Source organism: Somniosus microcephalus, chromosome 3, assembly GCF_052327205.1.
Source record: "Somniosus microcephalus isolate GS21.2 chromosome 3, FLI_Smic_1.0, whole genome shotgun sequence".
Classification (NCBI taxonomy): domain Eukaryota; kingdom Metazoa; phylum Chordata; class Chondrichthyes; order Squaliformes; family Somniosidae; genus Somniosus; species Somniosus microcephalus.
The window spans coordinates 80,636,015-80,696,962 of record NC_140989.1 but is presented as its reverse complement, the minus strand read 5'-3'; the positions used below and the strand labels follow the sequence as shown (position 1 = coordinate 80,696,962).

The 60,948-nt window shown below is 43.9% G+C and overlaps 2 protein-coding genes across 9 annotated transcripts in view; one reads left to right on the top strand and one right to left on the bottom strand.

Annotated features, from left to right (window-relative positions):
- The first annotated feature begins 2,488 nt into the window (after nt 1-2,488).
- On the top strand, nt 2,489-36,297 carry LOC147121178 (uncharacterized). Of its 8 annotated transcripts, none has more exons than XM_085981284.1 (7): nt 2,489-2,507; nt 4,250-4,337; nt 11,010-11,159; nt 18,630-18,685; nt 18,877-18,951; nt 20,832-20,963; nt 21,128-21,271. In XM_085981284.1, the coding sequence occupies exons 2-7, from the start codon at nt 4,256-4,258 to the stop codon at nt 21,254-21,256; spliced, it is 624 nt and encodes a 207-aa protein (XP_085837410.1). In that variant the 5' UTR covers nt 2,489-2,507; nt 4,250-4,255; the 3' UTR covers nt 21,257-21,271. The 8 variants fall into 8 exon arrangements, with proteins under 8 accessions (XP_085837410.1, XP_085837406.1, XP_085837413.1 ...); XM_085981280.1 differs by lacking the exon at nt 2,489-2,507 and adding an exon at nt 3,156-3,422; XM_085981285.1 differs by lacking the exons at nt 2,489-2,507; nt 20,832-20,963; nt 21,128-21,271 and adding exons at nt 3,168-3,422; nt 33,506-33,598; nt 35,300-36,297.
- Nucleotides 36,298-47,352: 11,055 nt separating this feature from the next.
- Nucleotides 47,353-60,948, bottom strand: part of rd3 (retinal degeneration 3, GUCY2D regulator) — a 22,489-nt gene continuing 8,893 nt past the window's right edge. The window contains exon 3 of the mRNA XM_085981279.1: nt 47,353-49,284. Within this exon, the coding sequence (XP_085837405.1) occupies nt 48,987-49,284 (298 nt within the window). The 3' untranslated portion in view covers nt 47,353-48,986. The remainder of the gene's footprint in view (nt 49,285-60,948) is intronic.

Below are 60,948 nucleotides of genomic sequence, written 5' to 3'. Positions count from 1 at the left end.
AGCCCCTCTCTCCATCCCCCACTTCAGGCTGGTCAACTACTCCTGCAATGTCTAGAGCTGCCTCCTCAGCGCTGGTGAGCTCAGACAGTGATGGTGGTCCTCCTCCTGTTCTCTCCCTCTCCCTCTTATTGTGGGCTCTCTTTTCCTGCAATGACGGAAAGAAGTGCAGTTTTAGTGAGAGTCATGGAATGAGTGTAAAGAATGGAGAGGATAGATGTTTAGAGGGAGACTATGATGGAGTGGGGTGCTAATAACAAGTTGCCTCCTTTTGAGTTGTTAGTTGTTACCAAACAGATATCCCAAAAATATCACAAAGCACGCTTGTATTTAAATCGAGTTATTTGGTTCCTCCCTCAACAAACTGCTTAACCCTAAGATGAGCTTTCAACCACATATCCACACCATCACTAAGGCCACCTATTTTCACCTCCGTAACATCACCCGACTCTGCCTCGCCTCAGCTCATCTGCTGCTGAAACTCTCCTCCATGCCTTCGTTACTATTCCAACGCACTCCTGGCCAGCCTCTCACATTCTATCCTCAGTAAACTTGAGGTCATCCAAAACTCTGCTGCCCGTGTCCTAACTCACACCAAGTCCCGTTCACCCATCACCCCTGTGCTCGTTGTCCTACATTGGCTCCCGGTTAAGCAGCGCCTCAATTTTAAAATTCTCCTCCTTTTCAAATCCCTCCAAGGCCTCGCCCATCCCTATCTCTGTCATCTCCTCCAGCTCTATAACCCTCCAGGATATCTGCGTTCCTCCAATTCTGCCCTCTTGAGCATCCCCGATTTTAATCGCTCCACCATTGATGGCCGTGCCTTCAGCTGCCAAGGCCCTGAGCTCTGGAATTCCCTCCCTAAATCTCTCTGCTTCTTTACCTCTCTATCCTCCTTTAAGATGCTTCTTAAAACCTTCCACTTTGACCAAGCTTTTGGTCATCTGTCCTAATATTTCCTTATGTAGCTCGGTGTCAAATTTTGTTTGATATCGCTCCTGTGAAGCGCCTTGGGACATTTTACAATGTTAAAAGCGCTATATAAATACAAGTTATTGTTGTTGTTGCTCAGAGATTAAACCAATTAATCATTGCAACATTAAATTTGGTTGAGCAGGATGTTGTAGTTGTACTGGAACAGCTTGGCTAGAGGCACGGATAGTTCTGGAGCACAAGGCTCATAGCCTTTGCTGTATCCAGTGTGCTCAGCCGTTTTTTGAGTGAACTGAATTAGCTGAAGACTGGTTTCTGCGAGGGAAGGGACCTCAGGAGGAGGCTGAAATGGATCATCCACTCGGCACCTCTGGCTGAAGACGGTTACAAATGCTTCAGCCTTGTCTTTTGCACTCGCGTGCTGGGCTCCACCATCATTGAGGATGGGGATATTCATGGAGCTTCCTCCTCCCGTTAGTTGTTTAATTGTCCACCACCATTCACGACTGGATGTGGCAGGACTGCAAAGCTTTTATCTAATCCATTGATTGTGGGATCGCTTAGCTCTGTCTGTAGCATACTGATTCCTCTGTTTAGCATGCATGTAGTCCTGTGTTGCAGCTTCCCCAGGTTGGCACCTCATTTTTAGGTAAGCCCGGTGCTGCTCCTGGCATGCTCTTCTGCACTCCTTATTGAACCAGGGTTGGTTCCCTGGCTTGATGGTAATGGTAGAGTGAGGGATATGCTGGGCCTTGAGGTTGCAGATTGTGGTGGAATACAATACTGCTGCTGCTGATGGCCCACAGCGCCTCACCATCAGATGCCCAGTTTTGAACAGCTAGATCTGTTCTGAATCTATCCCATTTAGGCATGGTGTGGAGATGCCGGTGTTGGACTGGGGTGGACAAATGTAAGAAATCACACACCACCAGGTTATAGTCCAACAGATTTATTTGAAATCACAAGCTTTCGGAGTGCTGCTCCTTCGTCAGGCGACGAAGGAGCAGCGCTCCGAAAGCTTGTGATTTCAAATAAAGCTGTTGGACTATAACCTGGTGTTGTGTGATTTCTTACATTATCCCATTTAGCACAGTGGTAGTGCCACACAACACAATGGAGGGTGTCCTCGGTGTGAAGACGGGACTTTGTCTCCACAAGGACTATGGTCACTGTCACCAATGCTGTCATGGACAGATGCATCTGCGACAGGTAGATTGGTGAGGATGACGTCAAGTAGATTTTTCCCTCGTGCTGCCCCAGGCCCAGTCTGGTAGCTATGTACTTCAGGCTAGCTTGGTCAGTAGTGTTGCTTCTGAGCCACTCTTGGACATTGTAGGTCCCCCACCCAGAGTACATTCTGTGCCCCTTCTTCCAAAGTGGTGATCAACATAGAGGAGAACTGATTCATCAGCTGAGGAGGGCAATCAGCAGGTTTCCTTGCCTATGCTTTACCTGAAGCCATGAGACTTCAATGTTGAGGACTCCCAGGCCACTCCCTTCCGACTGTATACTAATGTCCTGCCACCTCTGGTGGGACAGGTGATGGTGTTGGAGGAGTCCAGGACATTGGCAGAAAGGTATGCTTCTGTGAGTATGACTATGTCAGGCTGTTGCTCTCCCAAAGAGCCCAGATGTTAGTGAGGAGGACTTTGCAGGGTTGACTGGACAGTTGTGTCTGAAGCATCCATCCGGTTTTATTCTTAAAATTGTTTTTCGTAGTAGTTTGTCACAACTGAGTTAAGAGTCAACCACATTGTGGGTCTGGAGTCACCTATAGGCCAGGCCAGGTAAGGACAGTAAATTTCCTTCCCTAAAGGGCATTAATGAACCAGATGGGTTTTTACTTTCATGGTTACCATACTAGCTTTTTATTCCAGATTTATGTAAGTGAATTTGAATTCCCGAGCTGCTGTGGTGGGATTTGAACTCTCTAGATCTTCCAGGCCAGTTACTAGTCCAGTAACATAACCACTATGCTACCGTTCCCGTTTTTACTACAAATTTGCTCAAAAGACCAAAGTACTAACTTCGATTTTCTTGGACCAACTCTCTCTCTCTCTGAAAGTGAGAATGTTGCATTCAGTTTAAAATACAACTTGTTCCTCCAGCACAGATCTCCACTCAGAAAATAAACACATCTCCGAATCCCCCTCGCACTCAAATGAAATTTAAATCTCCCTGCTGGTAACGTGTCGCAATTCATACCTGCTATTTTATTTTAATAGCATTCGGAAACAAAACCCCGCTGTCACTGGCCGCACGGGCTCCGATTGCGAGCGCGGCAGACGGTTCTGAGGGCAAAGGGCAGCTGCATCGACCGCGCTCCCCTACGGGTGGAGCGCAGCAACAATCCCTCGCCTGGCGCCCGAGCCCGAGCTGGAGCCGGGCCGTCGGCGGCCGCGGGGCTCCCGCACTGGGTGACAGGCCTCGCGCGCTGCATGGTGGGGCGCCGCCGGGCCCAGGATCAGGCGGCTCGAGGGCCGCGGCTCCCGGTAGGAAAAAAAAACACCGGGAATACCGGGGGAGGGAGGCCGGGAAAGTCGGGCCCACTGAGCCCTGCTCGTCGCTCAGATTCCCCCACCCTCTCTATTGCTTGAACGCCGCCGGTGCGATTCTCGGGAGCGGGCCGGCGGAACCGGCCCAGGTGTGATTGGCGCTTCAGCCTCTGTGGGAAGGTGCTCAGGCCCGGGATGGGGGGTTAGGCCCAAACCCTGGGGCCGGGTGTAGGCCCCGGGGTTAGGCCCAAACCCTGGGGCCGGGTGTAGGCCCAGGCTCAGGCCCCGGTCTACACTCCACTGCGGCATCCCTGGGGCGCGTCCTTCGCGTTGAGTTGTGCTCACCTAGGCTGGTGGGCTTGAAATCTTCTGACACCTTCTTCCGTAGTAGAGCAGAGGCTTCACCCAGTCTCCCCTCTTCCCCCACCCGACCCGAACAACCAACACCGCCCACAAACACATTAACCGGCCACTGTTTGTGGGATCTTACTGTGTGCAACATAAGAGTAATCACTGCCCTTCAAAGACACCCATTGTAGGTGATGTGCATTGAAACCATGATATAAAAGCAAGTCTTTGTCGTGTGGTGAGAATGGAGGAAGTAATCACAATCATACTTTCAAAAATACCGGCCCCTGCCCTTTAAACATTCTCAGCCCTGCTGAGGTGATCTGCTCAATCTGCTATATCATAGGCTGTTTAATAATTGAAAGTGAACCAAAGGTACTGCTGCGCATTGCAGAATGTAATTGTATTAGTGCTTTATGTACTCGAATTGCAATTATTTTTGATCTGTATTAGAAGAAATTATGTATTCTCTTTAGTTTATCATGGAGGGTCGGATGGACAATGACAGAAAGAAAAGCCAGAACCCAAGCACATCTTCAGAGGAGCAGAAAAAAGGAGACAGAGGTACTGGCTGTTCTTTTAACCCGGCTGTCTGCAATTAGTCTTGAATAATGCTTACATAAAGAGCAAAATTGTCAATAAACAACAACAACTTCTTGTATTTATATAGCACCTTTAACGTAGTAAAACGTCCCAAGGTGCTGCACAGGAGTATTTTAAGACAAAAAATTTGACACTGAGCCACATAAGGATAAATTAGGGCAGGTGACCAAAGCTTGGTCAAAGAGGTAAATTTTAAGGAGCATCTTAAAGAAGGAAAGAGGTAGCGAGGCAGCCAGGTTTAGGCAGGGAATTCCAGAGCTTAGGGCCGAGGCAACAGAAGGCACGGCCACCAATGGTTGAGCGATTATAATCGGGGATGTTCAAGAGGGCAGAATTAGAGGAGCGCAGATATCTCGGTTGGGGGGGAGGGTGGAGGTTGCGGGGTTGAAGGAGATTACAGAGCTAGGATGGGGCGAGACCATGGAGGGATTTGAAAACAAGGATGAGAATTTTGAAATTGAGGCACTGCTTATCCGGGAGCCAATGTAGGTCAGTGAGCACAGGGGAGATGGGCGAACGGGACTTGGTGCGAGTTAGGACATGGGCAGCTGAGTTTTGGATGACCTCACGTTTTCGTAGGGTGGAATATGGGAGGCCAACCAGGAGTGCGTTGGAATAGTCCCATCTAGAGGTAACAAAGGCATGGATGAGCGTTTCAGCATCGCATGATCTGAGGCAAGGACGGAGACGGGCTATGTTACGGAGGTGAAAGTAGGCGGCCTTTGTTATGCTGCGGACGGATATGTGGTCGGAAGCTCAAGGTTGCGAACAATGTGGTTCAGCCTCAGAGAGATGTTAGGGAGAGGGATGGCGTCAGTGGCTAGGGAACGGAGTTTGTGGTGGGGACCGAAAACAATGGCATCGGTCTTCCCAATATTTAATTGGAGAACATTTTTGCTTATCCAGAACTGTATGTAGGACAAGCAGTCTGACGATTTAGACACCGTGGAGGGGGTCGAGAGAAGAGGTAGAGCTGGGTGTCGTCAGTGTACATGTGGAAACTGATGCTGTGTTTTTGGATGATGTCGCCAAGAGGCAACTTGCCTGCAACGCCACCTATAGCAACAGACCTGGGAAATGGCATTTGGGGAGTATCTAGAGTTGAGAACTGAAGGGTAGATAGTGGTAAGTATAGAGACATATATATAAACCTTACAGTTTAAAAGTATCACTCCCAAGAGTGACTATCCAGGCATGACAAAATCGTTTCAAGAATTAATTGTATGACAAATAGGAAGTGCACACCAGACTATTAATATATTATTAGTGGATCTCCTGTGATGTTCCTTATACTAAAGTGGAGGGTACTGTCCATCTCTTGCCTATATGTCAGCTGTGGCTCAATGGTAGCACTCTCCCCTCCGACTCCGAAAGTTGTAGGTTCAAGTCCCACTCCAGAGAGTTGAGTACAACTAGGCAGACACTGGGAGTACGGAGGAGCTGCCATATTTCCTACATTACAACAGTGACTACACTTCAAAAGTACTTCAACGGCTGTAAAGCACTTTGGGACGTCCTGAGGTTGTGAAAGCTGCTATATAGATGCAAATCATTGTTTTCTTTTCTATCTGTTGTGTTCATGTTGCTGTTTGCTCTCCTCATCTGCTTCCATGTCTCTTCACATCTCCAAATTTTATTTATTGTTTCTCCTTACAATTTTTTCTTTTCTTTTGGGTGTCAGGAAGGGAATTACTGAGGGCTGCAGGTTGCATTTTATGGTGGCAGAATATAGCACTATAAGTGCTTTAAAAACTAAATTGCTAATTTTTCCAATGCTAGGCATGTGAAGGAAGGCTGCAAAGTCTGACAGGCTAATGGCCAGAGGTGGAATTTGCTGCTTGGGACACCAATGGGGATGAAAGTCAGTTAGCTGTAGGATGGACAGAGAGAACCAGACAAAACAGCATGAGACAGGACAGGGGCTGTTGAATGGTGTGTGTGAGCATCAAAATTGGCATCACGTCAGAAAGTGGTACAAGAGGTAGCCGGAGTCGTGCGGCCTCGCAGCAGTGAGGACAGGCCGGCCTGTGGAGGCAGCTGGCGCAAAAATTAAGTAAATCACAGTAAGTGAAGTTAAAATAAATTTAGAATAATAGAATTTTACAGTATAGAAGGAGGCTGTTCAGCCTAGTGTGCCTGTGCTAGCTCTCTCAAAGAGTTATCCACATTTTTGCTGTTTTCCCCATACATATTAAAAGAAAGGATTAGCTAAAAGTATAAATATAATCTATAAATTTAAATAAACTTATTTGCAGTACTACCTGGAGAAATGTAGCTGGGAGACGAAGTTTGGAGGAGCTGCACTGCCACCTAACATTAGGACATGCCTTACACTTTTAAAAGCAATTTTTAGTTTAAAAACAATTCCAGGCATTACACTCTGGTGTGACTGTCGGGCATGATAAATCCTTACAAATGAAGTGCGACAAATGGGAAGTGCATGTAAAATGGTAAACTTAATAAACTAGTCAATCTCCTGTGGAGTTGAACACAAGGAGTCGAGAACAAGCAGAATGTTTTGGGGAAGTAGTGTGAGTGGATGAGCGATAACTGAACAATGGCTAAGAGATGACAGCGATGGTGGAGGAGAGAGTCCTCTGTACTTACAATGAAGGGCATATACGGCCGGATTTGGCGACCCCTATGCGCTAAAACCCAGCACTTGCGATCTGTCAAGAATCCTCTTGACAGATCGCACGCATGCCTGGGAGAAGGGCCTCTGCGGGCAGAGAGTGTGCAACTTCCGCCCGCTGAAAGCCTTAAAATCTTACGCCTGGCCTGCTTTTACCAGCATAAGAGTTTTTTTAAAAAAAAATTTAAAACATGTTCACTCATTTTATAATTTAAAAATACTTTTTAAAAAGGGTAACTTTATTTTTAGCCCGTAAAAAATGTAAATTTTTTTCAAAAAATTTAATTTTTGTTTAAAATATTAAATTTAATGTAATTTTAACTAATTTTAAATGTGATGTATTTTTAAAAATTATTTAATGTTTAACTTTTTTAAGTGACCCCCATTCATACTTTTGACAGTTCTGTGCGTATAGACCTGTCAAAAGTTGAAGGGGGATTCCCTTTGATTGGTTCCCCTTGGCCCACGTCATCCCAAGGACACTTGCGAACCGCATGCGCCCCTGGAATACCTGGGCCTCTGCACATTTCGTAGTGGAGAGGCCCAGGATCGGAAGTCTTGGGACCTACGGAGCCAGCAGGTAAATGCGTAGATTTTTTCCGATCGGAGGCATCCGCCCGCATGAAGCCTCCGATCGGAAATTCCGGTCCATAGTGTGTTACAAAACAATGCATAGTTAGACATTTGCATTTTAGAGTGGAGTGGGAACAGCTTGAGTTCAGAACATACCAAGACAGGAGTGGATTCAAGAGTAGGTGGAAAATCAATTTATAGTCGGGTCTAGGTCCATTCAGGAGCACATTATACAGTGGTGAAGTTGAGGGTAGACTGACCAAATAACAGGACAGTGAAGGAATCATTGTGAATGGGCCCCAGGCAGGAAATGTGTTCAGCATAGCAGGGGCAAGGGTTGCATGTGCAGCATCCAGGAATGAGCTGTGGTGCATTAGGAACATTCAATTAGATCACGGCTGATCTGTATCAACTCCATCTACCCGTCATGGTTCCGTAACCCATAATACCCATGGCTAACAAAAATCTATCAATCTCAGTTTTGATATTTTCAGTTGACCTAGCCTCATCAGCTTTTCTGGGGAGAGAGTTCCAGATTTCCACTACCCTTTGTGTGGAAAAAGTGCTTTCTGGCATCACCCCTGAATGGCCAAGCTCTAATTTTAAGGTTATGCCTTCCTGTTCTGTGCACTCCCACGGAAGGAAATAGGTTCTCTCTACCCTATCAAATCTTTTAATCATCTTAAACACCTCAATTAGATCACCCCTTAATCTTCTAAATTCAAGGGAATACAAGCCTAGTCTATGCAACCTGCCCTCACAATTTAACCCTTTTTCTTCTCCTCCTTAGGCAGTCCCTCGGAACCGAGGATGACTTGCTTCCACATTAGAAATGAGTTCTCAGGTGACTGATGAGTCCAATGCGGGACCTACAGTCTCTGTCACAGGTGGGGCAGATAGTGGTTGAAGGGGCGGGTGGGTGGGGTGCCTGGGTTGATGTGCACTGCTTGCGCTTGGCTCCACTTGTTCCTGGCGAAGAGACTCAATGGCCTAGATTTTCAGTGTGCCGTGAGGCGGGCTTTTAGGCATGCGGGGGGCTAAAATCCCGAATTCGGGGGTCCTGACACCATCCCGCCCAAAACCCGCCTCCACGTAAGTTTCAAGGGAGGCGGGTACCAGCCATGCACTGGGACCCGCCGACACGAGGCGGGAAGGGTTTAGTGCCAATTAACTGCCTGTTAACAGGTAGTTAACAGGCAGTTTTTAGCCTAATCACTATTTTGAGGGGTGTCGTGTGGGATTCCCGACGGCTCCAAACCACGCCAGGCTAGAGCAGGCGGGCCGTCGGGTTGAAGGAGTTGGAGGGGTCGCGATGTCGGTGTTCAGGTGAGTGATGGGTGCATGAGTGCAAAGGTAAGTGTGTTTGGTGTGTCTAAAGTGTGTAAAGAAGTTTAAATTACCTGTACTTACCTTAACAGCCTTTTTTCCTCTAGGCGTCGGGAGTCCATCACTCAGCCGGCACTGATAGCAGAATGGCTGTGATCTGTCAAAAGTGACAGCCTGCAGCTTTCCGTGCCGGAGAGAGTTCTAACTGAGTCTGTGGAGAAGGACTCAGGTTAGAAGTCAGACTGTCAGTGTTTGACAGCTTCAAACAGCTGTGAAACACTGATATTTCATCTGTCAGCACGTCTTGACAGATGAAATTTCAGTCTGTGACGTCACCTGTTGCCGGGTGGCCCTTAATTGGCCTGCTGAGCCCGCTGGGCGGGCTCAACAAGGTCAATCAAGGGAAAATCGCGTGGATTGGCCGGACGTCGATGGAGGCGGGACTAAAACCCGAGTTGTAGTCCCGCCTCCTTCCCGACTGCTGAATGAAAATCCAGCCCAAGGTGTTCGACGCCTTCCCGGATGCTTCTCCTCCACTTTGTGTGGTCTTGGGCCAGGGATTCCCAGGTGTCAGTGGGGATGTTGCACTTTTTCAAGGAGGCTTTGAGGGTGTCCTTGAAGCGTTTTCTCTGCCCACCTGGGGCTCTCTTGCCATGCCGGAGCTCCGAGTAGAGCGCTTGTTTTGGGAATAAGCACTCTAACCCTTTTTAGCCCTGGTACCATTCTGGTGAATCTGCACTGTACCCCTCAGAGGGCGGTATATCCTTCCTGAGGTGCGGTGCCCAGAACTAAATGCAGTACTCGAGCTGGGGCCTAACCAGAGCTCTGTACAGCTGTAACATAGCTTCCACCCCTTTGTATTCCAGTCCCCTCGAGATAAAGACCAATGTTCCATAAGCCTTTTTAATTGTAGGCCAACAACCAGCTGGAGATTGATGTCGGAATAGAATACCAAAGTGTGAAGAAGAAAAAATAATTAAAATACAAATTAAAACTTTTTTAAAAACGACTTTCCTGGAAAACACAAATCCAGTCCTATACTGCATACAGCCCTGCAATTCCTACCACAATATTTTGGGTAAATCTCTAAAATTCCATACTGTCAGGATAGTCTCGACTATTCCACTGATCTCCTAGCTGGCCTCTCGCCTTGCACCCTCCGTAAAGTTGAGCTCATCCAAAACTCTGCTGCCATATCTTAACTGGCAGCGGTTCAAGAAGGCGGCTCACCACCACCTTCTCAAGGGCAACTAGGGATGGGCAATAAATGCTGGCATTGCCAGTGACACCCTGATCCCATAAAAAAATTCCCATTCACCCATCATCCCTGTGCTTGTGGAACTAGCATTGGCTCCCAGTCCGGCAACGCCTCAATTTTAAAATTCACATCCTTGGTTTCAATCGCCCCTTGGCCTTGCCCTTCCCTACCTCTATCCTTCTCCAGGCCTACAACCCTCTGAGATTTCTGGGCTCCTCCAATTCTGGCCTCTTGCTCATTTCTGATTTTCATCACTCCACCATTGGCAGCTGTGCCTTCAGCTACCTCGGCCCTAAGCTCTGGAATTCTCTGCCTCTCTAGCTCTCCTCCTTTAAGCCGCTCTTTAAAACTTACCATTTTGACCAAGCTTTTGGACACCTGTCGTAATATCTCTGTGGCTCGGCGTCAAATGTTTGATAATGCTCCTGTGAAGCACCTTGGGGCATTTTACTACCTTAAAGGTGCTATATGAATGCAAGTTGTTGAAATATCAACAGTAATGACTATACAAAACCTTTACTTCAATCAACTTAGGTTGCTCATCCAATGGTTTAATGGCTTAATCTGTATGGTGTGATATTGAGGCATACATGTCTGGCACATCCCGAGTTAGCTGGTCTCAGGTAGGTGAGAGTAGGTGGTTACATAGTTGGCTTCAGTATCCAGTCAAGAATTTATGAAAGTTTTAAAATAATACTTGTAGCAGCACTGAAAGAAAACTTTGCATCTTTGGTAATTCAGTTTCGAACTTTCAGCGGTATGATAATATGTAGAACAAAGCTGATTAATTTTGTTCATAAACTGTTAGCCACTGTTCCAAATATTCAAATGTTCTTCTTTAAAGGTAAAGAAAAGAGAAAAAGGAAACGAAGCAGAAGTAGGTCCTCTTCCGTGACATCAACATCATCATCATCATCATCAAATTCATTGTCTTCGAGTTTGTCGTCATCGTCATCATCATCCTCAAGAAGTAGAAGCAGATCAAGTAGTAGAGGTGAGTGCACAAAGTGCTGTGAGTAGCTGAAATTTACTCTGGATTTGAAGGGTGAAGTCCTTAAACACCAAGTTGACTACAAGTTATTCATTTATTGATTTACAAAAGCTGTTTTACTCTTGAAGGGGGGGGAGGAGTAGCACTGCTTTTAACACATATTGGAGTGAAAGACCTTCATCACTGAAGTAAATGATTTATTCTACACTTTTCATGGGAAAGAAGAAGGTCATAGAATCGTAGAAACTTACAGCACAGGCCATTTGGCCCATCGTGCCTGTGCTGGCTCTTTGAAAGAGCAGTCGTGCTTAGTCCCACATAAGAAATAGAAGGAGGAGTAGGCCATACGGCCCATTGAGCCTGCTCCACCATTCAATAAGATCATGGCTGAACTCCTACATCAACTCCACTTTCCTGCCCTATCCCCATAACCCTTGATGTACTTAGTGCCCAAAAATCTATCGATCTCAGTCTTGAATATATTCATCGACTGAGCATCCACAGCCCTCTGGGGTAGAGAATTCCAAAGATTCACAACCTCTGAGTGAAGACGTTTCTCGTCATCTCAGTCCTAAATGGCCGACCCCTTATCCTGAGACTATGCCCCCTAGTTCTAGACTCTCCAGCCAGGGGAAACAGCCTCTCAGCATCTACCCTGTCAAGCCATCTAAGAATTTTATACGTTTCAATGTCCATAAACCTGTAAGTTCCTCATCCTCAAGTACCTGTCCAACTCCCTTCTAAAATTATTTATGGAATCAGCTTCCACCGCCTTTTTAGGTAGAGCGTTACAGATCCTGACAACTCTGTGGAAAAAAATTCTCCTCATCTCCCCTCTAGATCTTTTGCCAGTGATTTTGAATCTATGACCTCTAGTTATTGACCCACTCGCCAGAGGGAATCACTTTTCTCTATCTACTCTTATCAAAACCTCTTATCATCTTGAAAACATCTATTGGGCCACCTTTCAACCTGCGCTGTTCCAAGGAGAACAGTCCTAACTTTCCCAATCTCTCCTCATAACTGAAGTCCCTCAATAACAAACAAGAAGAAGAAATTGCATTTATATAGCGCCTTTAACATAGCAAAACATCCCAAGGTGCTTAACAAGAGCAATATCAATAAAAACATTTTTGACACACGGCCACAAAAGGAGATATCAGGACAGATGACCAAAAGCTTGGTCAAAGAGTTTGGTTTTAAGCAGCATCTTAAAGGAGGAGAGAGGCAGAGAGATTTAGGGAGGGAATTCTAGAGCTTAGGGAAAAGGCAGCTGAAAGCACATCCGCCAATGGTGGAGCGATTAAAATCAGAGATGCGCAAGAGGCCAGAATTGGAGAATCACAGAGATCTCGAAGGCTTGTGGGTCTGGAACAGTTTACAGAGGTGAGGATAGGCGAGGCCATGGAGGGATTTGAAAACCAGGATGAGGATTTTAAAATTGAAACATTGTTGGACCGGGAGCCAGTGTAGGTCAGCAAGTACAGGGATGATAGCTGAACGAGACTTGGAGCAAGTTAAAATATGGGCAGCAGAGTTTTGGATGAGCAGAAGTTTATGTAGGGTGGAAGATGGGAGGCTGACCAGTAGAGCAATGGAATAGTCCTGTCTAGAGGTAACAAAAGCATGGATGAGGATTTCAGCAGCAGATGAGCTGAGGCAGGGTCAGAGTCGGACGATGTTAAGGAGGTGGAAGTAGGTAGTCTTGGAATGGAGCTCATCTCTGGGTCAAACACAACACCAAGGTTGCGAATGGTCTGGCTCGGCTTCAGACAGTTGCCATGGATGGAAACAGTGGCTAGGGAACGGAGTTTGTGGCAGGGACCAAAGACATCATCCCTAGTAACATCAGGTAAACCTTCTCTGCACCCTTTTTAAGGCCTTTACATCTTTCCTGAAGTGTGGTGCCCAGAACTGTCCACAATACTCCAGCTGAGGCCTAACCAGTGATTTATAAAGTTTTAGCATGATCTTGCTTTTATATTCTATTCCTCTCTTTATAATCTCTTATCTCTGCTGCTAAAAGACTTTTACCTTTAAACTGCGGCTGTGTCTCTGCTGAACTGGTTCTACTGTTTTTACAGCTCTGCTGACTTGTAGGTAGGAGCTGCTGGTCCATTTGCTGTCCGGTGACTCGTTCTACCGGTTTTCAGCTTTGCTGGTCGCTGGCTTGTGGTTTTACTTTTTCTCCGCCGCTTTGCCAACTTACGTCAATTTAGCCATCATCTTTCTGCTCCGCTACCGACTCTCATTCCTACGACCACAACCTCCATCCTTGAACTCTCTACCCTTCAAATAGCTTCTGGACTTCACTCACCTGCATTGGACAGCGGTTTGTCGATGCTCTGTGCTGGCCCCATCCTGCTTACGTCGACATTGTCCTTCCATGGGACCTCTGACTTTGACCCTGGCCTCCCTACTATTGTCTCCAACCTATTCCCTGCTACCAGGAAATATGTATTCCATTAATTATTACATTTAAATAGGCCTATGTAACCTGAGCTTTTCCTGTGTGCATTCGTGTGCGCACTTTGGCTGCCGCTCCGGACCTGAGCCATTCAATACTTTACCACTTTTTCCCACTCTTTTTCCTTTCTCTCTATCCCTCCCTGACCGCTTTCTCCTGTCGTCACGCCTCCTTTCATCTCTCCTCTCTCGGATGCTCTGCCCTCCCAAATCCTTACCCCAATCCTTTATTACTTTTTGACCTTCCTACTCTCCTGCTGCTGTCCCAGGCTTGACTCCCTCTTAGATAAGCCTACAACTTCCCTCTGTGCCTCTCTTGCCATCCTATGAAGGGCCCATCGAGGCACCCGTCGCTGCCACCTTACGAGCAGCAACCCCAATTGTCCCATCCTACTCTCTCGCCGACCTTACTGCCCAGCACGCCCACTGGGGGCAAATCTTGCCAATATCCTCCCCATCCAACTCACCCCTCCCAGTGCTGACCCTGTGGACACTGGCAGTGGATCAGCTATCACCACCCCTCTCCACACCTCCCTCCAGAATGTCTGTTCACTTGTGAACAAGGCCCTTGCCATCCATGATCTTATCGTGGATGATTGCATCGACATCATGTCCCTGACGGAAACTTGGTTGAGGGGTGATGACACCTTACCCTTAAATGAAGACTCCCTGCCTGGCTATACCTTCCACCACTTGCCCCGCTCAGACCGCCGTAGTGGTGGTGTGGCTCTCATCACCAAATCACACCTTGGTCTGTCCCCCTACTCCTCCGGCACTTTCTCCTCCTTTGAGCATCTCACCTTAAAATTCTTGTTCTCTATCACCCACCCAAGTACCATAAAAATGTTATTACCGAGCTATCTTCACTGCTCTCCCTCGGCCTCTGCACCGAATGACTTCTCATCCTCGGTGATTTCAACCTCCAAATTAATTCATCATGCTCTCTCTCCTCTGAGTTCACTAGCCTCTTATCCTCCCTTAATCTCTCCCTCCATGTAAACTCCACGACCCATATTCACGGCCACCCCCTAGACCTTGCCATCTCTCGTGGCTTCACTACCATTGTGTCAATCGCAGATAAGGCCATCTCTGACCACTTCCTCATATCGCTCTCCACCCACATCCCCCTTTCACCTCCCCCGCCCCCTCAACCCTACTTCCTTCTGTGTCTGCCTCTGGAAAAAACTCTCTCCCATCTCTCTTACAAATGCACTTATGAAATCCCAACTATACAGCCATTGGCCCTCCATTCACCATGACATTTCTGCAGCTGCTCAACCACACCCTCACCACCACCTTTGATGTCCTAGTCCCTATTCAAATAATTACTCCCTCACCCTGGCCACTCCTCCTGGTACGGCCCTCATTTTCGCCCCCATAAGTATAAGGGACGCAGACTTGAGCGGATATGGCGGACAACTGGTTTAACCATTCACCGCCAGATCTGGCCGGACCACATAAAGCACTATCGGGTCCTGCTCTCGTCTGCCAAAATTGCTCACTATTCCAGAATCATTCTGGAATGCAAAGATAAACCCCGGCTTCTATTCTCTACTGCTAACCGTCTTCTTAAACTCCTCCACCCTCACCTCCGACAACAAGTGTGAGGAGCTCATGGATTGAGACCATCCGTTCAGCTGTCTCTACCACTTCCATTCCTTCCCCTAGCCCACTGGGCCAAACTTCCTCTAAGGTTTCCCCCTGCCCTAGCCCTGAACTCACATCTTTCTCCAGTTTCTCTCCGATCTCCCCTCATGACCTCTCCGCGCTCATCTTGTCCATGAGACCCACTTCCTGCTCCCTCGACCCTATTCCCACCAAACTGCTGACCACCCAACTTCCTTTTCTGGCTCCCATGTTAGCTGACATTGTTAACGGTTCTCTCTCCTCAGGTACTGTCCCCCTCTCCCTCAAATCTGCCGACATCGCCCCTCTCCTCAAACCTGCCGTCATCACCCCTCTCCTCAAAAAAAACAATCCTTGACCCATCCTTGCAAACTACCGCCCCATCTCCAACCTCCCTTTCCTCTCCAAAGTCCTTGAACGTGTTGCCTCCCAAATCCGTGCCCATCTTTCCCGCACTTCCATGTTTGAATTCCTCCAATCAGGTTTCCACCCCTGCTACAGTACGGAAACTGCTCTCATCAAAGTCACAAATGACATCCTTTGTGACTGTGACAAGGGTAAACTATCCCTCCTCATCCTTCTTGACTTGTCTGCAGCCTTTGACACGGTTGACCACTCCATCCTTCTCCAACGTCTTTCCACCGTCGTCCAGCTGGGTGGGACTGCACTCGCCTGGTTCCATTCTTATCTATCTAATCGTAGCCAGAGAATCACCTGCATCAGCTTCTCTTCGCGGTCCCGCATCGTTCCCTTTGGTGTTGCCCAACAATCTATCCTTGGCCCACTCCTGTTTCTCATGCCCCTTGGTGAGATCATCCAAAAACACAGCGTCACTTTCCACGTGTACGCTGACGACACTCAGCTCTACCTCGCTACTACTTCTCTCAACACCTCCACAGTCTCTAAATTGTCAGACTGCTTGTCCGACATCCAGTTCTGGATGAGCAGAAATTTTCTCCAATTAAATATTGGGAAGACCGAAGCCATTATTTTCAGTCCCCCACCACAAACTCCGTTCCCTAGACACTGACTCCACCTCTCTCCCTAACATCTGTCTGAGGCTGAACCACACTGTTTGCAACCTTGATGTCATATTTGACCCTGAAATGAGTTTCCGACCACATATCTGCAGCATAACTAAGACTGCCTATTTCCACCTCTGTAACAACGCCTGTCTCCACCCTTGCCTCAGCTCATTTGCTGCTGAAACCCTCATCCATGCCTTTGTTACCTCTAGACTTGACTATTCCAAAGCACTCCTGGCTGGCCTCCCACATTAAACTTGAGGTCATCCAAAACTTGGCTGCCCGTGTCCTAACTCGCACCTAGTCCCGATCACCCATCACCCCTGTACTCGCTGACCTACATTGGCTCCCGGTTAAACAACGCCTCAATTTCAAAATTCTCAGCCTTGTTTTCAAATCGCCCCTCCCTATCTCTGTAATCTCCTTCAGCCCCACAACCCCCTGCAATATCTGCGCTCCTCTAATTCTGCCCTCTTGAGCATCCCTGATTATAATCGCTCAACCATTGGTGGCCGTGCCTTCTGTGCCTAGGCCCTAAGCTCTGTAATTTCCTGCCTAAACCTCTCTGCCTTGTTACCTCTCTTTCCTCCTTTAAGACACTCCTTAAAACCTACCTCTTTGACCAAGCTTTTGGTTACGTGCCCTAATTTCTCCTATGTGGCTCAGTGTCAAATTTTTTTCTTTTAATACTCCTGTGAAGTGCCTTGGGACGTTTACCACGTTAAAGGCACTATATAAATACATGTTGTATAAACCCAAGTAACTCGTATGCTTTTAACCACCTTATCAACTTGCCCTGCCACCTTTAAGGATTTATATGTCTATAGAAACCAAGGTCTCTCTGCTCGTCTACACTTTTCAAAATCGTGCCATTTGTAGTATAATGAAGGTAAACATCAAAGTAAGCCCGTTTTTTGCACTTCGAACTTAAGATTGTAGGTTAATGTTTTCCGCCTTGTTGGACTGCCACAGCATTTCTGAAGCTGCCGCATCTCGCAAATAATTTTTTGTTCGTTCAACCATGTGGGCTCCTTACACTAATGTAATGTTAAAAACAGAGACCTAATTGAATTATGATGGTGCAGATGACCCCTTTTATTTTGGGTTAGTATGTGTACTCCTTTTTCCATCAAAGCAATGTGGGGATCCTTTTCCTATGTGATATAGTATACCTAGGACCTGTTGGAGTGCTTAATTACTGCCACTGGATGGCAGTTCAAAGTGCTGTTTATTGACCAGTAGTTCGCAAACCATGGGACTCAAACATTGTCCTGGTGGAGTGCAGCGAGAGGCTGGGAAGCGATCGAATTGATATGTATTTTTAACATGCCTGAATTATACTAGTACCATAGTGACAACTGCAATGATTCCTGCCAATTGGCTCCAGTCCATATCATCTCACTCCTGCAGCTCAATGGTCCACTCCCATTTCTCCTTCACATTCCTGTTGTCTCTCAATAAGACAATAAATGCTTCAGGCAGTATGGACAAGAAGTGTTGCAGAGCCAAACAGAAGACATGTAAATGGAGGAGAAGAAGGAAATGAAAAACAACAACAACTTGTATTTATTAAAAAGAGACACGGAAGTAAAGGAACATGAAGAGCAAGAGAGAAAAATGATGGAAGATAAAGAAACAAGTGAAGGAGGGGAGATTTCTTTTGCAGACCTGTACCAATATCATTCAAAAGAAGGAAGTAAGCGACTATGAAATTATTTTGGAGATTATCTCAAAAAGTTTGAAATATTGAACCTAGCCTAAAGAAAAGCTTTGAGAACCACTGCAGTAGATTCTCTCCATCATAAAATAACATGGAAAAAGGAGAGCCCATCAAATCTCATTCTTTCACACAACACGCACACCCTGTTACATCTTGGACTCGACTCACTTATTTAATATTCCGAGAGAGTTCTGCAAAATTTAACCACGAATCTCCAAATATGACTCGGCCAAACTCCACAACATCTACCTACACTTGCACCTGGCTGTTTGCTTTTCACCATGGTCCCAGCAGCACGGAAGCAAAAATGTTCCATAGAGCATTTGATCAGAAACCAAAATGTTCTGTGGCGAATTTTATTATCTCTGTCAATATTTATCTCAATAACGTTTTCTTCAGAAACATTGAGGGGTATGTTACGGACACGTTTTAAAAAAAAAAAAAAATGGTTTCTGTATTGGGAGAGAAAAATAAAGAAATATGGGAAATCAATTGAAAGTTGACAAATCCTGTTCTGCAACAAACCGAACAGATGTTATTTGATACAGTTTTCTTTGAGTCTGGCATGTTTAAATATTGAGCGGAAACCTATTGGGCGTTTCATGTGCAAAGCTGATCCTGTAACTGTTTTGACAGACTCCCAGAAACGGTCAAAAATAAAGAAAAGGAAGAAAGAAAAACAACACAAAAAGGTGAAAATTTCTCCTGCCTACCTTGGATTTTTATTTTGCAGTTTCTTTCCATTTTAATATATTTACAGGACAAGTACTGTGTGCAAAATAAAATATTTTGAAACATAACTGCTGACTTTTTGCTGTTCAATCCAGGGGAAACATGTCCTCTAGTATTACTGAGCATCTTTATACAATTTGCTTCCTTTTAGAGAGGCAAAAAGGAGAAAAAGAAAAAGCAAAAGAAGAAAAAGAGAGAGTGTTCAGGGCCTGTTCAGATTTCTAAGGTAATTCAACTTTCAGTTGATAAGTTTAAAAATCTTGAATGAAGCCAGAGCAGGTAACCAGTTCACTTTTTTAAAAAGGGGAATACCAGTAATATTATCAAAATCTTAATTCATTTCCACTAACTAACCACATTGCATCTAACATTAAAGTGTTTAAAAACCATATGGGCACATTTCAAATATATACTACCGGATCTCCCATTGTGTGTCAGAGGATACATTGTTTTGTAGCAATAGGGGTGTTTGTGCTATGTAGGGCATAACATCTGTGCCACTGATTTACAGTGACTGAATAAGTTAAATTGTATTAAAGTGTTATTCTGAGATTTTTGCTGGTGCTTTGGGGATTGAATTCCATGCCACTGTCCTTTGTTCTGTGAAAACTGTAAACAAATGAACTTAATTTTTAATAATATACCATTTTATCTCCTGAGGCATTGAACATGAAGAGTCAAAAAGAAGTTTAATCTTAAGAGGCTGGGGGTTAATTGGACCAGGACATGCAGTCCCTATTTTAAGATCATGCATTCTGTCCTTATTTTTATATTTCTATTACAAATTCCCATGTATATATTTATATTGAAAGCTGTGTCTATAATAAAACTTGTCACACTGTAATTACAGAATCCTGCCAGTGTGGCTGCAGTGAGCAGAGTCGAGGTGGATGCACGCCATCCAAATTGGGTGGGGGTGGGTGGTGATGGCTAGAGTTAATGGCCAGGGGCTGCAGCAGGAGCCAGCGAGGGATGGGAATTATCAAATTTGATAGACACCTTGTGTTATTTTACCTTGCAGTTACGAAAGTTATAAATAAATACTGAATTAAATAAATTTACAAACAGTAGGTTGAAAGCCCCAAGAGTGGGTGAGGAGGAGACCACCAAAATCAGGCAGGACCCCTCATCACCTATTCCCTATCCAGAGAAAATAGTCTTTCCTTATTCACCCTATCAAAACCTTTCATTATTTTTAGAAACCTCCTATTAAATCTCCTCTTAATATTCTCTGTTGCAGCAGATATTGTTCCAATTTCTCCAGGGGTCTGAATTCGATCGCCCCCAAAAACAGGCGCGGGGATTGCGAAGTGCGATTAACTCGCGCCCGTTGAGTCCGACGCAGGCAGCAGTAAACCATGCTGCCTGGTAATTTACATGATAGCATGCAGCCCAGCTCTGAACGCGCTGTTGAGTGGCTGCACGCCTCAACAGGGGGCCCAAGTTCGTGTGAGGCTAGCGCTACTTGAAGCCAGCCTGCACCTCTTAAAGGAGAGGTGCATTCTGGCTGGAGCAGGTACTGTAAGTGCCTGGGGAAAACATTCTGAGCAGGAAGATGATGTACTAATGGCACAACAGGGGAGAGAGCGGGCTCCAAGATTTTCTGATGCTGCACTGAAAGTCTTGGTGCAGGAGGTGCACAGGAGGAGAGAGGTCCTTTAGCCACAGGAGGCCCTCGAGACAAACTGTAAGAAGGCAATGGGAGCAGATAGCCGTCGTGGTCGATGCCAGCAGTGTAGCCCCAAGGACCTTGATGCAGTGCCACAAGAAGTTTTAATGACCTCGCACACGTGGTCAGGGTCAGTGAGTTCATCTTTAAATGCCATTTCCTTACAACTGAACCACTAGGCTCAGATACTGCTTAATTCACCACCATCTCCCCGCCACCCTGCCAACCCCCCCCCCCCCCCCATCACTCACCTACCAACATACTCATCAATCACGACTCATACCTCACATTCATACCTTCACCTCACCCTCACACGCTTACCACTGCTGCAAGCCTCTCACCCACATCTCACACCTTGCCAGCTGTTCAACCATGACAGCCACATCACCCAAATACATTGCACCACACTCACTGACACACTTCCCTCTCTCTTGTAGGACAAGGTGGCTCATAACAGGAGGCAGCAAGGGCTACCCAAAGGGAAACGGGCACGCCTGCCTGACCTAACCCCCATGGAGGAGACAGTGCTGAAGATTATTGGAGTAGCCATCGCTGAGCCCAACATGACGGTATGCTCATACTTAATCCTCTTTCTCATATCCCACTTCTCCCTCATCCCAGAATCTCTTCTGATTTACAAGCTGTGGATAGTGTAAGCATGCACCTCTTGCTCTACCTCCCAGCCCCCACTCCTCACACCACAACCCTACCGTTGTGCCTTTCTCCTTTTCAGATAGTCAAGTACTGCAGCCTGGCCAGGCAGTGGTGGAAGAGCAGGACCTGGAAGAGGAAGAAGGCCGTGATGCTGAAGACACAGCGCCATCACTTGATTTCACACTCCCAGCCATCAGCTCAATACTGACACTCCTTGTACTTTGGAGGATTGGTTAGATGCGGGATCTGCACGTGGTGAGACACCGGGCATAAGTGGTCTGCAGCCAGGGCAGGGGGCAAGGGTAGCTCAGGTGCCAGCTCCCCGGAGGGCGAAGTCGCACATGAGTTCTGCTGCGGAGGACTTGAATGAGGACTTTGGGGCGGCCTACAGAAGAAGGCTGAAGGGTATGCACAATGAAACGTAGAAACATAGAAGATAGGAGCAGGAGTAGGCCATTCGGCCCCTCGAGCCTGCTCCGCCATTCAATGCGATCATGGCTGATCATCCAAATTCAGTACCCGGTCCCTGCTTTCTCCCCATACCCCTTGATCCCTTTAGCCTTAAGAAATATATCCAACTCCTTCTTGAATATATTTAATGAATTGGCCTCTACTGCCTTCTGTGGTAGAGAATTCCACAGGTTCACCACTCTTGGTGAAGAAATTCCTCCTCATTTCTGTCCTAAATGGCCTACCCCTTATCCTTAGTCTGTGACCCCTGGTTCTGGACTCCCCGACCATCGGGAACATCCTTCCTGCATCTAGTCTGTCTAGTCCTGTCAGAATTTTATAAGTTTCAATGAGATCCCCTCTCATTCTTCTAAACTCCAGCGACTACAAGCCCAATCGACCCAATCTCTCCTCATACGTCATTCCTGCCATCCCAGGTATCAGCCTGGTGAATCTTCGCTGAACTCCTTCCATGGCAAGAACATCCTTCCTCAGATAAGGCGACCAAAACTGCACACAATACTCAAGATGTGGTCTCACCAAGGTCCTGTATAACTGCAGCAAGACATCCTTGTTCCTGTACTCGAACCCTCTCGCTACGAAGGCCAACATACCATTTGCCTTCTTAACCGCCTGCTGCACCTGCATGCTTACCTTCAGCGACTGGTGCACAAGGACACCCAGGTCTCGTTGCACTTCCCCTTCTCCCAATCTATTGCCATTCAGATAATAATCTGCCTTCCTATTTTTGCCACCAAAGTGGATAACCTCGCATTTATCCACGTTATATTGCATCTGCCATGCTTTTGCCCAATCACCCAACCTGTCCAAATCATCCTGGAGTTTCTCGGCATCCTCCTCACAGCACACATGCCCACCCAGCTTTGTGTCATCTGCAGATTTGGAGATATTACATCTAGTTCCCTTGTCTAGATCATTAATATATCTTGTGAATAGCTGGGGCCCAAGGACCGATCCCTGCGGTACCCCACTAGTCACTGCCTGCCACTCGGAAAAAGACCCGTTTATTCCAACTCTTTGCTTTCTGTCTGCCAACCAGTTCTCTATCCAAGTCAATACCTTGCCCCCAATCCCATGTGCCTTAACTTTACACGCTAATCTCTTATGCGGGACCTTATCTGAAAGTCCAAATACACCACATCCACTGGTTCTCCCTTATCTATTTTACCAGTTACATCCTAAAAAAATTCCAGTAGATTAGTCAAGCACGATTTACCTTTTGTAAATCCATGTTGACTTTGTCCGATCCTGTCACTGTTTTCCAAGTGCTCTGCTATTACATCTTTTATAATGGACTCTAGCATTTTCCCCACTACCGATGTCAGGCTTACCAGTCTGTAATTCCCCGTTTTCTCTCTACCACCTTTTTTGAATATTGGGGTAACATTAGCTACCCCCCAATCCATGGGTACTGTTCCAGATTCCATCAAATGCTGGAAGATGATCAGCAAAGCATCAACTATTTCTAGGGCCACTTAAGTACCCTAGGATGTAGATTATCAGGCCCTGGGGATTTATCGGCCTTCAATCCCATCAATTTCCCGAACACCATTTCCCTACAAATACTGATTTCTTTCAGTTCCTCCCTTTCATCAGACCCTATGTTCCCCGACATCTCTAGGAGGTTATTTGTGTCCTCCTTTGTGAAGACAGAACCAAAATATGTATTTAATTGGTCTTCCATTTCTTTGTTCCCCGTTATAAATTCCCCTGATTCTGACTGCAAGGGACCTACGCTTGACTTCACCAATCGTTTTCTCTTCACATATCTATAAAAACTTTTACAGTCAGTTTTTATGTTCCCTGAAAACTTACTCTCATTTTATTTTCCCTTTCTTAATTAATCCCTTTGTGTTACTTTGTTGAATCCTAAACTGCTCCCAATCCTCAGGTTTACTGCTTTTTCTGGCCAATTTATATGTCCTCTCCTTGGATCTTATGCTATCCCTAATTTCCCTTGTTAGCCACGGTTGAGTCACCTTTTTTGTTTTATTTTTCTGCCAAACTGGGATGAACAAATTCTGTAGTTCATTGATGCGGTCTTTGAATGTTTGCCATTGCCTATCCACCGTCAACCCTTTGAGTAACATTCCCCAATCAATCCTACCCAACTCGCGCCTCAGACGATCGTAGTTTACTTTATTTAAATTTAGGACCTTAGTTTCTGAGTCGACTACTTCATTCTTCATCTTAATGAAGAATTCGATCATATTATGATCGCTCCGACCCAAGGGGCCTCGTACAACAAGATTGCTAATTAATCCTTTCTCGTTACATAATACACAGTCTAAGATGGCCTGATCTCTGGTTGGTTCCTCGACATATTGGTCCAGGAAACCATCCCTTAAACACTCCAGGAATTCCTCCTCCACAGTATTGTTACTGATTTGGTTAGCCCAATCTATATGTAGATTAAAGTCACCCATGATGACTGCTGTGCCCTTATTGCACGCTTCTCTAATTTCCCTTTTAATGCCATCCCCAACCTCTGCATTACTGTTTGGAGGTCTATATACCACTCCCACTAATGTTTTCTGCCCCTTGGTATTTCTCAGTTCTACCCATACAGATTCCACAGCATCAGAGCTAATATCCTTCCTTACAATTGTGTTAATCCCTTCTTTAACCAGCAATGCTACCCCACCTCCCTTTCCTTTTTGCCTATCTTTCCTGAATATTGAATACCCCTGGATGTTGAGTTCCCAGCCTTGGCCACCCTGGAGCCATGTTTCCGTAATCCCAATCAAATCATATTCGTTTACCTCTATTTGCGCAGCTAATTCATCCACCTTATTACGAATGCTCCTCGCATTAAGACACACAGCCTTCAGGCTTGGTTTTTTTAGCGCTCTTACAGCTATTAGAATTATTATTTACTGTGGCCATGTTTGATTTAAACCGTTGATTTCTCTGACTGCCACTTTTGTTTTTCTCCTTCCTATCTTTTGCTTTTATCCTTGTTTCCCTTTCCTCTGTCCCCTTGCTCAGGTTCCCAACCCCCTGCCATTTTAGTTTAAACCCTCCCCCAGAGCACTAGCAAACATTCCCCCTAGGACATCGGTCCCGGCCCTGCCCAGGTGCAAACCAGAACCGGTTCCAATGTTCCAGGAATTTGAATCCCTCCCCCTTGCACCATTCCTCTAGCCGCGTATTCATCTGAAATATCCTTCTATTTCTACTCTGACTAGCACATGGCACTGGTAGCAATCCTGAGATTACTACCTTTGAGGTCCTATTTTTTAATTTACCTCCTAACTCCCTATATTCCGCTTTTAGGACCTCATCCCGCTTCTTACCTATATCGTTGGTACCTATATGCACCACGACAACTGGCTGTTCACCCTCCCCTTCCAAGATGTTCTGTAGCCGCTCTGAGACGTCCTTGACCCTTGCACCAGGGAGGCAACACACCATCCTGGAGTCTCGTTTGCGGCCGCAGAAACGCCTATCTATTCCCCTTACAATAGAATCCCCTATTACTATAGCTCTACCCCTCTTTTTCCTCCCGTCCTGTGCAGCAGAGCCACCCCTGGTGCCAGGAAGTTGGCTGCTGCTGTCTTCCTCTGGTAAGCCATCCCCCCCAACAGTACTCAAAGTGGTGTATCTGTTTGAGAGGGGGATGTCCACAGGGGACCCCTGCACCACCTGCCTGTGCCTAGTACTCTGTCTGTTGGTCACCCATTCCCTTTCTGCCTGTCCAACCTTTGCCTGCGGTGTGACCAACTGATCAAACGTGCTATTCATGACGCCCTCAGCCTCGCGAATGGTCCAGTATGAATCCAATCACAGCTCCAGCGCCGCAATGCAGTCTGCCAGTAGCTGCAGCTGGACACACTTTCTGCACACCTGCAGCTGGACACACTTCCTGCACACATAGTTGTCAGGGACACAGGAAGTGTCCCTGAGTTCCCACATAGCGCAGGAGGAGCATACAACGGGGCCGGGCTCTCCTGCCATGACTTACCCTTTAATTAATTGCAATTAAATTAAATCAAATCAATTACACTACAGTTAAATAGTATATTTAAGGGCCCTGGTTTATAAACAGTCCCCGCTACACCACAGAGACTTTAGAAACTATAAACCACAGAGTTAATGTTTAAAAAGAGAGAAATACCAACCAATCACTTACCTGCTTTCTGGTGACGTCACACTTCGATTACTTTTTACTTCTCTCCTTCCCTCTGAGTTCCGAGTTGGGAGACTGGTACGCCTACCTGGATCTCTGGGGCCTTTTGAACTGCCACTGCGCCGAGATTCCCGCCGACTCGCGCACTGCACCGAGGCCTACCTGGGTCTCTGGGGCCTTTTGTACTGCCGCTGCTCCGAGATTCCCGCCGACTTGGTGCATTGACAGGCCTGCCAGAAAGCCTGCATGCAATGTCAAGGAGCATGTAGATGTCTGGCACCAACCTTGTACAGGGCTTTGCGTAGAGCTTGGAGCCCATCTTTTCTAGCATGGAAGTAATGGCCGACTCCATTAGCGCACTTGTGGATCCAACCATGATGCAGCATCTGATGGCCGATGTCTCCACTTCCATTGCAGCACAAGCAGAAGCCACCCGAAGTCTGGGTGCTGCAGTGGAAGCTCAGATTTCTGTCATGCAAGCTCAGCTTGCTGCCACGTATGACCAGACTACTGCCATTGTGGCTGCAGTTAACAGTGTTGAAAGGGGCTTGCAGGGTGTCAGCAGTCCAGCAATCTGTCCTCCAACAGATTACTAGGATTGCTGAGACACCACCCCGGGGCGTGGCAGTGGCTCCCTGGAGCACTAACCTTCTGTCTTCTCAAGATGGCAGCATTTGTCCTCCCACCACTGCCACTCCACCAGTACCCTTGCTTTTGCCAGCCAGCCCAGACTGCTGTCACCAATGCCAAGATTGTGCAGTCCGAAGCTGGGCCTTCTAGGCCCAGATCTGCTCGAGGTTGTCCTCCAAGGCCATCTGCAGTCACCCCAATGAAAGTCAGCAGCCTTTCACCAGCCATGCTGCATCCACTGGGGTAGTACTACATAGGAGCACTAGGACAGACAAAGGCACACTGAAGACCAGCACTAAGGGAATGCAAAATGATAATTAGTTGACTTTGATACGTAATATTGGATGGTTTGATATATTTGGTTTGGAATGTTCGTTTTGTGGTGGCTTTTATTGTGGCCAAGAGGACGCTGTGACGGTCAGTAACAGAGGGAAGGTAAGGTGTGGGACTGTTGGGGAATTGGGGTTGCGTTCACTGGTGCCACAGTCGGATGAGTCGATCACGGACAGCCCAGCCAGAAAGGGGCTGTGTTGTCTCTTCCCTTTCTCCGCCTCTTTCCCCCTCCTCCTCCCTCTTCTAGCAGCTTGTCCTCCTCTGTGTTGCCTCTGCTCATTCTGCTTGTCATGCTGCAGGCCAAGGGGGATACAAACTACTGCACCCATGTCTGGGAGCAACTGGTCTGAGCAGAGGTCTTGAAGTAACCTGCACACCACTCCGTGGCAACTTCAACTTCAAACAGGATAATAAACCACCAAACATTTACAAACTCACCAACAGCCAGTAGAAATCAATCGGCAACTAACCTGAAAGCAGTTGATGATCCCTTTAAATAGCACTGGTGTGCTTTCCTTCCTGCTGCTGAACACATGTTCAGCTATGCGTGTTTGAGAGGGCGTTAGCTGGAGCGTTGAGGTCAAAAATGGCATCACTGGCGTCAAATCAGCCTTGCACTCTGACTGTCACGATCTGCTGCCTCTGTATACTTCCAGCACACACTCCCAGCCTCCGCGCTAATGACCTCACCAAAATGGCATCCAGCGTTACCCGCACCAGAAGTGTAGAAGTGTGCACGCACGGCGCAGGTGCCATTTTGAACATAACGGCAGCCATAGTGCCGAAAAACTGGGTGCTATGGAGCCAAATTTTGCGGCCCCAGTCTTTTGTCACAACTGTGAGATAGAAGTTCACACAAAGAGAGAGAAAGTGTTCCAGACTCTGAGAATTCGGACACAGAGGGAGAGGGAATTGTTCGGATGTGGGATGCGAGAGTAGAATAGACATACAGGGCAAGGTAGAGAAAGTAATCGATGTAGAACGACTTTCAGCCACAATGACAGACATAAAACCACAGATACACAGAGCGATAGAGGAAAAATGAACAAAAGGTGATGCATATAGGATGGAGGGTTAGAGAGAAGAGAATCACAAATAAACATGGAAATGTGTGTACAGGAAACTCTCTTTTAACTGGCACCTAAATAACCGGAAATCTCTGTTAACCGGTAAAATTCAGGAGTAGGTTCAGGTAAGTTTCACTTCGTATTAGTGGCAGTTCCTGGATCTGTGGCTGTGTAACTGGGGTTCGTGCACTTGTTGCTAAGCAACAGGGACGCTTGGTCTGTGGCCGGAGTTCCTGCACATGTTGCTAAGCAACAGGGAGGCCTGGATTTGTTACTGTGTACGGAGCTCCCATACCTTTTAACTATACCTCTCTGTAATCCGGACTTTTTGATAAACCAGCACCACGCCGGTCCTGTTGGTGCCGGATAATAGAGTTTCCCGTATTTATATATATATATGGTGTATCTCTCACGGTCTTTGGCTCTCCTCGTGGTGGAGAAGATCCCTATATTCTGGTTCATGAGGTCAGCTGCAATGGTTGAGAGCTTGGTGCTTTTTGGCCTTCCAGGGAAGCGTTTTCAGATCTTCTGAGTGCATTGGTGGTGTTGTGTGACTGGTCGAGACCAAACGGCAATAAATGTCTTTTGGCATTGTGACACTTGGAGTTTGGGCGGTCATCTTTCTGATCTGACTAATGCTGACATGGTCACATCATTGAATACGGCACTAAAAGTAGCGCCCCGGCAAAGTTAGCGCCCCAAAGGGGGCACGACTCAATTTCTCCCCCACTATATCTGAATGCACAAAGCGATCATAACAAGATAGATGAATTCATGGCACAAATAGAGATAAATGGGTTGATCTAGTGGCCATTACTGAGACGTGGTTGCAGGGTGACCAAGATTGGGAACTACATATTTCAGGGTACTTGACTTTGAAAAAATATAGGCAAGATGGAAAAGGAGGGGGTGTAGCCCTCCAATAAAGGATGAGATAAGGGCAGTAGTGAGACAGGATCTTAGCCCAGAAAATCAGGATGTAGAATCAGTATAGGTGGAGCTAAAAAAAAACAAAGGGCAGAAAACACTGGTGGGAGTATTTTATAGGCCACCCAGTAGTTATAGCGTTGGACAGAATATAAATCAGGCAATTAGATGAGCATGTCACAATGGAATACATTTGAGGCAGTTTTCTAGAACAATGGCCCTGAATTTGCGGTTGGCGGCTTCCCAGGGGAAAAATAAATGTAAATGTTTTAAAGGGGCTAAAAATAAACTTCCCTTATTGCACAGGTTTTTTAATGTATAAATGATTGGAAAAAAAATATATTTTTTAAACCCTTACGTCTGCTTTTACCAGACTTAAGAATTTCACAGGCATTCGCTGGGCAGAAGTTGGGCAAATAGCCCAACTCTCCGCCCGCATATGCCCTTTTCCCGGGGATGCGTTGGATCTGTCAAGAAAATTCTTGACAGATTGCAAGTTCCGGGTTTTCACGCAAGCGCTTTGCGTGCAAAAACCCAGAACTTACAGGCCAATATGTCGAGGAACCAACTAGGGGACAGGCTATTCTAGATCCAGTATTGTATAATAAGACAAGGCTAATTAGTAATCTGTAGTAAAGGATCCCCCGGGGAAGAGTGATCATAATATGATAGACTTTCACATTGAGTTTGAGGGTGATGTAGTTAAATCCAAAACTAAGGTCTTAAATTTAGCCAAAGGCAATTATGTAGGTATGAGGGGCCAGTTGGCTAAGGTAGATTGGGAAATTAGATTAAAAGATATGACTGTAGATAAGCAATGGCGAACATTTAAAGAAATAATAATTCTCAACCCTTGAGGAATAAAACTCCACAAGAAAAGTGGTCCAACCATGGCTAACTAGAGAAGTTAAGGCTAGTATTAGATTAAAAGAGGTTTACAATGTTACCAAAAATAGTAGCAAGCCCAAAGATTGGGAGGGTTTTAGAAATCAGCAAAGAATGAGTAAGAAATTCATAGAGGAAGAAAATAGAATATGAGCGTAAACTAACAAGAAATATAAAAACAGATTGTAAGAGCTTTTACAAGTACATAAAAAGGAAGAGATCAGCAAAAGTAAACGAGGGCTCCTTAGAAAGAGAGACAGGAGAAATTATAATGGGGAATAAGGAAATGGCAGAGACATTAAATAAATATTTTGTATCTCTTCACAGTAGAAGACACAAAAATAGTAGGGAACTAAGGGTCTAATGAGATGAGGAACTTAAAGTAATTGATATTAGTAATGAAACAGTACTAGTGAAATTAATGGGACTAAAAGCCGACAAATTCCCTGGACCTGATGGCCTACATCCTAGGGTTTTAAAAGGGGTGGCTGCAGGGATAGTGGAGGCGTTGGTTTTGACCTTCCAGAATTCCCTAGATTCCAGAACGGTCCCTGTGGATTGGAAGGTAGCAATTAATGCTCTTCAAGAAAGGAGGGAGAGAGAAAACACGGAACTATAGGCCAGTTAGCCTGATATCAGTAGTAGGGTGTAACTAGCAGGGTAGATTGGGGGGGGGACCAGTGGATGTAGCATATTTGGATTTTCAAGAGGCATTTGATAAGGTGCCACACAAGATTAGGGCTCATGGGATTGGGGGTAATATTTTAGCATGGATTGAGGATTGGTTAACAGACAGAAAACTGAGAGTAGGAATAAGCGAGCCATTTTCGGGTTAGCAGGTTGTAACTAGTGGATCAGTGCTTGGGCCTCAGCTATTTACAATCTGTATCAATGACTTTGATGAGGGGACCAAGTGTAATGTATCCCAGTTTGCTGACGATACAAAGCTAGGTGGGAAAGTAAGCTGTGAGGAGGACGCAACGAGGCTGCAAAGAGATATAGACAGGTTAAGTGAGTGGGCAAGAAGGTGGCAGATGGAGTATAATGTGGGGAAATGTGAAATTATCCACTTTGGTAGGAAGAATTGAAATGCAAAATATTTTTTAAAAGCTGAGAGACTAGTAAATGTTGATATTCAGAGGGATTTGGGTTTCCTTGTACACGAATTGCAGAAAGTTAACTTGCAGGTATAGCAAGCAATTAGGAAAGCAAATGGTATGTTTGCCTTTATTGCAAAGGGGTTGGAGTATAAGAGTAAGTAAGTCTTGCTGCAATTATATAGAGCTTTGGTGAGATCACACCTGGATTGCAGTGTACATTTTTGGTCTCCTTACCTAAGGAAGGATATACTTGCCTTAGAGGGGATGTAACAAAGGTTCACTAAATTGATACCTGGGATGAGAGGGTTGTCCTCTGAGGAGAGAGTCAGTATTCTCTGGCGTTTAGAAGAATGAGAGGTGATCTCATTGAAACGTATAACTTCTTAGAGGGCTTGACAGGGTAGAAGCTGAGAGGCTGTTTCTCCTGGCTGGAGAGTCTAGAACTAGGGGTCATCATCTCAGGGTAAGGGACCGGCCATTTAGGACTGAGATAAGGAGGAATTTCTTCACTGAGAGTGCTGTGAATCTTTGGAATTCTCTACCCCAGAGGGCTGTGGATGCTCAGTCATTGAGTATATTCAAGACTGAGATCGATAGATTTTTGGACACTAAGGGAAACAAGGGATATGGAGAGAAGGTGGGAAAGTGGAGTTGATGTAGAAGATCAGCCATGATCTTATTGAATGATTGAGCACGCTCGATGGGCCATATGGTTTACTCCTGTTCCTATTTCTTATGTTAAGATCAACATAGGCCACATATAGCAGGCTTGTCTAGTCTGCAAACATGTTTGCAGACGGTATCCAATCTGCCAGAGGTGACGCCACTTTGCACTTGTCATCTTTTGTAGAAGAGTTCCTAATCTGCTGAGGGTATGTCAGCAAATGCCTTTCTTGTAACAGAAAAAAGGGTGGTGCCCTAAGCATTGGCTTCATGGGGTTATCTTGATCTGTAAGGGCAAAGGAAGCAGAGCTATCAGGCAGTTACCCTTCTTTATGTTACAGACAAGTCATTTGCTCATATACTTCATTTTCTAGAAGGAAAAACTAGCAGAAGGCAAAGTATCATTCCTACACTATATCTAAAACAAATCAAGGTCAGTAGCTCGAAACAGAAATAGTAAGAAGCAGGAAGAGCTGTATACATGGCTCAGCTAACTTGGGCTCTCATTTTAGTAGGTAACTGACATAAGTTCCATTATTTTAATCAAAGTTGCACAATAACAATGTTTAAAACATATTGATGGCTTAACTAATTGGCACTTGCTGGTTTAAAAATGTGTGGGTTTTAGTACAGTATTTCAAAAACCTTATACGCTCCTGTTATGGCTCCACCCACTTTGTGCATTTCCCTTAAAAGTATGTTCTGGCAAATTTAAATCTGTACTGGAGAAGGCGGGTGATGTCACAAAAGTCCCAGCAGCACCTACGTACCATGAAGCAAATATATTACAATACCAGTTCAGTGTATCGAATGCTAAATACGTTTTGCTTGTTGATTACCCATTCACAACTTCATAACCAAGTCATGTGATATTGTGGGCTATAATAAATGCTTCACTATTGTTCATAGAATTGTTACAGCACCGAAAAAGGCCATTCGGCCCCTCGAGCCCATGCCGGCTCTCTGCAAGAGCACTTCAGCTAGTCCCACTCCCCAACCCTTTCCCCGTAGCCCTGCAGTTTTTTTTCCTTCAGGTACTTATCCAACTCCCTTTTGAAAGCCGTGATTGAGTCTGCCTCCGCCACCCTTTCAGGCATTGCATTCCAGATCCTAACCACTTGCTGAGTAAAAAAGTTTTTCCTCATGTCACCTTTGGTTCTTCTGCCAATCACCTTAAATCTGTGTCCTTTGGCTCTCAACCCCTTCTGCCAACGGGAACAGTTTCTCTCTATCTGCTCTGTCCAGACCCCTCATGATTTTGAACATCTCTTATCAAATTTCCTCTCGATCTTCTCTGCTCTAAGGAGAACAACCCCAGCTTCTCCAGTCTATCCACGTAACTGAAGTCCCTCATCCCTGGAATCATTCTCGTAAATCTTTTCTGCACCCTCTAAGGCCTTCACATCCTTCCTAAAGTGCGGTGCCCAGAATTGGACACAGTACTCCAGTTGAGGCCGAACCAGTGTTTTATACAGGTTCATCATAATTTCCATGCTTTTGTACTCTATACCTCTATTCATGAAGCCCAGGATCCCGTAAGCTTTTTTAACTGCTTTCTCAACCTGCCCTGCCAACTTCAACAATTTGTGCACATATACCCCTAGGTCTCTCTGTTTATACACCCCCTTTAGGATTGTACCATTTAGTTTATATTTCCTCTCCATTCTTTCTACCAAAATGTATCACGTCGCACTTTTATGCGTTAAATTTCATCTGCCACGTGTCCGCCCATTCCACCAGCCTGTCTATGTCCTCTTGAAGTCTATCACTATCCTCCTCACTGTTCACTATACTTCCAAGTTTTGTGTCATCTGCAAATGTTGAAATTGTGCCCTGTACACCCACACCCAAGTCATTACTGTAATATATATCAAAAAAAGCAGTAGAACCGACCCCTGGGGAACACCACTGTATACCTTCCTCCAGTCCGAAAAACAACCGTTCACCACTACTCTCTGTTTCCTGTCACTTAGCCAATTTCGTATGTATGCTGCCACTGTCCCTTTTACAGAGAGTGAGATTTTTCTCACCACTGTATGCCCTTTAGAAAGTGTTTCAAAAGTTTAGGGAAACCTTTTCCTTTCAGATAGAAAAAGCAAATTTTTAAATCTCTGTCTAATTTATCCAGCGTCTCATTTAGAAGGAAGAATTCCAACAGTTAGTAGTTCTACTTTATGAACACAAGATGGTGATCAATGCATTGGTTTTGACAGTATGTGGATTTGTGTTTACAAAAAATGTTCTCATTGCAGTTTCTGAAAGACAGGGACAAAAGTGATAAATACAGCGTGATTACAGGAAAGAAAATAAAAATGAAAGTTAAAAAGACCAGAGATGATAAAGAGGTACGTTAACTTGTTTTACTTTTACTAGCGGATTAACTTAAAGGAGAACAGTAATGTATGTGAAACATTGTACTGCCCCTTTTCTGTCCTGTATAAAGTTTAAAAATATAGTAAAATAAAAAGCACTTGCCTTCTGAGAAATCATGATTTATACCTCAGCCCTGAGGAGGCCTAAAACTTTAGGTGCTGAATCCTACTCTGTTGTCATCTGACACAGCTTTAGAAATTGTTCAATTGGACCCATTTCCAAAATTTCTACTATCCTCTAACTTGAAATAGTTTCTGTCTCCTGTAAGGGTTGTTGCAAGGTTTTGAACCATTGTCTTTCTAACAGATTGCTTTTCCTTCCGTTTAACCATTTTGTCATTTACATTTTTTCAGCACTTCTTCTGAAGGTGAGGCTTTTGCTGGGGTTAGGTTCTATAGATGCCTGTAGCCCTCTGGTATCTCACTTGGTACCATCCTTTATGTGTAAACCTATATACGGGAAACTCTTTATTATCCGGCACCAACGGGACTGGCATGGTGCCGGTTTATCAAAAAGTCCAGATTACAGAGAGGTATAGTTAAAAGGTACGAGAGCTCCGTACACAGCAACAAACCCAGGCCTCCCTGTTGCTTAGCAACATGTGCAGGAACTCCGGCCACAGACCAAGCGTCCCTGTTGCTTAGCAACAAGTGCACGAACCCCAGTTACACAGCCACAGATCCAGGAACTGCCACTAATATGAAGTGAAACTTACCTGAACCTACTCCTGAATTTTGCCGGTTAAAAGAGAGTTTCCTGTAGTGTCAGAAGACTATTCCATGAAGGAGGGCATTGCAGCTGAGTTTGATTCTGTTCTCCTCTGATGGCCTCGCATGTACACTTTCCAGCAGTGATTGAGAGGGAGCGATGGCTGATTTTTATCCCCCTCCTTAGTCCATGTTAAAGTTAAAGTTGACAACTTGCAATATGCCTATTAGGTTTCACAACTTTCCTCTTCCTTCCCCTCCACCCAGTTTGTGACTTGGAATGGTACAGTATTTTTGAAAAGAATATTAAAAAATCCCTTGAAGTTAATGGCCTACTGCCTAATTATTAATGGTTGGAGCAGGCATCGCATTCTGTAATGTCTGAAAAAGATTTGGATTGTTAAACGGTCAGTAAGAGTCGCTGAAGTTTTGTCTAACATTTGTTACATGTAGCCTACTTTAGAGGCTGTTCAATTTGTAATAATTTTATCTTAAAAATTGGGAACAGGATGAAGGGAAAGTGAATTTTTGAATCATTGAGAATATGTAGAATGTACCATGGGCATATTGCATCTCTGAGAAAAATATCAACTAAAATAGAAAATGTACAGCAGGTTGGTCAGCATCTGAAAGAGAAAGGTAGATTAACATTTCAGATGTGTCTCATTCAAAACATTCTATTTCAAATACTGATCAACCTGCTGTTCATTTCTAACATCTTGTAGTCATTTTTGTCTGGATTTCCAGCATGAGTTTTTATTTATGTAAATGTTGCATTTTTAGTGTAGGAATGATGGTTTGCCTTCTGACTGGGAACCTGAACCCCAGGAGAGTGCATCAAAAACTCTGGCACACAATGCACAAGATTCTCCAACCACTTAAATGAACTATGAAAATGATCCCTTTTGTGTTATGACAGATGCATTCGATATATTGAGGCACATAAACTCTTTTTCAATCCCATAGAGAGACCGAAATCGAGCTGAACTCCTGCAGTTCCTGAACTCCGCATTGTAGAGAAGAGGCGCATCAGTGGGATTTCTAAACCATGAAATACAGGGTCTGTTAACAGCATGAACTTTGTCACTGGAGACAAGTGTGTTCGGTTGGACAGCTCAGGGAAAACCCCCTCAAAAGTGGATGGAGGAGACTTTTCTGTTAGAGGCATAAAGGTTGTGTTGAAAACTGACCGTATGATTTTGAGAAACTTAACATTAAATAACAGAAACAAGACTGGCATCCTTCAGGATATTTCTCGACGTTTTACCAAAGCAGCCCTTTGGAAAAAGAGTTCATAAGAAAGCTCAAATTGTTTCATCGCTCAGAAAATTGTCTGGTTGGACAGAATTTCTTGTTCAGGCAATGTTTACAAAAATTTATACATTCCAAGTTTCTGAGAAAATGCAAGGCACATTAATTTTAATCAATAAAATGTCAGTATAGAGGCATAGGATATTGCTTCATTTGCCAATATGCTATCTGTAGAGTTAAAAAATGCTGGATTGAAATGTCTCGGGGAAATCCTCCATAATTAATGATGTGTTATAAGTTGCGAATTGCCAACACAAAAGTTGCAAAGATTATGAAAGTAAATGCATTAACTTCATCATAGTTACAAAAAATATTTTCCAACCGGACATAAACCTGCAGCATTCAAACTGCATAGTAAAATCTTCTGGGGGAAAAAGGTGAAGCAGGAGCATTTGGATTTTGATCATTTGAATGCAATGTGCTAAAAGAAGAACGGGAAGAGGAAAATTATCTGTACTGACCAATATGGCACATCACATATAAGAAAACAATACTGTATAAATCAGTGCAAGAAATGCACTAAGTTCATCCTTCAGACATGTGTGCATCTCATGCTTAGTTTCTTATTACGTACCTGCTCATTAGAATTATGCTTGATTATACTTTGAAATCTGTACTCTTACTTTTTTCATCCATTAAATGGATCGAGCTCAGTTATTTCACATATGATGTGGATTGTATGTTATGAAAAGTTGATGAAAACAGCATCTACTGAGTGACGCAAACCCATACACACCAACCTACAAAACTTGGAAAAGTTGATAAAACAAGCATTAAAAAATCTGATAACTCAGTCATACAACTGAAAACCAGCCCTGAATAAAGGCCTATGACTAAAAGCCACTGCTTCACGGTGACTGAATAAGTTAAATTCCTTTTTTACATCAGATTTTAAAATATTTGTATTTTGGATGACATTCTGCAATATTCAGATTGTTTTTCTGTGAAAGCTGAAACCCATAGCTTAACTGAACCCAAGATGCAGCTATTCTAGAGGGATAAAAATTGAAGTATACAAAAATGAAATTATTGTAGTGGTGGATTTGGAAATTTTTTAAGGGAAACGTCAGATCTTCTGGTGCAAAATGTATTTTCTAGATGGAGCTAAGGGCATGTTCCCTAGGAAATTTTAATCATTGTCACTTTTTTGGTGCATCTTCCAGCATTCTGAAGTTTACTGCACTTCAGCATTTGAAGCTAAAAATAATTTACTCTGATGAATATAAGATATGTAAAAATAAAAGTAGTTATGAGTCATCATTGACTTTTGATTTTTACACCAGCAGAAGGTAACACTCTTGAGTATAACATAGCAGATGCTGTAGCAGCTAGTGGATCTCCTGTGGCACTGAAGTAAAACACAACCATCCTAGTTCACAAAGGCAGTCTTAACACTTCCAAGCCCAGTTCATAGAAACACTGTATCTCATCCACTCTTCTCCAACCCTCCCAGTTGATACTGGCACTCTTTTTCCCTCACTAATTCAGCCTGCACTCTTGTCCTTTCCAGCCTAATTAAGTTGCTACTCTTCTACTCTCTTCTGTTCAAGCTGCTGTTTCCCCCCCCCCCCCCCCACAACATTTCAGTAGCTTGATCACCATCAGACCCTGAGTGCCGTGTTCGGAACTGCATGACTGTTCTGGAGACACCCCCCACATAACGGTTGGACCATTATACTGAGAAATTTGTCTGATGAGGGAATGGGCAAATGGTATCATGATAAAATGTCTCCACACTTTTTTTAATTGTTAAGAGTCTAATTTTCATTACGGCACACGTGTACACAATCCATAAAACAGATTTTGGTTGGGGGAGAAATATTCTTTGTTTTATTAGATTGAAATTTGAGCATTTTATAAATGTGATCTGTGTTACTGACAATTGCAGTTTTCCACAGCATTCTTTCCTGTTGCTGAAATCCATCCTGGATAGGATGGGAGTTATGTGTTGTGCTGTCTGAGAGCAAGGGAAAGTTCATTCTGACAGTAGGTTCCCTCACCATTGACACAAAGCAATTATAAAGAACTTAAATGAGTTTTACAGGGTGACTGGACAATAAATCCTTTAAATCACAGTTTTTTTTAATCATAATTCACCTTTGCCTCAGAGTGAACGTGTGCTTACACTGAAGATCTTTTCCTCGGTGTGTGACAGCCGTGCCAATTTTCCCTCATTATAAATGTATGAGTGAACACTTCGTTTATTCTGAAAATGTGGCCTATTATTTCTTTGTTCAGTTTTGCAGTTGGAGCAACTACTTCAACGCAATTATTTCTGCATCATGGTCACTATGTTTGAAAAATCCATTTGTTTAATTCTTTTAAAGATATGTAAAAACAAAAGCATAAATATGCCATGTGCTATTTTTGTGAAAGGCCAGATGTTGACCTCAATGATGTCTCATTTCTTGGAAATTATAACTTTTTTGTCAAAAAGCTACATTTGTGCAGAAAGTCTTGGCCCTGCCCCCAATCCCCAAAATGAAGATTAAACTGGGCTTTTCTGGTACATTGGAGAACAATATGTATTGTACAAATGCAGCGAAGGAAACCAATTTGGAGTATAGCTATTTTGTCAGTTGAAAAGGATACAGAAAAGTGAAGCCTACCTGAAGATGATTTTTTTTCTGTGGGGTGGGTAGAGGAAGTAGGCTGCTATGCAACTAGAGGTATGAATTCTTATTTTTGTATACTGTAATTGCCCACAGATGCATTATGCCTATTATGTGTTTTGAAAATCACTCACTTATTTTCATTGTGGTGCTATTCAGCCTAACCGTGCTATTTAACAGTGAAGACAACCAGCTGAACAAGCTAAACCTTGACAGCTAAAAGTGAAGTCTGAAACACTGGCTCCTGCAGTACTTTGTGCACCAGGGCTCTTCCTACAGAATATCTTCCTAAGAGAATATGTAATTTTTTTTGTGACCCATTGAAAACCTCTCATATTTTAAGCACAATAAGTATCCCAATAGCTATAACATATGTAGTAACAAGTTTCTAATTTTAAAAAACTTTCAAGTGGAAGGTGTAGATAATTCAGACGAGAAATGTGTTTGTATTGTTGATAATTTCACAGAACTCTTGTGTTATACTTGTTTCAAGTCAAGACCTTTTTTCCCCTGCTTAAAGAGCTTCCAGGCTTTGATGTGAATCTACAAAGTTTGAATATGTTGACCTTTTCAACCCTGACAGTAAAAGTAACTTTCCCTCTGTGCTTAATATATACATATGGGCTCGGAATTTGCGGTCAGTGGCAAAGCAAAGGCATTCGCCGCTGGCCCCGAAGTAAGCTCACGATCTCTCTGTCGAGAACTTCGGGTTTTCCGATGTTCCATTCAAATCAGCGGAGTTTAGTGGGGATCCCCTTATGCAAGCTGCTGTGACGTCAACAAGCTGTCCAAGCAGTTACTCAAAACGCAGAATTTTCACAGCAAACCAGGAAGTGAGTAAGCTCTTAAAATTCTAACTTAAAAAATGTTAGAGAGATCAAAACACAGATTGGGACTCTCACATGGGAAAAAGGCAAACCTGAAGTAAAAATGAACAAACTTTAAAAAAAAAAGTAAGTTTCTTCATTTAAATTTTTATTACAAATTGATAAATTTCGCACTGCACAAAATTGCAAATTAGTTTTTCAGGCCCATAACCCTTGTTTAGCAGTCAAAACGCTGTTAAAACCCCAGTTACACCTAATCCCTTTCGGTCTGACTTTTAGTGGGGAATTTAACAGTGGTATTACTGCGGAAGAGCTGAAGTTTTCGTCAGTTTCCCTGATTTGAGTGATTAAACAGATTGCTGGCACTGTGGGGGCGGGTGCACAGCGCAGCCTGTGTCGGAGCTGTGAATGACAAACCGCAACTTCAAATCCCAAAGTTGCGGTCAGTTTCAAAGGCGGAATGACAGCGAACGCTGCCAGTTCATCGTCAACCGGGCCGCAAATTCCTTAATATTGTAAGTGGTTCTTCCACTACTCTTGCAGTTCTGCACAATAAAAAGCTTGTCATTTGATTGCCAGTTCCCTCTCTAGCCTTCCAGCTTTCTTGTCTTTATTTTGTTAATGCTACCCTGGACAGTGCTCTGCTGAACCTTTCTCTCTTCTTCCCAGTTCCACTTATACAGTCTTATGCGCTTCTTACTCCCTACATTCCCTTTGTGCTAAAATGAATACTCGCTGCACAGTCTGTTACTCATAATTCTTTCCCATTGCTTTAAAACTGAAACACATTACCCCCCTCAGTCTTTTCCTCTTCTTGCAATATTTAGGCTTTTGAAATCCAAGTTGGAAGCACTTGATCACTACTTTCTGATTGACATTACTTTTCTCATTTTCCCTTTTTAAACTAAGTGGTGTCCTGCACAATGTGCCTGGGTACTTCACTTTAGATTTTCAATATAATAAGTAAGCATCATTTGGATATATTTTCAGCTTTTCCCATTTGACCCGATTTCAGTAGGTTATGTCAAATCAAAGTAACAGAAGAAGCTCAGACTGGAATATGACCCTTGCAATGTTAGATCATGTATGCAGCATTTTTAAGTAAATAAAGAGTAAAATAATCTATGTATCTGTTGGAAAATGTAATGTGTACTGACAGTTTCCTAATCAATAGGATGATTAGTAATAGACCTCTTGGTGTAATTCAAACAAGGAATTTGGATGATATAATAAACTACAGGAAGTATGAGAAGTAAGCTTATTTTCTCTGGACAGGGTGTCTTGTAAGTTTATTTTCACGAGGAGACCTGACTGGTAATATCCATAGCTGCATAGAAAAGGGTAGACAAGAAAGTCAATCTACTTGGCTCATTGCCCATGGTTTGAAACAATGGTTTAAAACAAAATGTCCTTGTGTAGCTGACTGAAGCAAGTTTGTATAATATCAAATACATTATGGTTGTCAGTCTTTGCTCAATGGTGGTACTCTCACCTCTGAGTCAAGTCCATGGGTTCAAGTCCTACTCCAGCGACTTCATCATCATATAATCTAGTCTGACACTTCACTGCAGTACTGAGGGAGTGCTGTACAGTTGGAGGTGTTGTCTTTCAAATGAGACATTAAAGCAAGACCCCATCTGCATTATTCACAGAAGTTCAGGAGAGTTCTCCGGTGCCCTGTCTAATATTTAGCCCTCAACCAACATCACTAAATCAGGCTTTTCTATTGTTGCTGTTTGTGAGATCTTGCTATGTGCAAATTGGCTGCTGCATTTCCCTACATTACAACAGTTACTACGCTACAAAAGTACTTAATTGGCTATGAAGTGCTTTGGGATATCGTGAGGTCATGTAAGGTGCTATATAATTACATGTTCTTTCTTTGCTTTTGTGCCTAAATCCTCAAAAAAAAAGTTCCCTGTCCCAAAGTGTAGGAATATGGGGAGAATCTACAGGGCGGCTATGAAGGAAGTCCCTCCATATTTTCCATCCGTGCTGCTGAGCTACTTTGTTAGTTTCACTTTGTTCAGGAAGCCATGCAGACTTCCTCTTTTGTTGGCTTAATTATGCTTGAATATTGGATTGCATTCTGTACTACAAGTTGCGTTACATCCTCTTATTCTTCCCCACCTCCTCCTCAGACATGGTAACAGCCCCTTTTGTGAAGAATCAATTGTGTTTGGGAAGTGGCTGAGTCATCTGTGTAGTTGTGAAAGAATGACTTATTAATGTATGATGTTGGACTGCTATTTAAGACATTGAACTATATATTTACAAATAAAACTTTATGGAATGCTGAGGAATGTGGAGAATGACCATAGTGTTCTATATGATATATTTTGGCAACCTTTTCAGACTATACACACACAATTCTAAAACTTCAGGTAATAGTACATCTTGTTCAATACAAGAGGTTAGACATTGCTTAGGTTCATGAGGACTTTTCTGGACTGGAATAGTTCATAACTACCCAGTTCAGGCTCTAGCTATAACGTTCACTTTTCAAAGTCAAATATAAACTGACCCTGTTTACTTCACAAAAACAGGAACTTCCTGAGAACATAAAGGAAATTTCTATTGGCTGAGCTAACATAAATTACAGAAGGAATGCATTGTTGCCAAAAAAGGATATTGCAGCATCTGCTGTTCAACAAAGGAATTAAATGCCAATCATTCTAATTTCATAGAACCTAGGCACAATGTGAAATAACAATTCTTGTGTTATATCCTGTTGTCTTAAAATGTGTGCTTGAAGAAATGGCATTTCTATTTGTCAGCCAACTTCAAAGTTGTTACAATTTACCAACGTTAACTGATGTATTATTGCAGTTTGCCAAAATTCCCTTTTATGTTAGTGTTGTGTTTGGTGTTACTCAGTGAATTGGAGGATGCAGCATTGTATAATGTGGGCTCAATAAGCTGTCCCTCCTGCTTCTAAAAGCCCTGGATATCCCCACACCCACTTAACAGTGTGGGTGAGACTCTAGCTCCCACAAAGGGTATTTATCCCCCTCTTCCAAATCCCATTCCTGAAATGGGTGCCCATAAAATATATCAGTAAATACAAATACTCATGAACCTATGCAATGTCTAACCTTTTGTATTGTATAATTCCTGATCCCAAATACGGAGTCTCTGTCCTTTGCCTTTCTTTTGGCTTCAAGACAGCTCTCGCTCTCTCCGTGCCCAGACAACAGACTTTCTCTTCTCTCTCCATTCTTTGGGCTGCTGAAGAAATAAAGTCAGGAATTTGTTCATTGAAGATGGACTCCTGAGTATATACAGATCAGTTTTTGTAGCTGTCTTGTCCTTCTCTTCCCACTCACTTATCATTCCTTTTTACTTTCCCTTATTCTCTTCTTTGTCTTCTGTTTTACCTCTCTCATGTTTGTTTCTGCAACATGATTTTCCTCCCTGTTTCCTGCAACTTTTGCATTAGTAAATAGGGTGACTGCAGGGAGTAGCAGACCATAGGAAAAGCACATAAAGATTGGGAGCAGCTCATGGTAGTTTCTGGCGGATATTCCTGGGAATTATTGATCTGTGCATCAGGGCATTAGGCAGACAAAAAAACTCCAGCAAATGGGCTGCTGCACATGCTTGGGGTGGGGTGGGGTGGGGTGACTGATGTTTTCTCAGACTTCCTCTTCTAAGGGGGCAGGCAAAAGATTATTGAAGTCAAGTATATGGGTAAGTTTGCAATTTTTTGTGTCTTTTTACGTGTATGTTTTGTGATATTTTATTTTTAAGTGCATATAGGGTGGGTGAACAAGTGATTGTATCTCTTGGAATATGATTTGTGCAATATTCTTTTAGTGGAATATGATTGGAGAGGAAGGTTTTGAATTATATGATTTGTGAATAATGAAAATGGAAAATAATCAATTAAAATGGAGAAAGACACCAAGGCTAACACTTAACCAGTGACTAAGAAGGAAGCTGACAGCTTGATAGTCAAGACATAGTTAACAATCTTGATACACACAACAGGCGCAAGGTACCAACGACATAGGTAAAAAGAGGGATGAGGTCCTGCAGCAAGAATTTAGGGAGCTAGGGGCAAGATTAAGGAGCAGGACCTCAAAGGTTGTAATCTCTGGATTACTCCCGGTGCCACGTGCTAGTGAGTATAGGAATAGGAGGATAGAACTGATGAATGCGTGGCTAAAGGGATGGTGCAGGAGGGAGGGCTTTAGTTTCCTGGATCACTGGGTCTGCTTCTGGGACAGGTGGGACTTGTACAAGTCGGACGGTTTACACCTGAACCAGAGGGGAACCAATATCCTTGCGGGGAGATTTGCTAGCACTGCTGGGGGGGGTTTAAACTAATTCGGCAGGGGGATGGGATACAGAGTGGAGCTATAGTAGGGGGTGATGTACAGCCAAATAAGGAGGAAAAAACAAGTCAGCAGGGAAGGCAGAGCAAAGATGTGAAGGCAAAAGGGAATATGGCAGGGCTGGAAGGCATTTATTTTAATGCAAGGAGTCTTGCAAATAAGGTGGATGAACTGAAGTTGTTGTTGAACACATGGGAGTACGATATTGTTGCTATCACGGAGACATGGTTGAGGGAGGGTCAGGACTGGCAGCTAAATATTCTGGGGTATAGAATCTTCAGGCGAGACAGAGGGGGGTGTAAAAGGGGAGGGGGTGTTGCAATATTAATTAAGGAGTCTATTACTGCTGTAAGGAGGGATGATATATTAGCGGGTTCCTCTAATGAGGCCATATGGGTAGAACTTAAAAACAAAAAGGGGTCAAGCACCTTGCTGGGAGTGTACTATAGGCCCCCAAACAGTCAGGGGGAGATAGAGGAACAGATATGCAGGCAGATATCAGAAAAGTGTGAAAATAATAGGGTAGTAATAGTGGGGGATTTCAACTTCCATAGTGGTTAGCTCTGTTGCCTCACAGCGCCAGGGACCCGGGTTCGAATCCGGCCTCGGGCGACTGTCTGTGTGGAGTTTGCACATTCTCCCCGTGTTTGCGTGGGTTTACTCCGGGTGCTCCGGTTTCCTCCCACAGTCCAAAGATGTGCTGGGTAGGTTGATTGGCTATGATAAATTGACCCTTAGTGTTAGGGGGATTAAATACGTGGGGTTACAGGGATAGGGTGGGATATGTGTTGGTGTAGGGGTTACGGGGATCAGGTGGTATATGTGTCGGTGCAGGCTCGATGGGCCGAAATGGCCTCTATCTGTACTGTGGGGTTTCTGTGATTCTGTGAATATAAATTGGGATAGTCAGAGTGTGAAAGGCTTGGAGGGAGCAGAATTCTTAAAGTGCATCCAGGAAAGCTTTTTGAGCCAACATGTAGAAAGTCCTACAAGAGAGGGGGCGGTACTGGACCTAATTCTAGGGAATGTAGCCGGGCAGGTGGTGGAAGTGTCTGTAGGAGAGCATTTTGGCGATAGTGACCACAATTCGGTGAGATTTAAGGTGGTCATGGAAAAAGACAAAGACGGCCCAGAAATCAGGGTTCTAAATTGGGGGAAGGCCGATTTTAATAAGATAAGACAGGATCTGGCAAAAGTGGACTGGGAGCAGCTACTTATAGGAAAATCCACATCAAAACAGTGGGAGGCTTTCACAAGGGAAATAGAGAGAGTACAACACCAACATGTTCCTGTAAAGGTCAAGGGTGGGACCAACAAGCAAAGGGAACCTTGGATGACAAAGGATATACAAAAATGCATTAGGAAAAAAAGGGGGGCTTTTGGCAGTTACAAAAGACAAAAGACGGTGGAAGCCCTAGAGGAGTATAAGAGGTGCAGGGGCATACTTAAAAAGGAAATTAGGAGGGCGAGGAGGGGCCATGAAATAACACTGGCGAGCAAAATAAAGGAAAATCCTAAGATGTTTTATAAGTATATTAAGGGCAAGAGGATAACCAGGGAAAGGGTAGGGCCCATTAGGGACCAAAGTGGCAAGCTGTGTGTAGAGCCAGATGAAGTAGGTGGGGTTTTTAATGAATTTTTTGCCTCAGTGTTCACTATGGAGAAAGACGATGTAGACATAGAAATCGGGCAAGGGGACTGTGACATACTTGAACATATTAGCATCGAGAGGGAGGAGGTACTAGCGGTTTTAGCAGGCCAAAAAGTGGATAAATCCCCAGGCCCGGACGAGATGTATCCCAGGCTGTTGTGTGAGGCAAAGGAGGAGATTGCAGGGGCTCTGACACAAATTTTCAGAACCTCTCTGGCCACAGGGGATGTACCAGAGGACTGGAGAACAGCTAATGTAGTACCATTATTCAAGAAGGGTAGCAGGGATAAACCAGGGAATTACAGGCCAGTGAGCCTAACATCTGTGGTAGGGAAATTATTGGAAAAAATTCTGAGGGACAAAATTAGTCTCCACTTGGAGAGGCAAGGACTAATCGGGGATAGTCAGCATGGCTTTGTCAAGGGTAAATCATGTCTGACCAATCTGATTGAATTTTTCGAGGGGGTGACTAGGTGTGTGGATGAGGGAAATGCTGTGGATGTGGTTTACATGGACTTCAGTAAAGCTTTTGACAAGGTCCCGCATAGGAGACTGGTCAAGAAGGTAAGAGCCCATGGGATCCAGGGGGCCTTGGCGTGTTGGATCCTAAACTGGCTGAGTGGCAGGAGGCAGAGGGTGATGGTCGAAGGTTGCTTTTGTGACTGGAAGCCTGTGTCCAGTGGGGTACCTCAGGGATCGGTGCTGGGTCCCTTGCTGTTTGTGATCTACATTAATGATTTGGATGAGAATGTAAAGGGTATGATCAGTAAGTTCGCAGATGACACGAAAATTGGTGGGGTGGTAAATTGCGAGGAGGAAAGCCTCAGGCTACAGGACAATATTAACGGGTTGGTCAGATGGGCGGAAAAGTGGCAAATGGAATTTAACCCGGAAAAGTGCGAGGTGATGCATTTTGGACGGACAAATAAGGCAAGGGAATACACAATGAGTGGTAGGACCCTAGGAAGTACAGAGGGTCAGAGGGACCTTGGTGTACATGTACATAGATCCCTGAAGGCAGCGGAACAGGTAGATAAGGTGGTTAAAAAGGCTTATGGGATACTTGCCTTCATTTGCAGAGGCATAGAATATAAGAGCAGGGAGGTTATGATGGAGCTGTACAAAACGCTGGTGAGGCCACAGCTGGAGTACTGTGTGCAGTTCTGGTCGCCTCACTATAGGAAGGATGTGATTGCTTTGGAGAGGGTGCAGAGAAGATTCACCAGGATGTTACCTGGGATGGAGTGCCTCAGCTATGAAGAGAGACTGGACAGGCTGGGGTTGTTTTCCTTGGAGCAAAGAAGGCTGAGGGGGGACCTGATTGAGGTGTACAAAATGATGAGGGGCATAGATAGGGTAGATAAAGAGGAACTTTTCCCCTTAGTAGGGGGGTCAATAACAAGGGGGCACAGATTCAGGGTAAGGGGCAGGAGATTTAGGGGGGATTTGAGGAGGAACTTTTTCACCCAGAGGGTGGTTGGAAGCTGGAACTCAATGCCTGAAAGGGTGGTAGAGGCAGGAACCCTCACAGCATTCAAGAAGCATTTGGATGAGCACTTGAAATGCCATTGCATACAAGGCTATGGACCAAATGCTGGAAAATGGGATTAGACTGGACAGGGGTGGATGGGCGGCGCAGACACGATGGGCCGAAGGGCCTCTTTCTGTGCTGTAAAACTCTGACTCTATTATATGGGTGGCACAGAGATACAGTATGTTGACATCCCAACACCATATCATAAATGGCAGGATGTAGGTTCATATCTACAGTTCCTTGGCTGCCTTGTTAGGCACTGAGTAGAGGTCAGATTTCTACCAAAGGGAAGGGAAAACATTTTGAGGGACAGCTACATTGGGCTACTCCTGCATCTAGTTGTCCATTTGTAGAATGGCTTTAACAGGGGCATGGGAGCTGATTGCATGGCTAACCTGTTGGGCGGAAGTGATGTATGGCACAGGGAAATGCCATAATATGAGAAAATCTTTAACAACAAACACTGATAAAAAAAACGTATTTAGCGGAGTTTAAATCCTGTCTTATCCCCATTTTGGTCTCAACTGCCTCATCAGACCAGGAGAGAAAGATGGGTTATGTCATGAACTTACCCATTCTTAATGTAAAGGTCACTCTGACTCAAGAAGTACACTTCTTTAGGGCAAGAATAGTCCCATTTGTTTTTCATCTCCTGAAGTGGAGTGCAACACTTACTTAAAATCTCCCTTCTACTGCCTTGGCTTAGAACTACCAAACCCAGTAAAAGTAAAGTTGAAATGCCAAAAGAGCTGAGAAATGTTTTTAATTTAAAAAAAAATCAAACTACAGAAATGTAGGCTTTTTTTCCCATTACGTCTTATTTAGGGAATTGAGGGGATAGTTAAGAATTTTATTGTGTTTTTAGAAACGTTACACATGTGTATATATATTTTTATATATATATATATATATTTCAAAATTATTGCATACAGTACACTTATAAATATCACACTCACTTTCTCTAACAATATTCCCCATCACACTTTGTTGATAACACTGCTACTGTTATAAAACAGCATATCCTCCAACTCGCTGTGAGCAATGTCACAAGAGATCTGCTATAGTTCTATATTATATATAGTAAACTCACAAAACAAAGCGATTGGCAGCTTGTATCATGTTTATCCCTGCACCTACAATCCCTCGTAGATTCTTTACTTTCTTGCTGTATGTGATCCTTTGTGATCTGTTGTACCACTTCCTCATCAATGCCATTCAACAACTGGCCACAAGATGCTTGAGTGTGGTCAAGGGTGGCTTTCCTGCATCATTTTTCTCCTTCCCTTTGGGGGGAGTCTGGCACGCACTTGGTACCTGACCCCCTACAGAGATTGGGAGGAATTGAAGACATGAACCCACATCCATTCATATTGGAATGGCAGCATGCCGCACTATTGTGCCAGTCATTTTATATATATATGTATACATTTTTCTGATAAAACCTCTTCTGTATGTCAAACTGTCATCCACACCATGACCATTCAGTCTGCCATCTGTTGAACCAGTATACATTTTCTATTCCTAACCCCTCTCCTGTACCAAAATATATATTATACTGTTTGAAGCGTTTCTGATGATTATATTTCAAGAAAATATTTGGCAAGTGAAGAGTTAATTTAGATTATTTTTTATAAGTTCTACTCACTAAGTAGTGAGCAACATGAAAAGACATGCTAATGCTAGCAGAAATGCTGACTTTACTGCTTCTCTTTCAATTCCTTATGATTATTTGGAGGGAGGCCGGAGGTATCTTCTACGTAGAGGTCACAGCGTTGCTGACTCTTGAATATTATTGCAGCATAATATCTGACTGCAGTGAAAATAAAACTGATTCCTAACTCTGCACATCACTTAATGGCGTGCATTGTGTGAGGAATTACAAAACACATTTGAAAAGTATCTATAATAATGATCACATTGCATTATTGACTATGCAGTTTAGAGATTCATCTGTGAAAAAGACTTGTAAGAACACTTAAAGCGCTAATGGATTTTTGTATAGACCTCAAAACAAATCTCCCATAATAAACCAATACCATATTCTAATAAATCATAATTATCGACAGTTGGGTGCAGTGGAAGTGCACTTGGTATTCAATAGTAAAGAAAATTGGTCGCAGTGTAAAACGGGCTGTCAATCTGCTATCGTCTGTTTTGCTGAAAACCAATTTCACCCACACTGTGTCAAGAATAGGCCACTCAAATTCTCATCTGTGAGTTCACAAGTGCAAATGTTGATGGCATTCTTGGGCAGGCCATGCACATTCACAACAGTCACATCCTGAAAGGTAAAGATCAATCTAAAATTCAGTGATTAAATATGACATCTAATCACTTCTATACAATCACTTCTATTAGAAAATTATGAATTGTGCATTCCATCAGAACTCTTTAGCAGTTGTGAACTCTGGCAGGCTCCATACTCGTCTGGCTGACACAAAGCATTGCTCCACATCCTCTGAGACTGTCTTGATATTACTGCTGAAGGGATAGATCCTTACTCGTGATTTAAATATCATCATGGACAGACTCATTGTCCGTTTCTTATTCCATTGCCTGGTCAGCTTCCTTGTGTCTTGATCTTCCTTCATTCTCTCTATAGCATCCTGAAGAACAGATCGGAATAACTGCGACACTTCCTGCACCTCTGGCTCATATTCAACAACCACCTGTCGAAACCTGCATATCAAATGGAAATCTTAATTAAAATGTATAAATCTGTCATTTAATTTAGGGCAACTTAAGTGATCCTACACTTTCAGCAGGAACCATGTTCAGCGGGAGTGCAGATCGGAGAGTCAGCACTCCTGTGTTCGCCTGCAGTTCCCCACTGGGAGTGCTGAATTTACCTTTATTTAAACATGTTAAACCAAGGCCACACTACTTAATGGATTATAATCAGCCTTGGCACCCTGCGTTAGAAAGGGGAAAATTAGCCACGGTTCTCACTCCCGATCACTATTAAGTGATTCTTGTGAAAGTGAACTTGTATGGACAATGGGTGAAGATGAGAGAGAGCTCGGCTGTGATGCCCTCTCCTCTGGAGGTGATGCTCCTTGCAGCCAAATAGCTTGCCAGCATTCACCATCTAGGTTCACAGAAGAAGAATAGTCACTTGGCAAGGTACTAGAGGGTGACCAGCACCTGTGGAGCCATAGCTCAATACAGAGCTAAGACCCTTCATGGGGAGAGGGGAGAACATTATTGAGAAAAAGAAAAGGAAAACTGAATTGCTTTGTGAGGTAACTACAGCTAGTGGTATTTCAAACTAAATATCAAAAAAGTAAAAAGCAATTTTGTGCTCTGTTCCCTTACCTGGGTGGGCAATGGAATTGGAGGAAGAAGCTCAGATGTTACAGAGTGAGTTGAAAAAAAGAAATATGTGGCCAAATCAATGATCATTTAAGGCAGACAAGTGCTAAGTACTGCACATAAGATGGAAAAGGAAAAATATGCAACAAATGTACTCCATGAATGTTGGTGAAATATCTCAAGATAAAGTGGAAACAAAACTAGGAGTCTTCGTAGACTTGACACTAAACATGTCCAACCAATGCAAAGCACAATCAACAAAGCCAGTAGAGTGTTGAATTACATAACCAAAACAATTACATATAGACAGAGGAAGTCATGAGCAAACTGTGCAATGCTCTGTTCAGACCACACCTGGTCTCCAGCTGCAGCTACTCGAAATCCGCGTTTTGGATCTGGAGCTGCGGCTGGAGTCACTGTGGAGCATCTGTGAGGCTGAGATCTATGTGGATAGCACGTTTAACGAGGTGGTCACACCGCAGGTAAAGAGTGCACAAGCAGAAAGGGAATGGGTGACCACCAGACAGAATAAAAGAACTAGGAAGGTAGTGCAGGAGACCCCTGGGTCCATCTCCCTCTCCAACAGATTTTCCATTTTAGATACTGCTGTGGGAGATGGTTTATCAGGGGAATGCAGCAAGAGCCAAGTCCAGGGCACTGCGAGTGGCTCAGCTGCATAGGAGGGGAGGAAAAAAGAGTGGGAGAGCAATAGTGATAGGGGATTCTATCGTAAGGGGAACAGATAGATGTTTCTGTGGCCGCAGACGTGACTACAGGATGGTATGTTGCCTCCCTGGTGCCAGGGTCAAGGATGTCACTGAGCGGCTGCAGGACATTCTGAATGGGGAGGGTGAACAGCCAGAGGTTGTGGTCCATATCGGTACCAACGACATAGGTAGAAAGAGGGATGAGGTCCTGCAAGCAGAATATAGAGAGTTAGGAAATAAATTAAAAAGCAGGACCTCAAAGATAGTACTCTCAGGATTACACCCAGAACCACGTGCTAGCGAGAGTAGAAATAGGAGAATAGACCAGATGAATGCATGGCTGGAGAGATGGTGTAGGAGGGAGGGATTTAAATTCCTGAGGCATTGGGACCGATTTTGGGGAAGGTGGGACGTGTACAAGATGGACGGATTACACCTTGGCAGAACTGGGACCAATATCCTCGCAGGGGGGTTTGCTAGTGCTGTTGGGAAGGATTTAAATTAGTTTGTCAGGGGGCTGGGAACCTAAGTGTTGGCCCAGAATGGAGAGAAACAAAACTGGAAGTGCAAGTTAGAAAAGTAGTCAGCAAAACTAGTAGGGAGCAGAAACAAAGGCCAACAGTAAAGAGGGTCAAAGTGCAGAAAAATATTAAACAGGCAAAGCTAAAGGCACTTTATCTAAATGCACGTAGCATTCGCAACAATGTGGATGAATTAATGCCACTAATAGAAGTATGGGTATGATGAAATTGCCATTACAGAGACATCATTGCAGGGTATCCAAAGCTGGGAACTGAATGTTCCAGGGTACTCAACATTTAGGAAGGGCAGACAAAAAGGAAAAGGAGGTGGTGTAGCGCTGTTAATAAGGGATGAGATCGGTACGGTAGAGATAAAAGATCTTGGCTCGTCAGATCGTGATGTAGAACTGGAATCAGTTTGGGTGGAGCTAAGAACCAGCAAAGGGCGGAAAACATTGGTGGGAGTTGTGTATAGGCTACTGTTATAACCGGGTGGTTAAGGTCCAATATAAGGGATATAAGTGAGACTTCAGGAACTCAAAACTTTGCTTTTAATTTACACAGAACCAGGAGAGAACAGAGCTCTCACAACTATAGGCATGCACATCCATTCAACTGCACGAGCAATCTAAGATGGAGGATCCTATGATGTCATTCTACCCATAATGCAATTTTACCTTAAGACTAGTAATTATAATCCCCTTAGCATTTGTCTCCCTCTGGTGGACAACTTAAGCATTACATCTGAGATTACTATATCCCCCCCCCTCTTAAGTTACAACAATTCTTAACATTCTTAAAAAGTCCATAAGGAAACTCCTTTAACGATAGTCCATCCTGAACAATCTAGCAGGTTGTGATCAATCGCTCTGGCAGCTTGTGAGACCTTGTTGAACGTCTTACAGTCAAGTCCCTGCTTGGTTGTGGTAGAGCCACCTGCTGCTCCTGAGCAGTACTCAGAGTATCTGACTCTGCTACGATGGTTTCCTCTTGATTAAGGGGTCCAGGTATAACTGTCTCTGTTCATGGTGGTGGGACCACCAATGCATTTGGATAACTGGGGACCAACCTGTCCTCCAACATTTCCTCTGGAACCTCCAGTTCGATCTCCCGTTGTCTGGTCAGTATCTGATCCACATGTCTGCGTACTACCTGATCAGTTCCCAACAACAAAACTCTGTCCTTTGGAGCTGCACGGATAGGTGTACCTGGTAGTGGAAGATGGCTCAAGGCATCTGCGTTCCCATGGTACTTGCCCGCTTTGTAAACGATGACATACTCATATGCCCTCAACGTCACTGCCCATCTCTGGATTCGGGGTGACACCATCTGTGGCACTGCTTTCATCTCATTAAAAAGAGATAGAAGAGGTTTATGATCGGTGCATATGGTGAATTTCCTGCCATATATGTACTTATGAAACCTCTGTAACCCAAACATTACTGCTAATCCCTCTTTATCCAACTGGGAATAGTTTTTTTCCGCTGGGGTCAGAGTTCGAGACATAAACCCTATCGGTCTTTCTGTTCCATCTTCCATACAGTGTGAAAGAACTGCCCCCACCCCGTAAGGTGAAGCGTCACAAGAGAGAATAATGTCTTTCTCTGCATTGTAGTGAACCAGCACATCCGAGGACAGAATCAGTTTCTTGGATTGTTCAAATGAAACCCTCTGTTCCTCTTCCCACTGCCACTGTGTCTCCTTGCGCAGTAGTTTGTGAAGAGGTGCTAACACTGTTGACAAGTTTGGCAAAAACCTGTTATAATAGTTTAGCAGTCCCAGGTAAGCTCTTAACTCAGTCACATTTGTAGGATCTGGTGCCTCCTGCAGTGCTTTTACCTTCTCCTTGATTGGATGGAGCCCGGTGACGTCCACTCTGTGTCCCAGGAACACGGCCTCATTCCCCATGAAAGTACACTTACTCCTCTTGAGCCGTAACCCAGCCTTATCCAATCTTTGAGGTACCTCTCAGAGTGCTCAGATGCTCCTGGTCGGTTCTTCCCGTCACTAGAGTATCATCCAGATAGATGGAAACTTGTGGAATCCCTTGCAGTACACCCTCGATAATTCTCTGGAAGATAGCTGGACTAGGTGAGACACCAAATGGCAAGCGGTTATAGGTAAGCAAACCCTTGTGTGTGTTTATGGTTACATACTTCTTGGATTCCTCATCTAGCGTAATCTGCAAGTATGCATGACTCATATCCAGCTTCGTGAATTTCTTCCCTCCAGCCAGGTTTGCAAAAAGATCCTCCGTTTTAGGAATAGGATACTGTTCTAGTTTAGATACCCTATTTACAGTCAATTTATAATCTCCACAGATTCTTACCGAATTGTCCGGTTTTAAAACAGGTACAATTGGAGCTGCCCATTCTGAACATTTCACGGGTTCCAGAATGTTCTCCCGCAACAGACGATCAAGCTCAGCCTCTACCTTCGGTTTCATGGCATAAGGCACAGGTCGTTGTTTAAAAAATCTTGGCAGTGCCTCCTTGTCGACATAAATCTTAGCTGGGGGGCCATTAAATGTTCCAAGTTCTTCCTTGAATACATTCTCATGTTCAATCAAAACTTCTTGCAACGACAACTGTTGGCCGCTCTCCATTTGATTTATTGCTCCCCAATCCAATTTAAGTTCTTTTATCCAGCCCCGACCTAACAAATTTGGTCCAGAACCCGATACTACAACTACAGGTAGCTGTTCCACGGTGTCCCTGTGTTTCAGTTACAATAGCTGTACCCAATGTTGCCACTCGTTCACCAGTATATGTTTTAAACTTCATAGAGCAAGACTTTAACTCTGGAACTTTTGCACGGTTCCACAATTTTGAATACTCTTCCCTGTTCATTATGGTTACGCCACATCCAGTATCCACCTCAAAGTTGACCTTAGTGTCATTTACTATCAGTTGCAAAGTGATAGGATCCACTTTTGGAATGTCCTCTACCATACTATGCATTATGAACACGTCGTCTTCTTTCTCAGCTTCTCCACTGATGTGATGTGCTCCCTGTTTTTTCACTTCTTTTACCAGGTTTTGCTTTTCTCCCCCTTTCGGTTTGTATACCTCCAGGGTAGCTTTTGCTCTACATGCACGTTTGATATGTCCTTTTTCCCCACACTTGTGGCACTTTTCCTCCAGAAACCTGCATTCCCTTGCCAAGTGATCTCCATTGCATCTATAACATGCCTTTAAATGCGCACGTTGTGGTGTACGACTCATATTTAACTTGTGCACCAAAAACTGACTTCCAACTTGCTTTGTAGCAGACCAGTCTGAACCTTGTATTTCTTGTACATCACGGTTAGCTGTCTCTATTAATTGAGCAAGTTCCAACGCTTTTTCATACATAAGCCCAGTCTCGGACAATAATCTCCTCTGCATTCGAGCATCCATTATTCTGCAAACCAGCCTATCTCTCAGCATGTCTTTCAAGCTGTTCCCGTAATTGCAATCATGTGCCAGTTTTCTCAACACCGCTACATAATCAAACACAGTTTCTCCCAGTATCCTGTTCCGTGAATTAAATTTGAAACGTTGTACAACCTCACTCAGTCTGGGATTGAAATGTCCCTTTAGCAAGTCCACTAATTCAGTAAATGATTTATCTCCAGGCTTTGCAGGACTGCATAAGTTTCTCAATAAACTATATATCACACTTCCCATCGAAGTTAGCAAAATAGCTCTCCGTTTTTCAACATCGACAATATAATTTGCTTCAAAGAAATGCTCTAATAACTCACAGTATTCGATCCAAGTTTGATTTTGAACATCAAAAGCAGAAATCTCTCCTACTCGAGTAGCCATGATTCAGATGCAGTGTTCTTGTATATTCCCTTCTTCAAATTGAAACTGTTAATCCTCGTCGCCAAAATGTTATAACCGGGTGGTTAAGGTCCAAATAAGGGATATAAGTGAGACTTCAGGAACTCAAAACTTTGCTTTTAATTTACACAGAACCAGGAGAGAACAGAGCTCTCACAACTACAGGCATGCACATCCATTCAACTGCACGAGCAATCTAAGCTGGAGGATCCTATGATGTCATTCTACCCATAATGCAATTTTACCTTAAGACTGGTAATTATAATCCCCTTAGCATTTGTCTCCCTCTGGTGGACAACTTAAGCATTACATCCGAGATTACTATAGCTAGCAAACAGTAGTGGTAATTTAGGGCACAGTATCAATCAAGAAATTAGAAGTGCATGTAACAAGGGCAATACGGTAATCATGGGGGAACTTTAATCTACATATTGACTGGGCAAATCAAATTACCACTAATGGTGTGGAGGACGAATTCTTTGAATGTATGCGAGATGGTTTCCTGGATCAGTATGTGGAGGAACCAACCAGGGAACAGGCTATTCTGGATCTGGTACTGTGTAATGAGAAAGGGCTAATCAATAATCTTGTAGTAAAGGGGCCTTTAGGGACAAGTGACCATAATATGATTGAATTTTACATTAAGTTTAAGAGTGATGTAGTCCAATCTGAAACTGAGGTCTTCAACCTAAACAGAGGAATCTACAAGGGTATGAGGGACAAGTTGGCCATGTAGATTGGGAGACTACACTAAAAGGTATGAAGGTGGACATACAATGGCTAACATTCAAGGAAATAATGCATAATTTGCAACAAACATACATTCCTCTAAGGCATGAAAACCCAAAAGGAAAAGTGATCCAACCATGGCTAACAAAAGAAATTAAAGCTAGTATTAAGTCAAAGGAGGAAGCTTATAAAGTTGCCAGAAAAAGCGGTCAGCCTGAGGATTGGGATCTTTTAGAAATCAGCAAAGGGGGACCAAGAAACTGATAAAGAAAGGGAAAATGGAATATAAGCACAAACCAGCGAAAAATATAAAAACGGATTGTAAAAGCTTCCATAGGTATGTGAAAAGGAAAAGACTGGCGAAGGTAAATGTAGGTCCTTTACAGTCAGAGACAGGAGAATTTATAATGGGGAATGAGGAAATGGTAGAGAAATTAAATAAATACTTTGTTTCTGTCTTCACGGAGCAAGACACAAAAAAACTCCCAGAAATACGAGAAAACCAAGGGTGTGGCGAGAATGAGGAACTTAAAGAAATTATTATTAGTAAAAAGTACTAGCAAAATTAATGGGACTAAAAATCGATAAATCCCAAGGACTGGATGACCGACATCCTAGGGTTTTGAAAGAGGTGGCCATTGGGATAGTGGACGCATTGGTTGTCATCTTCCAAAATTCTATAGATTCTGGAACGGTTCCTGCAGATTGGAGGATAGCAAATGTAACCCCGTTATTTAAGAAAGGAGGGAGAGAGAAAACGGGGAACTACAGACCTGTTAGCCTCACATCAGTAGTTGTGAAAATACTGAAATCTATTATAAAGGATGCAATAACTGGGCACTTAGAAACTAATAGTAAGATTGGGCAGAGTCAACATGGATTTATGAAAGGGAAATCCTGTTTGACAAACCTATTGTAGTTTTTTTGAGGATGTAACTAGTGGAGTAGACAAAGGGGAACCAATAGTTGTGGTGTATTTGGATTTTCAGAAGGCCTTCGATATGGTCCCACACAAGAGGTTGGTGAACAAAATTAGGGCACATGGAATTGGGGGTAATATACTAGCATGGATTGAGAGTTGGTTAACAGACAGAAAACAAAAAGTAGAGATAAACGGGTCTTTTTCAGGATGGCAGGCTGTGACTAGTGTGGTACCGCAAAGATCAGTACTTAGGCCCCAACTATTCACAATCTATATCAATGATTTGGATGAGGGGACTAAATGTAACATTTCCAAATTTGCTGATGATACAAAGCTAGGTGGCAATGTCAGTTGTGAAGAGGATGTGAAGAGGCTTCAAGGGGATCTCGACAGACTCAGTGAGTGTGCAAGAACATGGCAGATGGAATATAATGTGGATAAATGTGAAGTTATCCACTTTGGTAGAAAAAACAGAAAGGCAGAGTATTTCCTAAATGGTGAAAGATTGGTGAATGCAGATGCTCAAAGGGACCTGGGTGTCCTTGTACATGAGTCACTGAAAGTGAATGTGCAGGTGCAGCAAGCCATTAGGAAGGCAAATGGTATGCCGGCCTTCATTACAAGAGGATTTGAGTACAGGAATAAAGAAGTCTTACTCCAATTATATAGGGCCTTGGTGAGACCACACCTGGAGTACTGTGTACAATTTTGGTCTCCTTACCTAAGGAAGAATCTACTTGCCATAGAGGGAGTGCAACGAAGGTTCATGAGATTGATTCCTGGGATGGCGGGACTGTCATATGAAAATGGATTGAGTAAACTAGACCTGTATTCTCTTGAATTCAGAAGAATGAGAGGGGATCTCACTGAAGCATACAAAATTATTACAGGGCTTGATAGGGTGGATGCTGGGAAAATGTTTCCCTTGGCTGGGGAGTCTAGAACCAGGGGCCACAGCCTCAGGATAAAGGGTAGGCCATTCAGGACTGAGATGAGAAGAAATTTCTTCACACAGAGGGTGGTGAATCTTTGGAATTCTCTACCCCAGAGGGCTGTGGAGGCTCAGTCATTGGGTATATTCAAAACAGAAGTTGATAGATTTCTGACTAGTAAAGGCATCAAGGGATATGGCGATAGGGCCGGTGAATGGAGTTGAGGCAGAAGGTCAGGCATGATCTCATTGAATGGCAGCGCAGGCTCGAAGGGCCGAATGGCCTACTCCTGCTCCTATTTCTTATGTTCTTATGTCACCTGCTGCAGCCTTGAAGGAGCCTGTTGCATAAAAGCTAAGCACAACGGTGACCTTGACAGCCACAGGCAGTGCTGTCCATGCCCTGGTTTGAGGCTCAAGTTGTGGCTGCATCAGATGACATAGGTTAGTGACAGCCTCCTAAGGCGCCTAAAACATTGCTCGCCTGAGAAGTTGATGTGGGCGAAGAGCTCCTTGAACACCAGCTGTGAGTATGGCTTCCTACACAGTGCACTCCTCTTCCCTCTTCTCCCAGCTGATCCTGCTCTATCCTGTCTTATTTACTGCTCCCCTTCGTCCTCCAGGCCCGAAAGCAGCCCTACCACACCACCCATGACTGCAGTAAAACTCTTTTATAAAGGCTCCCAAAATCTTCCTGTCAGCAGTCAGAATTAAGTTTCCACAGTCAGAAAACAGGCCAAAAAACACCCAGAAGTTAACGAGCAGTCTCAAATGACAAACCAGCAACTAACCTGTATATAGTGGATGAGCCCTTGAAATAGCGCTGCTGAATGTCCCTTCCTGCCTGTTAGTGCTACGAGTTGCTGGGTGAGTTTAACACATGGCGAGTCAGGCACTGGGGCAGCCCAATATCACAAAAGGGTCCTACAACAAATGCAGGACCCTTAGTTAAACATTTTAATCAGCGTTTAACATACTTCTGCCGTGCACCCCCATGATGGCTGTGGAGCAGTCCAATCTAATATGATGGTCAGCGCACTTCAGGCACGTAATGAGTATACACACCCCTCCCGCCATATTGGATGCTTACGCGCCTGTTTTGCACCTGAAAAATGGGCGTGGTGCTATCAAATTTCTAGGCTACTGTGCTTATATGGTTTAATGCTCCTGTCCTTATAAAACAGTGTATCCTCTGTGAGTAGCACCATGAAAGTTCTGGCAGTAGTTTAAAAAAATATACACTTAATTATAAATGCTTTGGTAAAACAATTGCTTCTAGTTCCAAAGATAGAGCCGTGGAAGAGAAGTGTCTATATTTATAGCCAGAACAAGTAATCTATTGTCATTGCTGTAGCTCCTATGGCAACATACATTCCATTTCACCCTGCCGAATACAAAATGAAGCATGGTTGAATGTGTATTAAGATGAGACAGAATTGTTCCAAAACTATCAATCTTTTGTCTTCTTTTGAAAGTGCGATTCAATAGTTCTGATAATGTAGAGTCATCTGGTAAGCCCTTTGCACCAAATACGTAGTAAATTCAAGCTTTTACATTTGTTACTTTTTGTGTTAGTCATTCGAATGTTTTGGTTTTTCAGAGAGGGCGATTCAGCTCAGGATAAGGAATGTGTTTTGTCAGCAATATGGAAAGCTGTGGTGCATGATTGTATCACAATACTCAGTGCTATATATTCTGATAATTCTACCTGTCCTGAGGAGTAGTTTGGCATACCAGTCACTGAGGGATTTATAACATACCTCGATTTACTGTTAGAATTCTTAAGAATTATTAAGAATTACATGGTTTTTAAAATAATATTTTTTAAGTTTGTTTATGATATTTCAACTTCGATCTTAATCCTATGTGTATGTCCCAATCTTTATTTCGCTCTCTATAAAATTTATAAAGTAAATTAGAAGCTGTGCATTTTACTTCCTGGTTTTCTGTCTGTGAGAATTCTTCAATGTGATTGGCTGCTTAGCCAGCTTGATGACATCACTGTTGCTGGACGATGGAGATTCGCTTGATTCGGCATCAGACTCAAACAAAAGTCGGGAGAGCTGAAAATCATGCCACAGATATCGTTAGATGTTTGTGGGCAGCTTTCGTCAAGATAAGCAGTGAGGACCGTCACTTCACCACTAACTGCAAATTCCTGGCCATTACTTTTTAAAATCTGGCTTGGCGCTCCTGTAGGAAACTTTGCTGAGACTTTGCAGGGATGGAGGTTACCTAACACTAAGAGTGACACAAAAATGTTACAGGAAGTGTGTGATGACACCTACTATACACACATTTTTAAAAATATATATATATATATATATTACTAGTGGATTTCCCTTGGAATTGCTCATATTGGCCCAGAAATTTGGGTCTCCACAGGTGAGTACGCACGGGGTACTCACCCATAGGCCCGATGGAAGTGCCGGTTTCCTGCATGCACTGCGCATGCGCGGGAAACCAGCACTTCCGTTCCCCTGAATGAAGGGGTTCAGAGGTCGAATGCGTGCGTGGGGGAGGCTGCGCGTGCGCATCAAACTTAGTTTTTTTTTACAGGTTTCTCCGGGAACGTAAGCCTGCAGAATTTAGAAATGTAAAAAGCAGGCGTAAGGCCTGCTTTTTACAAGGTAAGTGATGAATTAATTAAAATTAAAACATTTTTTCCACAGGTTTATTATTTTTAAATACTTTAAAGCAAGGTAAGTTTATTTTTAGCCCCGTTAGAATATAAAAAAAAAAATTTCAAAAATTTAAATTATTGTTTAAAATAGTTATTTCATGTAATTTATAGTTTATTTAAAAAATGTGATTTAAAAAAAAATTTATTTGAAGGTTTAGTGCTATTTTGGGGCCATAGTATTTATAAGTCTTGACAGCACTTCCTGTCAGGCTTATGAATGGAGCAATCCCTGCTCCGATTGGCTGCCCATGGCCCACGTGATCCCAGGGGACACATCGAACTAACTGCGCCCCTGGGATACGCAAGCACTGCGCGCTGGCAGCTGGACCAGGCCCCGGATCGGAATTCCATGGGGCCCTACTGCTCAACAGCCAGGTCGGGGGCTTGCATCCGCGGGAAGCCCCTGACCCGAATTTCTGGGCCATTAAGTTGGAGGGTAGGGTGCAGAAGAAGTGGAGGTGACAGTTGATTGTTGAAGGAAGTATTTGACACTTTGGTGAAGAAGGGAAGGAAATAAAGTGGGTGAACTGTCTTTTTTTTAATATGTAGGTCTGCCGTTGTATGGCTAACAGTAAGTCACAACTTATACTCAGTCATCTTCATGTTGCTTGTTCTCTCTCTTTTCTCTTCTGGTTCTTTCTGTGCCTCTGTTCTTTTCTGCTTGTCGCGGTGTCTTCTTTTTTCTCTCTCTTGATTTGTCTTCTGGTTCTT

Excerpts from the sequence above, each read along its gene's own strand:
- LOC147121178 (XM_085981280.1), top strand. The coding sequence starts at position 3,369 with ATGGTGGGGCGCCGCCGGGCCCAGGATCAGGCGGCTCGAGGGCCGCGG. Across the intron at positions 11,160-18,629 it reads AAGCAGATCAAGTAGTAGAG|ACTCCCAGAAACGGTCAAAA; the intron begins GTGAGTGCACAA and ends CTGTTTTGACAG. Across the intron at positions 18,686-18,876 it reads AAGAAAAACAACACAAAAAG|AGAGGCAAAAAGGAGAAAAA; the intron begins GTGAAAATTTCT and ends GCTTCCTTTTAG.